This window comes from Silurus meridionalis, chromosome 9 (assembly GCF_014805685.1).
Source record: "Silurus meridionalis isolate SWU-2019-XX chromosome 9, ASM1480568v1, whole genome shotgun sequence".
In the NCBI taxonomy this organism is placed as follows: domain Eukaryota; kingdom Metazoa; phylum Chordata; class Actinopteri; order Siluriformes; family Siluridae; genus Silurus; species Silurus meridionalis.
Genome location: NC_060892.1, coordinates 22,861,971 through 22,934,059, shown reverse-complemented (window position 1 = coordinate 22,934,059; position 72,089 = coordinate 22,861,971). Strand labels below are relative to the sequence as shown.

At 37.1% G+C, this 72,089-nt stretch overlaps 2 protein-coding genes across 4 annotated transcripts; one reads left to right on the top strand and one right to left on the bottom strand.

Moving 5' to 3' along the window:
• Window positions 1-12,783: 12,783 nt before the first annotated feature.
• Window positions 12,784-24,043, top strand: nfil3-4 (nuclear factor, interleukin 3 regulated, member 4). 2 transcript variants are annotated; one of them, XM_046857929.1, is made up of 2 exons: window positions 12,784-13,046; window positions 21,761-24,043. In XM_046857929.1, exon 2 carries the CDS (start codon window positions 21,865-21,867, stop codon window positions 22,651-22,653), a length of 789 nt encoding a protein of 262 aa, XP_046713885.1. In that variant the 5' UTR covers window positions 12,784-13,046; window positions 21,761-21,864; the 3' UTR covers window positions 22,654-24,043. The 2 variants fall into 2 exon arrangements, with proteins under 2 accessions (XP_046713885.1, XP_046713884.1); XM_046857928.1 differs by lacking the exon at window positions 12,784-13,046 and adding an exon at window positions 15,568-15,765.
• An 11,092-nt stretch (window positions 24,044-35,135) lies between these two features.
• Window positions 35,136-71,882, bottom strand: lingo3a (leucine rich repeat and Ig domain containing 3a). 2 transcript variants are annotated; one of them, XM_046856997.1, is made up of 3 exons: window positions 71,767-71,882; window positions 38,815-38,889; window positions 35,136-37,275 (listed from the first exon to the last, which is right to left on the bottom strand). In XM_046856997.1, exon 3 carries the CDS (start codon window positions 37,229-37,231, stop codon window positions 35,417-35,419), a length of 1,815 nt encoding a protein of 604 aa, XP_046712953.1. In that variant the 5' UTR covers window positions 37,232-37,275; window positions 38,815-38,889; window positions 71,767-71,882; the 3' UTR covers window positions 35,136-35,416. The 2 variants fall into 2 exon arrangements, with proteins under 2 accessions (XP_046712953.1, XP_046712952.1); XM_046856996.1 differs by lacking the exon at window positions 71,767-71,882 and adding an exon at window positions 60,583-61,006.
• Between the last annotated feature and the right edge of the window lie 207 nt (window positions 71,883-72,089).

Below are 72,089 nucleotides of genomic sequence, written 5' to 3'. Positions count from 1 at the left end.
TAAATCAAGAGTGTGTCACCACTGTGAGTGGGTCCTGTAACATTCTGATTAATTCTTACTGAATCCAGAATGGACACAACTGCTGTTCTTAGGGAGACTTCCTGATTATCATAATAAATATTAAAGTCACCAACAAGTAATGCTTTGTCTAAAGAAGTAGATAGATTTGTGATGAAATCTGCAAATTGCACAATAAAACCAGAGTAGGGCCCTGGGGGTCTATAAATAATAATTAATGGAATTTACTGACTAGACATGCTTGCAGACACTACATATTTTATGTATGATGTTCGAATGTGTTAGATTTGTGTTTCGTTTTTTGAGTGATACTTAGATTATTATTATAAATAGCTGCAACGCCACCTCCTCAGCCATTAAGACAGGGCTGGTGTATGTATCTATACCCAGGAGGACTCGCTTCATTTAATGCTACATATTTCTTCGGTTTAATCTACATTTCTGTCAAACACATTACATTAAACTCCTGGTCGGTAATAATTTTGTTTATTGTCAGCGCTTTTGACGTGAGAGATCTAATATTCAACAATTCTATCTTTAGATCAGAGGTGCTGGCTGTGCATTCATTCTTATTTAATGTAATATTAATTTTATAAGTTGCTCAGTAGCTCCTGTTTCCATAACCTCAAATGACTGTATAAGACTGTAGAAAGGACGTTACTCACAATCTTAAATTCTGGTACTTATGTTAGTTCTCACTCTCTGGTGTTTTGTATTGTTTTAAAGATTTATAATCATACTCTTGATATCACCCAAATGAGGATGAGTTCCTCTTTTGAGTCTGGTTTCTCTCAAGGTTTCTTCCTCATAACATCTAAGGAAGTTTTTCCACAGTCACCCAGGCTTGCTCATCAGGGATAAATACACATCATTCACCTTAACTCTTAAATTCTGTAAAGCTGCTTTGAGACAATGTCCATTGTGAATATTGCGATAGAAATAAACTTGTCTTGACTTAATAAGGTTACTTAAACAGACCTTCTGAGAATTTCTACATTTTGGTTTTGCTCAGGAGACAGACACAGTCTCAATATGGTGGATCCTGAGTGATGACTCAGTACAGCTAGCAGATGGTCAGTTTAGCCGGTCTGCTCCCTGGCCTTGGCTCTGGACAGTCACTGGTTAACTAGTGCTGTTCTGAGACTATGACCTATACTACAAGAAATGAGAGCAGCACCTTCCTGAGTGAGATGGATACCATCCCGCCCTAACAGCCCAGAATTGCTCCAATCTATTAAGCCACAAAAACAATGATGATTGGTGACTTGCTGTGAGTTTTTGAGTTTTCCAATCATGAATAAAAAGGAACGACTGATTTTGCAAAAAAATTTAGTTGAGTAAAAAGTAAGATATTTGACTTTAAAATGTTGTGAAGATAAAATAAAAGTCTTCCTAAATGGAAATACTTCCATAAAATACAGATATGAAGAAAGCTACTTAAGTACAGTAACAAATTATATTTACTTCATTACTGAATGCATCATAAAATAGTCTATTCAAATAATGTTCTATCAGATGCAAGTTTATTTTTGATCACGATGATAAGATTAGAAAAGGTTTAGCTACAAAGGTTCATTATTGGGGTGAATACAGCAGAATCTTGAACACGACTAGTGTTTCCTGATTGGTGAAGTCAACGTATAATAAAAGCAACACAATTTTATTTACATCAACAAATCCTTCATTAACTGCTGCAACCAGAAGTGGTATTAAAACCTTCAAAAGCATAATTTAAAGCTCCACCCTGCTTGTTTAATTAATGTGCCCATACTAAAATGGTGAAGGGGCTTTTTACTTGTAACATGTACACTGGCATATTCTAGTGATGTCAGGAAGCTGGAGTCAGCCATGATGTAGCACCCTTGCATCACAGAGAGCTAAGGGCCTTGTTTAAGGGCCCAGCTTGGCAATGCTGGGGCTTGAACTCAAATTTTTGGAGCCTTAACTACTTTTGCTATTAATATATATTAGTATGATATATGATTGGATTATCGCTGTATCAGCATTTCTTCTTCTTCTTCTTTCGGCTGCTCCCATTAGGGGTCGCCACAGCGGATCATCCATCTCCATACCACCCTGTCCTCTACATCTGCCTCTTTCAACCCAACTACCTGCATGTCTTCCCTCACCACATCCATGAACCTCCTCCTTGGCCTTCCTCCTTTCCTCCTGCCTGGTGGCTCCATCCTCAGCATTCTTCAACCAATATCATGTCCCTCCTCTGCACATGTCCAAACCATCTCAATCTCGCCTCCCTCACCTTGTCACCAAAACATCCTACATTGGCTGTCCCTCTGTCCCGCTGTATCAGCATTTACCCGTTATCAAAGGCAAATTTTGCTAATTTCTCCCCTACTATATGGACCCTCTTTTTTTTCTATTTATTCTCTTTATTCTAATACACGTGTCAAACTCAAGGCTCACAGGCCAAATCTGGCCCGATGTACAATTACATCTGGCCTGGGAGATGATTTTATATAGATCTATTATTATTGTTATTAATGTCCAGAACTACAAATCCCATAATGCAGCGCTTCAACTGCCTTACCAAACGCTAGACTAACTGGAAACATTCCAGCGTCAATCAAGTTAAGCTTCTGTTGATGTATTTAACCCTATTGTACAGTTATTGTGAAGCCCCTCACAATGGCGAAGAAAAAGTGGATTCTGAAAACAGAGCCTTTTGAAACCGATGGGATTCTGAGTATATGTTTACTGACACTGGCGGTAAACACTTGTGTCTTATTTGTGGAGTGAATGTGGCGGTAATTAGGGAATTGAATCTAAGATGCCACTACGAGACAAAACACCAGGATAAGCTGAAGAACCTGAATGCAGAGCAGAAGATACAAAAAGTAGAAGAGTTAAAGAAGAATCTGACATTTCAGCAGACATTTTTCACCAGAGCAAAATCACAAAGTGAAGCTGGTGTGAAAGCAGAGGAGAAATCAGAGTCACATCAGCCGCTTATTTACTGAGGGAAAGTTTCTGAAGAGCTGCCCGATGAAGCTGTGAGACGTCTGGTGTTTGACAGATGTTTTTATTTATTAAAAGTTTATGATATTTCTTTATAAATAGGCATAAGAGCAAAGAAGTCTGATTGTTTTGATTTGTTGTAATTTTAACGTTTACTTAAAAGCACAATTTTTATAGATTTTTTCATGGGTTTTTTGCAGCATGTTCGTATTTCTAACTTGTATAGTTTTGACAGGAGATATTTTTATGGAGAGCAAAATATTTTAAGTTATTTAAAGTTTAAGTTGATTTATTCTGGAATAATATTCCTGTCTGTTTTTATTCATATTTATGTAAAAAAAAAACATTTACTTTTATTGTGTTAAATAAATGTTTGTCCTGTTTGGCCCGTGACCTAAAGTGTGCTTTGAGTTTTGGCCCCCGGTTCGATTGAGTTTGACATCCCTGTTCTAATAGATCGTCATGGTTTAGTATAATAATAAATTTATGAAACACCAGAGCAAAAAAATTATAACACCTTAGTCGAATGAGTTCATTGTGAAAAATACAACCACTAAAAAAGGCTGTAAAAACAATTCAGAGCTTGTTATCACACAGATTCTGGCTTGACTTCTGCCATGCATTTCCATCTTACTTCCTGTTTGTTTGTTGTTTTCACTGTTTAAGCATGTGGTTTTGTTCTTGAATCAAAAAGTTTCTGAGTCTGTTCACTGTGGGTTAGATTTTTTTTTTTTGTCAGGTTTATTTTGAGCTCTTTTTTGTAACAGTGTGGCAGATCAGGTTAACGATCTATGCCTGATTTACTGGTTATGACTCATGGCTTAAATTTTTACTTTTTGTGCTACAATCTTATGTCTTATGATTTACTAACTTTTACAGAATACCCACAGCTTTAGTTTACCCCCCCTTACTTCACTAATCAAAAGAAAACCAAATGTAGAATGAAGCAAAATCCAAATTCTTTTACATTTCACAATTTAAAAATTTCTTAGACACATTATTTTTACTGCTCTATCACTCAGAATCATCAGAACTATTTGTAGTTTCAAAGGATGCTAAGAAAGTGACATCGGGTACCACGGAAATCCCCAAGAAAGTTATACTGTCTACTTTCAATTTTGCGTGAAATCAACTATTGCTCTGAAACTTTTGAGGTACTCTTAATCAAAGTGCTATTATAGGGATGGATAAGGGTTAGGTATAAATTTTGCAAGGATCTGGAAGGTAGGCATCTTCCAGATCCTTGCCAAACTTATGTAAAATCAGTCAACTGTGTTCTTTTCTGTTATTTTATGAGTTGCTTAGTAGCTCCTAGTTCCATAACCTCAAATTAATGTATAAGACTGTAGAAAGGACATTACTCATAATCATACATTCCAGTGTTTATGTTAGTTCTTATTCTCCATTGTTCTGGATTGTTTTAAAGACTATAATCACACTCTTGATATCACCCAAATAAGGATGGGTTCCCTTTTTGAGTCTGGTTCCTCTCAAGGTTTCTTCCTTATTAAATCTAAGGAAGTTTTTCCTTGCCACAGTCTACTACATTTCAAAGTTTAATATCAAACTTTTTACTCAACAACATGTCTGATGGTTACTATTTTGTAGACTTAAATCGAGAGCTATCCAGGTTAATGCAAGTAAATTATAGGGTGTCACAAGGTTCAGCTCTGGGACCCCTGCTTTTCACAATATACATGCTTCCCTTGGGAAATATTATTAGAAGGCATGGGATTAGCTTGCACTATTATGCTAAAGATACCCAGTTATATATCTCATCGAAACCAGACAATACAGCTCAATTGACTCAGATAACTGAGTGTGTCAAAGAATGAAAATTGGATGACTCATAAGTTTCAATTATTAATTTCTGATAAGACGGAGATTTTGCTCATCGGCCCAAAAACCAGTACACAGAAGCACCAGCATTTCAACTTGCAAATAGAAGGATGTACTGTAACTACTAGTTCAACAGTAAAAGACCTGGGAGCTATTTCAGACAGCAACTTGTCTATTAAAAATCATATCAACAAACATAAACAAAAACAGCCTTCTTTCACCTTAGAAATATTGCTAAGCTAAGTGTAAGACTTTTGCTTGATCCTGACCAAAAGTTCGGCCCTCCCGGAGAACACAGCATGGATGCCCGAGAGTGCAGGGTGTGTGCCCTGTAGGTGCCCGAGGCAACAAGGGCATCAAAAGAACTCTTTACGACACAACACGTTTCCTCCAGGACTCACGGCAGGGGACCAAGACCCCACAACACCCCTCTCGAGAACCAGAACTTTATCTGGAATACAGTAGGCTCCCCGGAGAGCTACCCTTGGTCTTCAAACACCACATCTCCATACAAATGGTAGATCTGCAGACAAATGTCTGACCCCTCTACCCCTCCTTTTCCTGTTACATCCTCAACACAGGACATTCTACAGCACACCAGATGATTATGTGTAAGAAAGGTCATATCACATGTAAATAACGACGGAAAATGTTCATGTTTCATTTCTTTACAAAGGTTTATCGCGACTGGTACACAGGTCCCATTCCCACAGCAATAAAACAAATAATAAAAAAGGTTTAATAGAGTTAAGAAAACATAACTCTATACAAGGGGCGTGCCCCACTACAGATGTATACAGGCGAGGTGCCTCCCACAGGTCTGTAAGAACCAATCAATGCAAACTTCCATTGCTAAATAATGTTTACATAATGCTTACTCTATCTGGGTATTTAAGGAGAACTGACCAACAATTCAGGGAATCTGTAAACAGATCTCCCGCACAATTACTGTGTTGTCTTTTACCAGGTATGAAAGGTTTTATATTTCCTGTTTAAATGTAAATACTATTGGTTTGTATTTATGTTATATTTTAATTGAACTATGAATTGGCTTTGAATTGTGATTTTCTTACCTGGTTAATAAATTGTTATGTTTGATTTTATTCTGTGTTGCTCGGTAAATGTTGACACTGCAAGTAATAACGTTGCATCCGTAATTACCGTAAAGCTGAAATCAGGCTAGGTTCGGCCTAAATCCCAGTTAGATAGTGAATAATACATCAGCTGAGGATTTGAGAGATACGACTAGCACTTGGCGTTAGTTTAAGTGTACTTAGAAGCGTGGAGGCTAACAATATGTATTCCGTAACATTTCTGATCACTCTTAATAGGGTCAGCCTCAACCTCTGATTATTTCAATATTATTCTATTCATTACCTGTGGTTAGAAATAATTATTCTAATAATTAAGTGTCACCTCTAAGGGGACTAAATAAAGTATGTTTAAAGTTGAGCACGCAGAGAGCGGCCGCTTAAGCAAATAGTCCAACCTCTGGCGGCGACCAATACTGATTCACTTATGACCGTTGACCAGTATATTAATTATAGGGCCCATACTAGGATCATGTGCGACTAAGAGAACCGAATGAACGAGTATAATGCCAGAGCTTAATCAGAATAACTAAACAAACATCCATCAAAATTATGCTATTAGTAAAATAACAACCTATGCAAATATTTATTATGTTTTATCTAATTGGAGTCAAATAAGAGGTCAATAACCACAATGAAGAAATACATTAATCCAAATCTTATTATCTAATGTGAAAGGAAAGACTAGAACGCGTGAGAATCCTTCGCCACGCCTCTGGAAACCGCCGTTGGACCAGTGGGTGGTTCCCCACCTTACATAAGAAACATGTTGTCTATATCTGCAGAGAAGCTCGTCCATGCATTCATGACCTCCAAACTGGACTATTGTAATGCATTACTGGGTGGCTGCATCATTAATAAACAAGCTACAGTTTGTCCAAAATGCAGCAGCCAGAGTTCTCACAAGGTCGAGAAAATATGATCATATAACCCCAATCTTCAATCAATCATCACCCTCATCCCTGAGGGAACGAAATCTGCATCAAAACGCTTTGGGAACACCTCCGTGTTGTTCATGCTCTGAATTATGTGTAAAATCTGGCCAATAGACAGTCATGACATTATTGGCGGGCAACATCGCGTAAACCAGGAAGCTACAAAATGGGAGTGCAATGGGAGCGACATCAGCTTCTGGAAAGGAGAAGGTAAGCGTTTCAGGGATGCAGGGAGTTTGGTGCGTTGACACAGCTCTTGTTCCCTTAGGGAACTAGGGTTACATACGTAACCTAGTGACGTTCCCTTCCAGGGACTTGAGCTGCGTCGAAACGCTTTGGGAACGAGTGTCCAATTCATACGCCATACTGACTAGTCCCGGCCTAGTGTGCTTCGACTTCCTCCATGGACTGGTCCTCTGCTCCACCACCTCGAAAGGGTGTCTGCTATCCAGTTCAACCGGTCTGGGATGTAAACCGCTCTCAACGAGAGGAGTCTTCCCAGGGACCATAGGAGGATTTTAGGAAGTGGTAGCTTAGTAGTTAAGACATTGGTTCTGCTCAGAAAGTCATGAGTTCAAATCCTGGTATGACCAAGCTGCCAGTGCTGGGCTCCTGACCAAAGCCTATAATCCTGATATGCTCGGTCATATAAAAGAGATAACGGTAAGTCTGTCTGCCAAATGCCATAACTATATATTTTATGAGAAACAATAAAATTCAAAGAACAAAGATCCCACTCTTCCTAAATACACAGCTGAGCACTATTTTCTAGCCTATAACATGTACTTTGTTTAGACCTTTATTAAGAATCAAAGCTTGGCTTAATATCTTAAATTATCTCCAATAATCATCAGATGAAGATAAATATTAACAAATCATGTCTATGATAGTCACACGTGCCCCACTAAGAGTATCTCCACAAACAGAGATTAGATTTATAAACTATGGAACAAATGACATAAGTGTTTAGTCACATATTTTAAGTACAGTAAGACTCAGACAGTGAGTCATAACAACCATAACACCAAGGCAGCAAAACAATTTTCTCTTTCAGTCAAGCTCCTGACGGGTGCATCCAACTCCAGTTAATGCTGACTCACCTTGATGGTTCTACGAGGATGTTGACCATTTGGGGAGTGGGATTTATTGTCCTTTAAGGCACATTAAATGAAAATAGAATCAAGTGTGAAAGAAAATTTTATGAGCTGCTTCCTAAACCAACTTTACATGATCTTGTGTTCTTTGGAACACAGAGAGAATAAGGGAGGAGCTTCTTCCAGCAGCCAATTTGGATCCTTAACCTTGGTGGAGAACTTGAGCCAGGCCACATATGCACAACATCCACAATCGCAACCTGCTTTTTGCACAAACACACATAAATTATAATTATAGCACTTTCTATCCATATAGTCATAGTGTTTCTGCCTCTGAAAAACAACTGCTGCCGCATATATATTCTCTATATTATATGCTTTTAATTCAATTTCTATTTTTATCGTAACTTCTAATTTATTTCAATGGAATTTTGTCATATTTTATTTTATTGTATATTCTATTCTATTCTTTATTTTGTTTTTATTTTTTACATTAAAAAAAAGGTTTTTTTCCAGATTATGTCATGGACTAGTGATTAAAATATTTCACTGCATGTCATAGTGTGTATGATTATTATGATTATTACGTTACACATTAAATTTTCATTTGAGAATCGAATTGTTGCCTGTCATTGAACTGGGAAGGATTATAAGACCATCTACAAATGTTTTAAAAATCAGCATTCTATAGTAAGAAAGATGGACATTTCCCAGAAGCCTTAGTGTCCCAACAAGGTCTGTCATGGTTCTATCCATTTAATGCTCAGAGCCATAAAGAAAATCCAAAAGCTATATATTTGGCCTACAGGAATCTGTAGTTACAATTCATTTTAATGTTTACAAAATTTTTTGGCTATTTGGGATAGGTGGCAAGCAAAATATTGGATATTCTATAAATATAAATAATTAAGGCTTAGATTTCCAAAATTGCTGAACAAAAGTACAAAAGTACAAAAAGTACTAAAGTACTGGAACAATATCATTTGAACTGAGAAGACCAAGATGGAGATGTTTGATCATCATGCACAGCACCATGTTCTGTGAATACAACAAGTTTATTAACTTTGCATGATATCATCAAAACAAATTTCTATAACAAATTTTTTGAAAAACACTCCAGAAATGATACAGATATGTGATACAAATAATAATCAAGAACTTGGAGAATGAATCTGTAATTAATATTAACAGTCCACAGACTATCCAGATGAGTATAAGTTCTCTTTTAGGTCTGGTTCCGCTAATGTTTTCTTCTTCATGCCATCTCAGGGTATTTTTTCTTTATTCTTTATTATTTTTTTCTTGCCACAGTTGCCAATGGCTCGCTCATTAGGGACAAACTTTATAAGGAATTGTAAGAAATTTAAATTATATTAATATATTACCAATTATATGGAATTAAATTATACATTCTTTTATACCTGCTTTATCTCTGTAAAACAATAGTGGTGAATAAAGAAGACAAACCATGTACTTGATTTAAAGTAGAGATAAAAATATGACTCCAGTAAAAATGAAAGTGCTGTCTTTTAACTTTCGCTTGAGTAAAAGTACAAAAGTATTTGCCTTCAAATGTCAAAAAAGTCAATACTTAATTTTCCAAAGTACTATGATTCATTATGGCTATAACGTTCCTCTTATCATTTTTGTCACAAGACTCTTTGTTTAATCAATTCAGTTTATGTTACTCCCAGCACACCAATCTATTAATAGAATGATATTAATGAGTCAAACACTGATTGATATCTATTCAAATGATCATGAGCCCCAAACCTTCTTTTCAACTACTTCAAAAAATTACACGAATAAGGCCATGGGTGTTGTTAGAGTGAGGAGATTCTTCCATCATTTATTCCTCTCAAAATGTTCTGCTTGCTGTTGAACTGACGGTGAACTGCATGTAAGCGGCACCCAAATCAAGTTCAAAACAGGGCACATGATTGGTGGGTTGCTGCATGTTTGACCAGTTACTTTTTATCCACTCATGAATAAAAATAAAAAAACGACTGATTTCCCAAGACTGTAGTTAAGTAAAAAGTACTATATTTAACTTTGAAATGTAGTGAAATTAAAATAAAAATGTTCCCAATGGAAATACTTGAGTAAACTACTGATACTCAAGAAACCTACTTAAGTACAGTCACAGACTACATTTACTTTGTTACTAAAGCCAATGTGCTCATTGAGATCTTCAATGCTGCAAAAAATATTCTGTCCCCTTCCCCATATTTTTTCCTCAATACAATTCTGTCTTTGAGGTCCACAGACAATTTCTTGTACTTCATGGCTTGGTTTCTGCTCTGAAATGTATTGTTAACTGTATGACAACATATAGACAGTTGTGTGCACTTCCAAATCATGTCCAATCAACTAAATTTACCACAGGTGGATTGAAAGTTGCAAAAATATCTCAAGGATGATCAGTAGAAACAGGAGCTGAGCTCAATTTGGAGTGTCATAACAAAGGCTGTGAATACTTATGTACAATTTTTTCTGTATAGCACTTTTAATAATAGACATTGTCCCAAAGCAGCTTTACAGAAATAAATAGTTTATGAATATATAGTTTTTACATCATAAATCAGCCTATATTTGTTTTTTCCTCTAATAGGTTTATACCTAAGAGTAATCCAGTGGTAACTTTGGCAAAAGGAAAAAGTCCCTGAGATTGTATAAAGAAGCAGACTCATAAAGGGAACCCATCATATTCTGGGTGACACCGAATTTCCATTCATTACAGTTCCATCATTGCTGCGGTTTTCAACTGTTCAACTCTCAAAATATCAACTGATGAACACTTGAATGCAGACACTGTTAATGGTGATTGTATCTCTAAGCCATTATAGAAGACGGTTTATATTAAATACAGTCCAGATCCATTTTCATGGTTTGTAAGTTTAGTTCAGTGTAGGGACTTCGTGATTATTAAGAGGGTTTATGGGGAACCATCTTCAGCAGCAGCGAGCATAGTCTCCAGTTAAAAAGAACTCCATCCAGAGGTAGGTCATTAAAGAAATCAGGCAGGTCCAGAAAGAAAAAAAAAGGGACCTGGTAAAACATGCATTATGTATCGCTTATATCAGATATACAATTACAAATACAGGTTGTAGTTTAAAGACTAAAATAACCCTATAAACAGTTTTAATTTGTATAACTCTTTATTTTAAGATTGAAGAAAAATCATCTGGTCCTTATAAGGTCTTAGAATGAGGCGAACACAACCTCAGATTATCAAGACATGTCCTATAAAATGGTGCCAATATTTATTTCTACAAAAAACAAACCAAAATGGAGAAATCATTTGCAAAAAAAAAACTCAGTACATCCCTACTGTTTTTATAAAAAATTAAGAGGCTAAGAAACAACTTAGTGCTGTTATTAAATGCCTTTAATTAATTGATTATCACCAGAATAAACCATTTTTTTTTAGCACTTTGCTGATCTGGAACATTCAGGTGTGTGTTATCACAATGATAAATAGAAAATAAATCAGCAATGATCTTATAAAAGCAACTGTTTGCTGCCCATCAGTCTGGGAAGGGTTATAAGGCCATTTCCATACAATTTAAAGCTCATCATTCTACTGTGAGGAACATTATTTATAAGTAAAACACTGAAAACAGATGCCAATCTTTCCAGGAGTTGATGTCCCGGCAAATTGTAAAAAAACTCAAAAGTTACATCTCAGACTATTTAGCTTCAGTTAGAACATTAAATGTTAAGGTTAGGAGAAAGTTTCAAGAGTCAAGAATACACCATAGGTTGTTCATCTGAACTTCTGACTCTGAGACCTGCTAAGAACATGAAGATTTTTATTATGTCCTTTATACATAAAAACCATAGAATTGAAAGAGGGTATATTTTCTCTTCCACATAATTCTCCATCGTTAAGATTTATATATTAAATTATATTTATATTATATTCTAGCCTGAGCATAGCTGATTTTTTTGGGTCAGCTTCCTATTTGATGCTGATCACCCCCTCCTCTTACATAAAGCCACATGTATTAAGTCGTTATTTCTGTTGTCAGGGGGTAAAAATAATGCTGCTACGTTAAACTGAGCCAATTCGCCTCATGTCCCAGTATATCTGAATTCAATCTATATGCTATATAACACATATGCATGTACAGTTTTATATGAATAATGTAGTAATGGAACGGCATCTCAGCCACAAGTCCTTCTGGCTTTATATACACGCTAGCACTTCCTACAAGTGTGTGCATACATAAGACGTAATTAGATTATATAAGCCGTTGAATAGAATAATAGAGTGCCATTTTTGTCTCTAGAGGGCATACTATCCACACAAAAGGTGCAACATTTGACCACATTGTGCAAATTTTAAAGTTTGGTCATACAAACAAAGCAATAGTACATAGTGTGGGGAATTTGGTCAAAATGTGCCTTTTCGAACAAGTTGCATATTCGAGTACGTTACAAAAATCTGTTGACAAAAAGACAGAAATGAAATACAGCGCAAGAACTTTTGCCTTTAATATTAAGCTAATTGTGTAACAAGAAAAATGTTTTAAAAAGTTTAAAAAGAAAAAGCATGGGTGAAGTTTATTTCCAAAAAAAACCTAATTGTATATATATATATATATGTGTGTGTGTGTGTGTATCAACATTTAATGAAGAATGTAAATGTTCATTAGTAGACATGATGCGCCTTATACCCTTTACCCTCCTTTTTGTGGCCTTTTCTCACACGCGCACACACACACACACACACACACACACACACACACACACACACACACACACACACACACGCACACACACACATACACACACACACACACACACACACACAGAGACGAAGTTTAAGCCATTTGAGCTGATTGTTCTGGAGACATTGAGTGTTAGAAGGGCCTGTGGGTTGCATTAATATCATTTTAGAGGCGGATAGGCAGTAATAACGCCGACAAGCCACATGCTAGCAAGCTGATTAACACTCTATTAGAAGCAGCACGAAGTTCACATTCTGAAGAGCGGGTGCAGGAGCAGTGACGACTGGCATTAGTTGGCTGAAAAACATCCACAACCTTAGTTTTAATGTTTGCAACTAGATTAAGTTTTGCACATAAAAGGTAAGAGGGCACTTTTATATATATATATATATATATATATATATATATATATATATATATATATATATATATATATGTGTGTGTGTGTGTGTGTGTGTGTGTGTGTGTGTGTCCGTTTGTCTACATGTATACGCTTACATATTCATATTTGCATTCAGATGATAAAAAATTACAGTTTTTCCAAATATTATCCATTAGAAAATATTTACTTAGATTCATGTACATGATGTGATTATGCTCTACTCTGTAACAATGATAAAACTATAACAGTACATCTGGTTTATAGATTTGAAAACTGCCATTCATTGAACTTCTAAGTATTTTACATCTTTTGTATAGAAGAATGACTTGAAAATAGTGTTAAAGATTTTAATACAAAAAAAAGACAAAAGTCATTCTAAGAACCGTTATTGTCCTTGCTGATTTGTTTTCTTCTTCTTCTGTTTTTTTTTTAAGTTTATATAAAAAAAAATGATTCCGAGCCTATGAAACAATGTCTGGATGTATTTTCAATTGTTTTACATTAAACACGCCTTTCATTGTGCATCCTTTTATACTTTAATCATTTGCAACCTCAAACCCTCTTTTTGTTACTCGCACCCGTGTTTCCACTCAGAGGCATTTATCAAGGCACCATCTGAACACCGAATGTGCAAAAAATGCAAATGAACAAACAGCCAAATCAAAAAACCTGAAACGTTTTCTTTTTTTTTTACCGCATCGCAAATGATTTTTTCAAACACACTTTCGTAAAATAACAACTGTCGTCTCACCTAACTGTCCACAAACCAATAATCAATACGCAACCACTCCTGACACACTTTCAAGGAAAAATGGCATCAACATCACCTTTCTAGGTACAGATGTAAAATGTTTTTGTTGTTTTTGTATGTTTTTGCTTAAACCTATTAGAATATTGTGTGTTGTCTCAACATACCAAACGCTATGTTTTGTGCTTAAAACAAAAAAGATAGATGCGGAGAAAAAAGCTGCTGGTAGATGTCTCTCGAAGTCATCGTCCTGACGGTTCCGATCAAAAGCTACCAAAGGCATTAAAACTAATTTTAATCAATAAAATGCAATATTGCAGTTGTGTTATTGATGAGTGTTTATTTGTAGGTTGTAAATGTGATTTGTCAAATTGAAACAGATATTATGTGTAATTATAGTAAAACTGCATTAGAAATATAATATAGATATGTAATAGTACTAACATTACTGGTAGAACTTCTAATAATTTAATGAAATGTTGAATGAATAAAGTTGGGAGAGCAGAAAAAGATAGTTTTGTGATATTGAATAGAATGTAGAGCTCATTATGGCTGAACAGGAAGGACAAAAAAGTGAAAGAGAGGAGAGAAAGGGCTCTTTTGAAGCTGGCACCGTGTGGTGGAGATGATGGCAGCACAGGTGTATTTTTAGCAGTTCAGTATGTGAGGTTTTCAGTTATAGTTTTGCATCTCCTTGTCAGCGTAAGAGCTTTTTTTTTTACTCAATCAAGTTGACTACAGGTGAGTAGAATGGTACAATAAAATCACGTAGCCACCAGATTTTGCTTGACAACAGTACAATGATTTTCTCTACTTCTCTCTTATTACATCAATTTTATAAAAAAAAATTCCTCCATGCATTTCAGGTCCTGATACCAGTTATCTACATTGTGGATCACCGGGCCAGGCTAAGTGCCTCGACCCGGTCAGACCATAGAAGTGTGTGTTGTGCGATCGTACAAATGCCTGATATGTTCAGTTACGGATATGATATAAACCATGATACAACGATAATGATAGTTATAAGATTGGAAAGACTGAGACCAGTCGAACAGAATTCACATTTCTGCATAGATGCAATAGCATGCAAAACTATGACATCATGGAAATGTGTGAAAAGTGTGAATGGTTATCAAGTAGATAGCATTCGTAGCAACAACCGAGCTGATGCTGCTGCTGCAGCTGCGAAAAAAAAAAAAAACCTCAGGCCCCCATCGACCGACAAATCTTTGCACTAAAGAAAAAATATAATTAATATCTTAAAACATGGAATATGAAATGCTTTCTATGATACGCTACAGATTGCTGGATGTAGAGCGATCGTACGTGTTATTGTGCCACTCTGCCATTGTAAGATGCCTGAGATGGAAAGCAGTAGCAGAACAAAAGCGAGACCCGGAAAACTATTATTTGAAAGAATGCTGATCAAATCTATGAAAAAGCGAACAGTCACGAAAAAACTGTGATTTGCCTCATCAGCTCACTCTTAGACTTAATCAGAAGATTCGTTAAATAAATACGAGAACAGATTTTTTTTTTTGTAAATCATGTAGTAAAACAGTAAATCAAGTAGATAAAAAAGTCATTCAAATAGTGGGTACAAACCATTTTATGGCTTTCATAACCACTTCAATCCCCTCCCCTCCCCCCCTCCCCATTTGTGCTACTAAATAAAGTGACTCATTTCGTGTGTAAGTGACACATAGGGGGGTTATTGCATTTTACTGTGGTTAGCAAGGCCCAGTTAAAAAGGAAACAAAGCTATCGCATTTCTTTACCAAGTTTTAATGTTAATTACTGTAAACTTTATTGACAGCAGGGTATGAGAACACGATGCATTTTTGCGCTTGCAATGTTATTTGGCATTTCTGAACGAGAAGTATTTATATTCTATATTCATAAAACAGAGACTGAGACAGAGCTTCGTATTTCGGGGCCCCAACTGATTGGTGAGTGGATTTATCGTTAGTTCGTTAAATTGGATGAATAGTATATGTGAAATTTATAACCCTCAGCATTACAGCATCATTTTTACGCTTTTGCATTACACTGATTTTTAAAGATTAATTTCATTGTTAGATCATGTACTATTTTGAGGCACTTTGTATGTGGATCTTAAAAACGTGCAGACGTGTAAAGAGTACTTGAAAATCATACTTGATTAAAAGTATAGATACCTTTATTATGCATTAAAATTAAATAAAATGAACAAATTTTGGTAGTAAATGGACAAAAAATCTAATCTCTAGACAAATTATATATATATATATCATATAAATAACTATCAGTTTTAAATTTAACATTTGTAATCTCTATATAATTCTATTTATAATTATCAATGATTTTCTCTACACACAGAGGTGTACAAAGTGAAATCCTACTTGAGTATAAGTATAGATACCTTACTGCAAAATTACTCCATTACTACAAGTTAAAAGACATTGATTCCAGTAAGACGAGAAAAAGTCTTCAAGTACCTGATTTTCAACAGTACTTTTAAATTAGTATTTGTCTTATATTGAACATAGGTTCGAAGATGCACTAGTACTTGACACCAAGACACATGTTAGTGAAAAGTAAAAAATTATTTGTGAGGTTCTATTTCCTGAAATACAAATCAGATTGTTCACCTCAACACTGCATTAACCAACAAAACAACAGCCTCTTCAACATGCCAGAATAAAACAAGTGGGTAAAAAAAAATTAGTAAAGCAATCTTTCGAAAAGATATCTTAATTAACAAATACAATTACAGTATGTCACATAGTAGAAGATACTATTCAACAGACAAATAAAATGAAAATAAATAATTTTTGATAAAGTGAAACCAAATATTCAGAGCTGATTGTAAGATGTAATTGGCAATTTAATTGTTATTGTCAATTTAAATATAGTGGAGTAAAAAGTACAAATATTGAATCAGAAATGTAGTTGAGTAGAAAATAAAAGTTGTCGACATACTCAGTAAAAAATTACTTAAGTACAGTAATGGTGTACATTTACTCAAATACTTTATACCAATATTTAAATATGAATACATTTTCTCTATTGAAAAGATATTCTGAATTCTACATGCACCTTTTTATATGTTTAAATAACTTAACATTCATTTTTCCACATTTGACAGATGCTTTTATTCATAAAGGGTTAAGGGCCTTGGTTCATGGGCCCAGATCTGACAGCTTGGTGGTGCTTAGATTTAAACGCACAACCTTTCGAGTCAAACTGCAACATTGTTGAGTTGTGTATTTGCATAATAAACCTTCAAATTAGTCCCAAACTAAAAGGAGGTTGAAGCTTTGAGGTTAAGGCATTGGACTATGGATCTGAAGGGCGTGGTTTCAGATCCCAGCCACACCAAGCTCCTGTGCCCCTAAACAAGGCTCTAAACCCACAGCTGTTTAGTTTTATAAATGAGTTAAATGTAAGTTGCTCTGCATATAGACATCTGCCAAATGCCATAAATGTAAACTGTAATGCAAATGTAACAAAAAATCGTTTGATTTAATGAGGAGATTGAAGAAAATCTTGTAGAAGCTCAGATTAAATGTGTGTGTGTGTGAGGGAGGTTGTTTGATGCACTGTTTGGTTTTAACTTGGGTTAAATACGGTCTGAGCTTCAACAGCGCTGATCCATATCACACACATACACACACCGCAGACTGTATGCCGAGCTACATATCTCTGTAGGCTCTCCACAAGACTGATTTAATCAGCTCTAAACAATCTATTATCAAGCATTTGTCATGATTTCCATCGTTAGTAAAAGGAAACCTTTTTCAGGAGGTGATATGAGCATTACATTAAAGTCCTGCTTAAAATGCCCCATATAACACTTTGTCTTGTCACAGGTTTATTTTAGGGGATTTATAATCATTTATGTAGAGCTGTAAAGATGCAAAGTGAAAGGCTTGGAAGAAAGTGGAAGAAAGGTTGCCAGATTTTTTTTTTTTTTTTTAAATAAATTGGGGTATTTCAATTAAGTCAAATATCTATAAGAAAAATATTATTAATAACTAGCCCATTTTTTACCAAACATGATTTTATATATAGCTTTTCAAAAAGTAACCATTTAATAAAAAATAAAAAATGTATACATTAGTGCTGTTGTTTTTTAAAGGTCATTTCTGTTTTTCAGAAATCATTAGGTTTCCAGAAATAGATCCTTAGTTTACAAAATAGCATGCTTACCCAATCTCAGTATCAGCGCTTTCAAACGTTTCCAAGCCATTTTTTATAGATATTAAACAATTACAGATACAAACAGTTGCATTGCATTACACGCTTTACAACTATACATATTTCGAAAACTGTGGGGTGGAAGATTTTCTGTATTATTCTAGATTTATGTCAAGGTTTATATTTAAATATTATATATATAATGGTTTATTGTATCTTTATTAATAGTATATACACAGGGATTTGTACAGCAGATGTGCAACGAAGGTGAAACCCAATTATGTATAATGAGTTAAAAATCTGTTGTTTTATAATTACAATGTATGTAACCATTCTGTAGGGAGTATCAGTTGTTAGCACTTTATACCAGTCACAGTGCTGTAAAGTTTTGGGAAAATCATGAGGTACAAAGACTTAAAAATCCTGATTGAAATAGCACATAGCATTTTATGTGTCTCATTTTTAAAGAAAATACAGTGTCTGTCAAAAATTTGGAAACACTTGCATGTTCTTTTTGTGCATATGCAACAAACTAGGTCATTTAACCGTAAGAAGATTTCCTTTGACCAAAACAAATCTATAAATGTACACGTTCAACTTTGTTTTTCATTGAAAATCCTTCCTTAGCATGAATAACAGACTTATACACTCTTGGCATCTGGACAGTTTTTTTTTTAAAACATTTGAGGCCAGGCCTCTTGGAAAACGTGCCAATGGTGTTTTTTAGTAGTTAGAGATTTCTTTCTGACCTTGCGATCCAGTTCACCCCATAGCAGTTTGATAGGATTTAGATAAAGTGATTGGGCAGGCCGTTCCATTATAGATACACTCGGATTGCTTTCTAAATAACATAGAGCTTGGATGCATGCTTCTGTTTATTGTATTGTTGTATGGTAAAGTTGGTTCAATGAGCCCAGTCCCGGTGGAATTGCATGGTGTTGAAGTATGGAATGGTAGCCATGTTGTTTAGTATTCCTTTCACCCAGAATAAGTGTTTGACCTTTCCTCCTCCAAAACACCCAAAACCATTACGCTTACACTTCCATGTTTGACTGTGGGTGTGAATTTGCATCAACATTAACACATACCCTTACTTTACAACCGGATGTTTCATGACATCATGACATCCAAATGCAGGCATTTAACCGATTATCATTCACACATAAAAAAATAAAAAAAAGTGAACCAACAGTAGCTTCTGTGAAAACATAAAAATACATTTCAGCATAGTTTGTTACTTCCTCTTAGCAGTTTGTAATGTATCTAGCTATGTTATTTAAATATTGTGAAGCTGTGGGTTAGCTTTTCAAAACCATGAGTAGCATGGCAACAACCTACCCAATAGCGTCCCATGCATGCCAATCATATTATATTATCTTGAGTTTATACATTTCAGAAAATACATTTTAATAAGAAATTAAATTTATTATAATTTATAAATTAATAAATTGAACAAGTATAGGTGGTAAATGGACAACAAAAAAAATCTCTAAATAAGAAAATAATATAAATAGCATAAATCCAAGACATTACAATCCACTTTAACATTTATTATCACTATATAATTCTATATATAATTATCTATGATTTTCTTTACATGGAGGTGTAAAGATCTGAAAAAATCATATTTGTGTAAAAGAATAGATACCTTACTGCATCACAAGAAACATACTCCATTACAAGTTACAAGTCACCAATTTTGACTAGAGTAAAGTAAACTTGAGTAATGTTACCAAGATGACTTGACTTGACGTTACTTGAATTGAGTTAAAGTCTCAGAGTATCTGATTTTAACAGTACTTGAACATATGACTCATAGTGAACAGAGGCTCAAAGATCCTCACCACCAAGAACATGTTAGTAAAAAAGCTAAAAACTGTTGATTTGTGAGTTTTAATTTCCTCAAATTGTACACTTGAATACTGCATTAATCAACCACACAACTCTTCAATATGCCAGAATGAAATAAGGATCAAACAAGTCGTTAAATACAAAAAAAAATACAGTCTTTCAAAAAGGGATCTTCAATTAACAAATACAATTGCAGTTTCATATCACAAAGTAGAAGAACAATTTTTAATCAATAAGCAAATAAAATGAAAAAATACATAATTTTTAGATTTAAAACCGAGCATTCAGTGCTGACTGAATGTAAAATGTAATTGCTAATGGTTATATTAATTCAAATATAGTGGAGAACAAAATACAAATATTGAATCATAAATGTAGTTAAGTAGAAAGTAAATGTTGAAATCTTTAATACTCAGTACAACTAGAAATTGACATTTGCTCAAATACTTTACACCACTGTTTACACAATTGTTTGCCAGACATGATTGGTGAACATTAGCTTGTTTTAATCTGATTCAGCTGGTTGTAACCCTGCCCAACAACAGGCAGATTGCTCTGACTGGATATTTCAACAGAAACACCTGCACACCTGTTTCATACGATGATTCAAACAGTGACTTATGAGGCAACCCAATGAAAATCACAATAAAGATCAAAAGCTTCAGTGTTTATATGGAAAGTCTCTGGAGGTGGTAGCTCAGTGGTTAAGGCTCTGGGTTACTGATTGGCAGGTCAAGGTTTTATGTCCCAGTATTGCCAAACTGCCACTCTTAGGGCCCTTGAGCAGGGCCCTCAACCCTGACTAACAGCTTCCCAACTATGGAGAAAGAATTTTACTGTTCTGTAAAGTACATAAAGCACATTAATTTCTTTCCTTTTTCTAAAGCTTGCACAGAATGGTGGAGACAAAAAAACAAACAAATCCAGCAACGCTCTATTCTGCGTGTTCTCGGTTAGAGAAAAGGTAGAATAAAATGACCAGCTTGGTCTCACCTGTCTTGAAAATAAGAACTCGAATAACTCAGATAAGATTAACACAGAAAATCTTTCAGGTGTTCAGATGTTCATGTGTTTTTTTGCAGTTTTTTCTCTGTATTTTGGAATTTTAGATTTTTTATGGAAATTTTTGAATTGATGACGTTGGTGTAATACACCGTACATCTCTATACATTTTGCACATTCGCAAGTCACGAGCCTGTTTCCGAGGTTTGAAGGTGAACCCAAGGGTGAACTATTTGGTTTGAAGATTCGGTTTGTGGTGCTTCTCGCTAGTTTGATAAACCCTATGAAAGCGAATTTGTGTTACATGCTTTCTTTTTAGCGAGACACAAGGCACAGTCTTCTCTCAGTTCCAAAATTAGCACAATGTGCTAATGCTTTGAGAAAGGAAGGAAGTACGAGGCACCAACTTCCATTTCTCAGATGCTCGACGTATTTCTAAAATCGAAGCATTTTCTTCCCCTTGTCTTTGGTGAAAGGCAAAGCATTAATGGGCTGCATTAATAATTAGGTCATTGGAAGTTCTTCGCAAGGTGTGTGTGTGTGTGTGTGTGTGTGTGTGTGTGTGTGTGTGTGTGCAAACTTTTAAAAAGCCATGCCAACCTGTATTCACAGAAAAGCTGTAATTGTTGTGAGAATGATGTTCAGATGACTTATTATGCACTTTCTCAAACCACAAGGGGAGTTTCTTTCTTTCTGTCATTTTTTTCATTGCATTTCTTGTTGATCATGACAGACCGTTACGGGAAAATACAGGTTAGAGCTACCCTTATGAACCATAAGGGCCCTTATAAAGGCTTTGGCAAATGCGATGGTCTTCATAGCGTTTTCTGCATCTGTAAATTTCATTGATAACTCCTTATTTAGGACACATATATTTTGTAATAAACACAGTATGTTTTTGTGTTTTTTTAGGGTTACACACTGAGAAGTTGACTAAGCAGATGAACTGATGAACTGACAGATAGGAAGCACTTCAGAAAACAGAAGAGTTCTTCAATCTGACATCGTTGGAAAGGATGCAGTCTGCGTTCTCATGTCCCAGGAGGGACGCTGAAAAGGAATCCGAGGAGCGATTAGAAAGGGGTATTGGCTTGCGGCGCAAACGAGAGTTTACCCCCGAAGAGAAAAAGGACGCGTGCTATTGGGAAAAACGCCGCAAGAACAACGAGGCAGCCAAGCGCTCGCGTGAGAAGCGACGAGCGAATGACTTCATGCTGGAGACTCGGTTAGTGGCTCTAAGTGAGGAAAATGCCGCTCTACGAGCTGAGCTACTGGCTTTGAACCTCCGATATGGTTTGCTAAGCTCAAACTGTCCTTATACCTCGCATCCGAGGAGCATCCTTCAGATGCGCTCATACTTTGCTCAAACGTCAAACAACTATCCAGACAGAGAGCTTTGGGAAAGGGAAAAAATGGCCCCAGAGTCTTCACAATGGCCGGGATACCAGCAAGCATCCGAAGCTATAGCTGCTCATTATGGCTCAAACTTTGTCGCCACACACTCTTTTCCCATTAACAGGGCCTATTCATACCTTCCCGATGTCCCTAGTTTTGTTCCCTCTACAAGCACACCCATGGTCTTAGCTCCTGTGTTCCCACCACTGCCTGCCTCTTTCCCTGAAATTCCAGTGTTAAACCCAGTGGGTCAGAGAACAGCGGTTCACAAGGAGGTCGAGCAGCAGCCGGCAGCCAATAGCAATTCCATGCTGCCTCACAAGCTAAGGCTAAAAGATCCAAGATCAGCAAAGAAAAAAGAAGACAAAATGGCACCTTCATCCCCTCTTTCAATATACGTATCCAGCTAAAGGAAAATGCTTGATGGTAATAATCAGTAATCATTGTAAACCGTATTTTACCATAAGAAGAAGTAGATACTCTCTATCACTGTCTGTCCAACAACAGCATGTAAATGAATAGTGAATTGTGTGTATAAGTGTAAAAACATTTTTGTATTGTCCTGTCGTTTCCTGGGTGTAATCCTTATGACTTGAACCTAGGCTCTCGATTAATTAAAACTTTGATCTGTGACTGTTTTATAATAACCAACTGATGGTGTTGCTATAAAAGAAGATATCAATATCTGGGAATCGTTTCTAAAAAGAACTGTGGCCATTTCTGTCTTCTACACACTGCCAGTTTCAGGTTTTTCTTTCATATTATTATTTAGTTCAAACCCAAAATCGAAACGTGGAGTAGTTTCATTATTACCACTTTATTACATAAAGAAAACTTATTGGAACATTCTAGCTATAATATATTCAGGACAGCTTTAAATATTGTCACTCTTAGTATTGTGCAAAAATCTTAGGCCAATCTTATGCTAGAAATGGTTTTATTACCATTCAGAATGTCTCTTTAGGGAAATACAACCAGGAAATACAGGAAATTTGTAGGCGTGTTTAAAAAGGAATGGAAAAAACAGCATCTACTGTTTTCCAAAAACACGAGCAAAATCAGGAACAAGGCTCTCTAAATGAACTAGAATTCCGTTCAAAATGCCAAGGATTGATTCAATTCGATTGATGTTTATTTGTAGAGCATTCTTAACAATGGACATTGTCTCAAAGCACACATAAACCTGTAATAAAGTTGTATAAAATAATGTATAATTTTAGTGCCTATTAGTTTGTTCCACCTCTAATGAAAAAAAAAACCAGAATTTGACAGACATAAAGTTATACTTTTGCATCAGCAAGGCCACTCGTCACCACAAAGACTTCTGTACAGTAACATCCAAACTGTTTAGTTTAGTTTTTAGTTTAGTTTTATAGTTAAAACTACCACAAATGAATCTTTTGGCTATATGATTAATTTCTATAAAGAGAGCTCATGTAGCGTAGCATTAAGATTTGACTAGGACCAATTTGTAATATTTATATTTCATTAATCTGTAAAACTATTTGGTATCATTTTGGGTTTTCTCTGGCACTAAAAATAATTGAATTGCTTAAGAAAGTCCAGGGTCCAATTTTTTCCTAACTGATATTTTAGGCAGCTTTAGAACTCAAAGTTTTAGACAGCAAGTTGCAAGTCAAGAGTAAGACAAAGTGAACCATTTATCATCTACTGGAGTTCAGCTGTGGATTTTCATTCTTCATTCCAAAAAGTTGCTTCACATTTGAATGAACAGAAATGTCTCTGTTTTTCCCAGTCATATTTTAGATTTTCTTGTTCTTGATTCACACCAAATGAGTGCCTTTTGTTGGTCTGAAATCTTTAATAAATGTGCAAAAAAATACAATCTATGTGACTCCTTGTATTAACTGCAGGAAACACGAGTAAAGAGATGCAAGCATTTATCCGAGCCAACAAAAGTGGGGCAGATGGTTTTATGTTCTAGTGTGCATTTGAGGTATTCCTCTTATCTTTACTTGAATTTTGGGTCTTTTTTTACAGACTTGCCTATGAGGAAGTTAAGCTGAAGCAGTAGTTCTTGCTAGCAGTAATAAAGCAACAGGAATCAACAGGCTGTGTTGTGGTTTAATAGTGTTAACAGAGTGGCTACAAGTGAAGTTTCAGTGGCATGAAGAGGTGTGTGCATATACACATGTGTGTGCGCTTTTGTGCATTTGTGTGTGGTGATAATAAGGGGGTCGTGGGGATGAGCAGGCATTTGTGAGGGGGTGGTGGGAGGTGGGGTTTCTCAGCAGTTATTAGTCACCAGCCACCACAACTTCATACTGCACACTAGCAAAAAAGCAGGCGGTCTCCAAAAACTAAGGGTTCCCTAAAAAGGTATTTGATTTGCTGTGAAGGTGACTAATTCTTTCTTTATGACAATAAACAGGAGGTGTTGATTGAAAATGCAAACACGGATTAGAACTAGACCGCAGCCAATAGTAGTTAGATTCTGCAATTATTGACAAAATATTACTTGAAATATGAAAAATATGGCCTCAGGTTTACTGGTTTTCAAAGGTAACACTGTTCTGTAGTATATAGATAGCAATGCAAAAGTAAGCAGATATAAATTATATATTAGCAAGGTCTAATGTGGATATAATTAAAAACTACTGTTTCATACTAAATACAAAGGCCAGTAACCCCCAACTGTTAATCTTAGCTTTCAACTGCGACATGACATAATATATACAAATATATTCAACAGCCTCAGTACAAAGAAAAAATGCCCAAACAATTCATATGTGTGTGTAATTACAGCCTCAATAGCCAATCTTGGGCATCTGTAAGCTCATGTAGGCAGGACAGGGCAGATAGCGATGTTCAGCTTATGCAGCAGTTCAATCAGCAGTGTCAATTTCTGTTCCAGATCATCAATAACTATTTCTATTATTAAATGTATCCCTAAAAGTCCTTAATTCAGCAAGCCAGATGTGTCTATGGCAATAACTAAATCCCTGAGATGATATCAGAAAGAAACCTTGAGAGGATTTAGACTTAAAAGTGAAACCATCTTTTTTTGAGTGATACTAAACATTCATTCATTATAGTTTTTTTTATTTATGAATCCAAAAACAGCTTTATTATTATTAAGTTGTACTCTACACAGTAATTGTTTGGTGTCCATGTGGTGAACATCCTCAGCAGCAGCAGCAGTTGGATTCCATTTGAAAGACCTTCATCCACAAATTGGGCATCAGAATGGGTTAGTCAGGTTAGAAAAGCATAGGGGTTCCAGATCCCCAGGACATGTGTAGCTCTACAGAGAGAGATGGGTAGGGGAAAATGTCAGGTAATGGTTAAGGAAAATGTGCAAGCAGATACTCTGGCAAGACAACATTACTAAAAAGAAAAAACAAAAGGTAGTACACACTGTTATGGTATTAATGCCATGGGACAACGACTTGCTGCAGCTTCTGATGATTTATTATGTGCGCACACACATAACCCTGCAAGGTCTATTAACCAGAACTGTCCAGAACTATAGTTGTTATCAGGCATAACATCACATTTCTCCCCCTTTAAAAGTTAATAACTTTTCTTTTAAAATGTATTGTTCTATTGATTTGTTCTTATGCCAACAATAACATTTTCATAACAACATCACAACCAAAGCATCACTGCATTTTCACTAAAAACTTTTTTAAACAGTCAACAGATTTAAATTAAAATTTGTTAACCTTCAATAAACCCTAACAGTGTGTTTCCTTTATCAGATCAGAGTCAGTGTGATCCACAGAACCGTTGTCAGCTTGTTCACTTGTAGAAATTCCAGACTCATCTCATTCATTGTTTGCAACTCAGGTTCTTGAACAGTCACTTGTGGTTTTAAATCCCATCTGTTCCTTCTATGAATTGCACCAAGCTGAATTTCTTATGACCGTTGTACTAATTCTCTTTCAACACAACCTCCACGTTCCTGTTGCATTGTTTAGGATACGAACCCGATCTCCAGGCTTGGGTTTTTGCAGGGTCTTTGCTTTCCTGACGTAGTTCTCTTTTTGTTTGTTTTTGAGTTGCTGTTTTGCTTCGCTGCAGGTATCAACAAGTCCTGGCTAGTGGAGATTTTACAATCTTTACAAAACTCCCCACCAGCCAGTTGGACCTAGGGTAGTTTGGGCTTGATGTGGTGTGTTGAAATCCCCACTCTTTAGCGAAGACATCAAACTCCCTACTGCAAAAATGTGGCCATTATCAGAAAACACTTCAGGAACTTCACGTCTTGCAAAGACTGTCTTCAGAAAAGAAATTACATGAAATTACCTGAAGTGTTGCAACTTATTTGATAGTTGGAGAAATAATCAGTAAATACAATATGGCTCTTACCGTTGCAGTCAAACAGGTCGACCCCAAGATTTTGGTGTAGATAATCAGGCACTGGATGAGGCATGATTCTTGAAAGCTGTCCAGTGTATTCTCACCTATCACATGCAGAAAGACTGATTGATTGATTGATTGATTGATTGATTGATTGATTGATTGATTGATTGATTGAAAGATTGAACTTCTCATCATCTCCACCCGCAGCACTGGCAGCAAAATAGCTGAGCTTGAAACATTTCCAGTTATCAGCAAGGTTACCGACAAACTGCATAGGCTTCGGTGGATTTAACTTCTCCATAACAGGAAAACACTTGTTCTCTTACTTTGTTTCAATGATGTCATCAACTCTCTGGTGTTTGCCAATCCTTATTTCTGACACCATGTTATGTTATTAATGCCACAGGAGGACGACTTGCTGGAAACACTTTGGAATATAAAGTGGCCAGTCAACAAGCCTGTGTGTGAAGACAACATCCAAACATCCTAGTTCACAGAAACAGTCTTTAAACATTAACTCTCTAGATCTTCTATTTTTCCTATGGAAAAACCTATTAGCAAAACTAACTGACAAAAAAAATATGCTTTCAAGCTAAACTTCAAGCTTGAAACTAAGTCTAAGTCAAAACAGTAGTTGAAAGTTTGTTTCATAACTGTGATGCTTTTAAGAGAAAGCTCTGCCCTCTGCTGTAGCCTTTACTATTCGAGGTACCAACAAAACGCCTGCACCTTTAAACAAAATAGGAAAGACAGGACATTATAGATGAAAATTTCTCTTCAAAACACTATTCTGCCCCATCTAAATTGCTTTACACTATATCGGTTGTAGTAAACAAGCATATGTTAATAAATCGAAAATTAATCCTGCATTTATACGAAAAGATCATGAACAACTGAGTGACATTTCAGCAAAATGTGGAAATGAGGAATTGAAAGTAGGTTGCTATTTAAGTGATATGTGCAGTCTATGTGTAATCTATAGATTGAAATCTTGACTTTAATTACAAATTAATATATTCTGTTACACTATGCTCCACCACTCTATATTCACTCCACTATTAACCAAGTGTAGTCATGCTCAACCAATAATCCCTGCAGGAGTTAGTGCTCCACTAGTGGTCATTGTAGGAGTTACTCATTCTGGTGGGTCAAATTAGTCCCGAAATAATTATAGTAAAAATTGTTTTTATTTCTACTAGAATTTTTACTAGACTATTTACCAGCCTACTATTTTTTACTTGACCTTACTGTACTGTTTTTATATTATTGACTTACTTCCTAAGTCCATTGTCCTATTTGATTGTACAATTCGCGCTTAATTTTTTTTTTTACACTTTTACACTTTATTACACATTTTGTTATTTGTATGCACTTGTATGCATGAGGTGTAAGGAGGGCTCTGCCCCAACTTGTTGCTTTACGCTGTGTCTGTTGCAGTAAATAAGCATGCATACATTAAGTGGTAAAGAGTTCTGCATTATGCAAAAAGATCATAAACATTGTGTGACATTTCAACAAACAGTAACAATTTAAAATAGGCTGTCACTTCAGGTATATATAGTCTATGTATAATCTTCAGATAAATATCTTGACTTTGATTGCAAATAAACATATTATTATTATATTATTATGTATTGTGCTCCACCACTGTGCAGTGTAGGATTTACTGGTCCACCATTAGGCAGGTTAGGAGTTATCGCTTCTCCATTGACCAGTGAAGGAGTAACTGCCTCACTAATAATCAGCGTAACATTGAATGCTACAACCGAGAACATGGTAGGAGTTACTGCTCAAACAATCATCAATGTAAGAGTTACTACCCAAACCATGTACTAGTATTAAAGTAGAGATACACAAGATAAAATATGACTCCAGTAAAAGTAAAAGTGCTGTAAATTTCATTAGTGTAAAAGTACCAAAGTATTTGCCTTCAAATGTACTCCAAAACACTATGATTTATTATAGCTATAATGTTCCTATTATCATTTTTTATTGCTCCACTTCAGAGCCGGCCCAGAAGTTACCGCTCCACCAATGATTAGCGTAGTTTTCTCGACTCGTGTCAGTGCAGGTCGCTCCACCGGTGATCAGTTATAAGGTAATTGGTCCACCAATGTCAGGGCAGATATTACTGCTTCACCTAAGACCTGTTTAGAAGTGAGCGGACCACTGGTGTAAGTGCACTAGTTACTGTTCTACCAATGTTAGAATGCTGCTGATGGTAGTGGCAGTGACACCCTCAACTGATCTTTACATTGATATGGCCTTGGTAAAATCATGCCCAGTAATCCCTTTTCCAACCACCAGAGGCCAGTCTGACCGCAGAAAGGAGTAAAATAGACGGAATTAAAATAAATGAAAGAAATGCAAAACATAAAATTGCTTGTCTTTTTTTTTTATTATTAATGCAGTTATTAACATTTGTGATCATCAACAATTGAATAGTTTACATTTTATAACAATTTTAAATGCTATAAAATAATATGTTTTAATATTTAATAAAAATAAAATAGTTTCGATCAAATTTATGTAAAACACTTTTTTATTTTATTAAATTAAGTAATCAATTGAATTGGCACAAATCAAACTAATTAAATAAAATGTATTAAATGGAAATATTGTATTTAAAAGTTTTTATTGGTTTATACTCATTTGGGTAATACAGATATGTAAATATTGTAAGTGTGTGTGTGTGTGTGTGTGTGTGTGTGTGTGTGTGTGTGTGTGTGTGTGTGTGTGTGTGTGTGTGTTCTAGTCATTTCAGCAGACTTCAACAAATGTCTTCTTTTCTTCCTTCCTTCATTCATTTACTTTGTCGATATGTGGAATTGTCAGGATTTTCTCATTTTAAGAGAAATTCCTGAATCTGGACATAAAACACCAAAGAATCCAAGCGCTAGCAGGAAGTGACTAGCGGCTAACACTAGCGCTATGGATTCTTTTTTATGCATGCGCAAAACAAATCGTATTTCCGGTACACGGTGACACTGCACTAACTATAGTTTCTATTTTATACCCCTGGCATTGTTGTGTACGTTTTCAAGTTTAATAATAATATTTTTTTTTTAAATGCTCTCGAAGTGCAAGGTAGAGACTAAACAAACTTGTGGTCTGCCACTTAATATGTTCCTTAGGGATTTTTCAGATGTTCTGCACATAAAAAAGATTGCAATCGGTATGCGTTACACAATTGTATTAAGGAACGATTAAAGTTATTGTTAAATAAATTAATATTAAATTCATTTATTATTTAAATAAATAAATCTATTAGGGGCAAAACATGAATGTGGTGAGACCTGCGATGTTGTATGGTTTAGAGACAGTGGCATTCAATAAAAGACAAGAGGTGGAGCTGGAGGTCTGTCTTCTCTGTCCAAGATTTTCGTCCTCTAAAGTGTAGCCCAAGACAGCTTGCCCACTGAAGCTAAGCAGGGCTGAGCCTGGCCAGTACTTGGATGGGAGACCACTTGGGAAAAACCAGGTTGCTGCTGGTAGAGGTGTTAGTGAGACCAGCAGGGGGTGCTCACCCTGTGGTCTGTGTGGGTCCTAACACCCCAGTATAGTGACGGGGACACTATACTGTCAAAAAAAAAAAAAAAAAGCACCGTCCTTCGGATGAGACGTTAAACCGAGGTCATGACTCTTTGTGGTCATAAAAAAAATCCCAGGATGTCTTTCGAAAACGAGTAGGGGTGTGCCCCGGCATCCTGGCCAAAACTTGCCTGCTGGCCTAATAATCATCCCCTCATATTAATTGGCTATATCACTCTATCTCCTCTCCACTAATATGCTGGTGTGTGGTGGGCGTTCTGGCGCAATATGGCTGCCGTTGCATCATCCAGGTGGATGCTGCACATTGGTGGTGGTTGAGGAGAATCCCCCCTTTCATATGTAAAGCGCTTTGAGTGCTGCAGAAAAGCGCTATATAAATGTAATGAATTAAGTGTGTCTTTTGGTCCTTCAGATGCAGATAAATGGCTTATTCTGGACTTAATGTCCAAATAACTCCTACCACCTTGATGCCTGAGAATCTTCACAGTTTTATTCACTGTTTTTAATTTATAATAGAGCCAATGATCATGTATAAAGCTATTTATTAAAAACAATGGGAGGAATTACCAGGAAAATCCCCCAGATCCTGAGACATAAAGGTGGGGTAAACCAAAGAGGGGTAAACAGTACAAAATAGAGATTATAAGAATATAGACAGAGCATTAGGGAAGATCCAGTACATGATCAAGAAATGCAAGACAAAAACAAAAAAGGGGTACATTTAAGTATTAAGTGTTAAAGAATTGTCTGAATTAAATGAAAGAAAGTCAGAGAAATAAATGACAATAAAGAAAAGGCAGTGACAAAGCAAGGTTTTGGCAAGCAACCACTTCATCAATTGAGAGACAACACACGTCAGAGCTCAATCATAGAGGGCCATAGAAAGAAAAATTAAGACTATCAGGAAAATAAGAAAACTCTAAAAGCAGTTCGAGAACATGAGTAAGAGGATTTCCAGATTGTAAAATTAATGAAACCAAAAATATCAATGATCAGTGAGTCAATGATCTCCTCCAGAAGTCATTCTGTAATGTGGTTTCAAAAATCAAACATGAAAATGGCAAAAAGTCCATAGAAATTCTCCGTTTAGGGCAAACAGATTAAAACAACTCTGTATTATTAACACCAGAAAGGTGGTTTTGCGTAGTTACAATGTGTGTTGCAACCCAAGAAGCAACACTTACACGGTACAAGCAGTGACTCGTAAAAAAAAAAAAAAAGAAATCTTCCTTTAAACCAACTGGGAACAACAAAGACGATCACAGTGTTAAAAATGGTCAAGAGCTGAAATTGAAGCGATTTTGGAAATGTGGGAAAAAAGATATGAATATAAAAGTTTATATCTTTACAATCAATCTGTATATGAGTTTTCAGTATCGATTATACTGAAAACTAGCAATGCAAGCATACATTTCAGATACATTTTAGAGCATCATACAGACCACACACACACACACACACACACACACACACACACACACACATACACACACACACACACACACACACACACACACTGCACAACAGCATTATACAGTGCCTTATTCAGCGCAAACAGTGGTAAGCAAATGTATTTCGTTCCTGTCACTTTCCAGTTTTACTGATTATCAAAGATATAAGTAATTTTTCCTCTTTACTCAATTACATTTATTATTCAATAGATGATGTACTTTTTACTTCACTCTCTTTGAATTCACAATAACAGTTAACAATTACATTTTGTACCTCTGTAAAAAATGACTTTAAGGCTCAACACTCCCCTACCCACATCTACTGCCTGTGAAAAACTTTGTCACACTTTTGGCCACATTTTCAGTCCAAAAAGAGCTTGAATAAATTAAAAAACTTTGCGAACCAGCTTTTGGTGTTAAATACGTTCAATACAAAAAAGAAAAAGAAAGGAAAGATTCCTTTACTACTTTGCCGGGGTTTTTTTTACCGATGTGTTCGATCTTTGTTTCAGTCTGGCATGTTGAAGAGGCTGTTGTGTTGATCTTTTTTAATGCAGTGTTGAGGTGTACAATTTGATTTGTATTTTAGGAAATTAAATTTCACAAATAAATTGTTTTTGCCAATTACATGTGTTTCGGTGTTGAGGATTAGTGAATCTTTGAGCCTACGTCTAATATGAGTCAAATTCTCAAGTACTGTTTAAAATCAGATAGTCTAAGGCATTTGCTCAAGTCATATTTGAATTGGTGGCTTTTAACTTAATAATATATATATATAATAATTTATAATAGAGTACATTTTGCAGTAAGGTATCTATACTTTTACTCAAATATGATTTTCAGGTACTCTTTATATCTCTGACCACAAAGGTTACTAAAATAGTCTGATGAATGAAACAAGACCCTGCTGCTATTTGGTCAGACATGAAGCATGTTTTCAGAGAGAAGAAACCAGGCGTTTGAAATTTTCTTCATGGACCAATGAGGGAAACTGCTAACATTTAGAATTTCAGAAGAGCTTAAGTGCATTATCTGGACGTCCATTCAGCTAACAAGAGCTTTGCAGATATTCAGTTGACCAGGAGAGCTGGCATTCCAACTACTATTGAGCCATTGGAGCCAGAAGCTGTAGGGTAAACAAGTGGGGTAAAAATGGGTCATGACCCATTTTCTTCCTTGGCTAGAGGGAACCCAAAGATATGTTCAGACCAGACCAGTATTGTTTGTAATAAGACATACGGATAAATAGACTAAATCAATTGACCCAAGTAATACAGTAACAGCTCGAAGATGATGTCTCTGATTTAATCCAACTGTAATAAAAATATTTTTTTGCTGAGACTTTCCAAGTGGAGATTTCTTCACTTTTTTGGTTTGGATGCAAAATTCTGCTGCTGTCATACGTTTGATATGGGGTCCGTCACATTATATGTTTTACTGGCATGCAGAAATTGTTCTGCGACATTTAACTGTATGTTGGAAAAGGATTGTGTGACTCAGTAATGCAGACATTCTAAACAAAATCTATACTATCCTATAAATAAGTCGCCTATCTAAAACAAAAAAAACGCACTGCACCAGATACCTAGATACATAATGCAGGGTGACTAAGATATTTGCACAGAACTTTATACTCTATAGTGTGTATTACTTGTGAACAGAAATCAGTAAAATGCAAACAATCTCAATTCTGGCCTGAAACAACTTATTTTCAAAACATATAGTTATTGCCACACATTTAATTGCATTTTGCATTTCATTTTGTTGTGTTTTTTTTGTATTGCATTTGGATTTGAGGATTTCTGGCACCTGTAAGAACACAATACTCACAATCATGCATATGTGCATCCCCACCAGGTCATTCAAATCATTCAGTAATGACAAACCGTGGTTTACTGGGAAACTCAAACAGCTTTATGGATACAGCAAAGAGGATGCTTACAAAAGTGGGGATTAAATCCTGTATAACCAGGCCAGGAACAAACTAACAGATGAGTTCAGATTGGCAAAAAAAAACTACTCTAAAAGCTAAAAAAAAATGTTTTTAGCCAACGACTCAGCATCAGTATGGACTGGTTTGAGGAACATCACCAAGTACAAGACACCACCCCTTCAGTCTGTGGAGAATCAACAACTAGCTGAAAATCTGAATGTGTTCTACTGTCAATTTGAAAAGCCCAGTCACCACGTTTCCAGCCCCCAAAAAACCAAAATCACTGGCCTTAATTATTACACACTTGTTGCTCTCACGTCTGTGATCATGAAGTCATTTGAAAGACTGGTCCTGGCCTACCTGAAGGACATCACTAGACCTCTGCTGGATCCTCTTCCATTTGCCTACAGACACAGAAACAGGTCTGCAGATGCAGTCAACGTTATATTCTGCAACATCTTGATAGATCTGGGACCTACACAAGGATCTTGTTTGTAGACTTCAGTTTGATCCTTAATACCATCATTCCTGATCTTCTCTCAGCCAAACTGACCCAGATCTCTGTGCCCACCCCAATCTGTCTGTGGATCACCAGCTTCCTTACAGACAGGCAGCAGACAGTGAGGCTGGGCATACTCACATCCAGGTGTCTCACTATCAGCACTGGTGTTTGCCAGGGTTGTGTTCTCTCCCCTCATTGCTCTTCTCCCTGTACACAAATGACTGCACCACTAAAAACCCCTCTGTCAAGCTCCTGAAGTTTGCAGACGACTCTACAGTCATCGGCCTCATCCAGGATGCTTACAGGTTAAAGAGCTGGCTGTCTGGTGCAACCACCACAACCTGGAACTCAAAACTCTCAAACAGTGGAAATGATGGTGGACAGGGAGAAATCCCCCTGCACTCCCCCCACTCACCATCATGAACAGCACTGTAACAACAGTGGAGTCATTCAAGTTTCTGGGTACCACCCTCTCTCAGGATCTGAAGTGGTACAATAATATTGACTCCATTGTTAAAAAGGCCCAGCAGAGGTTGTACTTCCTTCGCCAAATGAGGAAATTCAACCTGCCACAGGAGCTGCTAAAACAGTTCTACTTGCCCATCATTGAGTCTGTCCTGTGTACATCTATAACTGCCTGGTTTGGTTCAGCTACCAAATCAGACATCAAGAGGCTACAGCGGATGGTCAGGACTCATCCAGAGTGGAGAAAATGTTTTTCCTGCAGGTTATTTTCAGCCTAAACAATTAAAATATTCATAACTACACATTGTCCATCATAACTGAGACATTTATACATAGAATCCAATGGTCCATTTGTAAACTGCACATTTGTAAATAACATCTGTACGTTAATTTAAACAACATTTCTACTTCTGTATATAGTGCATTATTTAATTGTTTGTTTTACTATTTTGTTATATTATCTCTGTACTTTCTCCTGCACTGGAAGCTCCTAACTCCAAGTCAAATTCCTTGTGTGTGTAAACATACTTGTAATAAAGCTATTTCTGATTCTGATTTCTGATTCTGATTTTGATAAATTATTATATAAATGTAATTTAGCTAGCATACAATGATTGTATATTGTATATTGCAATTATTATTATTTTTGCATGTGATATTACTTTAAATATTTCTACCTAATCACCTGCAACAACCCCTAACAAGAAGGACAAACAATTCAGCGAAATGCACACATATTAACTCTTTATTTGAGGTCTTAGGAAGTTAGGTCATAAATGTATTGCTGGTATTAAGTAGATTTCATAATGTTGTGCTAATGGTAGACAAACTGTATATAAAACATACATTTTTAAAAAATACCAAAAAATCACATACATCGAATACACCTTGTTACCTAGTGGTGTATATGAGTATGGGAGATGAACACCTTTTAATTTATACCTTTATATCATTTTCATATTGAATTTTCGAGCACCGCCTTGGCCCCCGCTGGCTGCTGGGCCGTCCACCTTTCTAAAGGAATACTCCACTGAAAAATTGTTTTTGTGCTGCCCACGTCCACGACTCCAGACAAAGAGAAGCAAGAAGCAGAAGATGACTACTCCCAGAAAAGTTATACAGCCCATTGCTGTAGAGATCAAAATTGTCTTGAGGTCTAAGGTGAACTTCAGGAAGACATGCGTGTCATTCAGATTAGTGTCATTGAGGTCACCAGAATAGGTGCGATTCACCAAAAGACCTGCATCCAAGGCAACCCCACTCACAGTCAATGTGGCAAAGTAAGTGTCATTGCCACCTGCATTGCTTGCAATACATATATACGTTCCACTATCTGTTACTTGAACGAAGTGAATTTTTAACGTGCCCTCTGGTAACACTATGAGACGACCAGTGCTTCTTGTAGTGATGCGACGTCGCTGAGGTGAAATCCAGAAAATGGTTGGAGTCGGTTCTCCGTCTGCTTGGCAAAAAAATGATGCAGCTTGCCCCTCACGTGCGGAGAGCTGCTGTAGCTTTCGGTTGCGTATTTTTGGTCGTTGGCATGTAAAGTGTTCAAGAAGCGCCGAGTCTGAAAAGGCACCCAAGGCTTTACCTTGCACCTCAACAGGTCCAGCACAAACTGGGTACTTGCCGTCAAAGTTAAGCGTCTTGCGACGCTGCAAGACCCATAGCAGTCGACAGTCGCAGAACAGAGGGTTGCCATCAACCCGAAGCATTTCCAGAGTGTTCACAGATTGAAAAGATCCTTCTTCTAGTGTTACTAGCCTGTTGTTGGACAGGTTGAGTAAACGTATTTGCTGCAGACCTCCAAGGCCATAAGGTTGCACGCACATCAACTGGGTTCCCACAAGGTGCAAGTCCTTTAAATTGACCAAATCACGCAATGCCCAAGACTCAAGAACAGAAATGGGGTTGTGCGAGAGATTCAGACTGCCTAAATGGACAAGGTTGCGCAATGCACCAGTTGGAACTGTGGTAATGTTAGTGTTTGTAATGAAAAGCCATGATAAATTGAGGCCTTGGAAACTGTAAGGAGAAATGTACTCTAAAAATGGCCAGTGGTCAATCTCTAGACCCCGCAGGCCACCCAGCTTATGAAAGGTCTGTTCTTCGAATGAGGCAATATTGAGGTAGCGTAGTCGTAGGGACACCAAACCACGGAGATATGAAAGAGCCTGTCCTGAGATAGAGGTCAGGTTGCACCTTTCAATCGTAAGTTCCCTTAGACCAGTCAAGCCCAGGAATGCCTTGTTCGATATATATACCAAATCGTTGTCACCCACCTCCAATTTTTGGAGCCTCTGCAGATCTTGGAAAGTAAAATCCACTAATATAACTAATTTATTTCCACTCAAATCCAAAACTGTGAGATTGGCAAGATGTGAGAAGGCACCCATTGGTACCAGTTTCAAATGGTTGGCACGCAGGCGTAACACACGAAGCTTAAGTAAGCTGGAAAAAGCATTGGGCTCAAGCACACTGATGAGATTCTCACTGAGATCTAAGTCCTCCAAATGTTTGTAGGCTTCCAAGTCACTGTGCTCCACCCAACGCAACTTATTTCTACTCAGGTCTAGGAACCTTGTGTCAGTTGGAATTCCATTGGGAAAAGAATTCAGGTACTTGTTCTGACAATTCACAGACTTTCTCTGGTGTACACAGTTACAGACTTGTGGACAACCTTGGCTATGGCATACAGGAGCTGTGATCTGTAGCAGTAGAAGAACCAACAAGCCCAAGTCAGGATACACAGCCATGCCCTTTTTCTTCTTCACCCAGTTTGGATCAGTGGACAAGATGCCTAGACACAAAGATACTGAGTATATTAACACCATCTAATTTCCCATATTCCATACATATGTTCATATTATAATGGTTGAGAGATTTTTGTGTGAACCTATTTTGAAAGACTGACATCTGCAACACATCTCAAAAAAGTTGGGACAAAGCAACAAAATTCTGGAAAAAGTAAGTGTTATTAAAAATTTTAAAGTTGTAGAAACATTTTGCAACTAATTAGGTTAAATGACAACAGGTCAGTAATATGATTAGGTATAAATAGTGTTAGCAAAAAAAAAGGTACACGTAAACATGATCCAGAAAAATTATCCTGTTTTTAAAAATTTTTTATGTAATATTTAAATGTTTTCTCAGATTTTTGGACCCCAATGAATGTTAATAGCTTTAGTTCTATGTATCATTAATGATCAATTACTGCAAGTTTTATTTAGTAATCTGGTTGGTCCAGATTTGATTCAGCTTCACATTTTGATAAAAAAAATAATTACATCATAGAAGCCAAGTAAAATGTATTGCGAAGTTGAAGACATTTTTAACTTCAATAACTTGAGTACTGTGATAAGTGTATAAAGTTATAAATATAAAGTTTAAAGTTTAGTTTTCTTCAGTGCAAGTCACAATTAAAAACAGAGTGACAAAGCAAGACATTCTCGGTGGCTCTGGGATGATTTGCCAGTCCACATAGAGTCATCAATGAATCGATGTGAATCTAGATTTTGTGTTGTTTTGAAACATTTACTTATTTACTAGTTTTAGGTTTTGATTCAGTTTAAAGTCCCTATTTACTTAAAAGTCCCCATTAACTTATTACCATTGTATATATACCCGTTTTCTGTTTATAATAATAGCAATATATTATGTTCACCGTTCACGTTCTTCTGCAAATCTCTGTGTATAGTAATAGGCATCTGTATATCATGTTTACAGTACATATATATTCATCTGTATATTATTGTTCATAGTACATACATATATTCATCTGTATACTGCATTTATTGTACATATACATCTTTAAATTACTGTTTATAGTACTATATTCCATTCTATTTAACTTATGTAAATCATGTAAAAACTGTATATCCTGCACTTGCTGTTATTGCACTCAAATTGCATTTCGTTGCCTTGTACTTGTACATGTGTAATGACAATAAAGTTGAATCTAATCTAATCTATTTAATGTTTCTTTGTCTGTTTGCTTGTCTGTGTGATTCTTTAATACTTTGTACAGCACTTGTACAGAACTGTATTCAAGATCAATGTTTCATAAATAAATGTGACTGACTGATCTTTTTATTCTGTTCAAGGAAGTGCAAAGGAAGAAACAGGAAGTTAAGGCAGGGCAGAAAAATGCGGCAAAGAATTGCAGCTAATGAATATACAGACCACAAAAATATTATAATTACGTTCATATATATTTATGCTTTATATCGCATGCTGTCATTTAATTTGTTTTAAAATGTAGCGTGACCAGAAAAAAACAAATTTAAGGGGTTCTCTAGTGCTACAATTTGTCTAGTAGTCCAGGGATCATGGTATCCACCTCTGCCTTCTCCCAGAACCAGGGCCAGGTCCAGATGCAGTAACTCAGCTAGTTCAGCTCCCAAATCAGCTCCCACTGTGGCAAAAAAGAATTGGGTTAATGTATTTGTCATAAAATGTTCTGATTTTTTTATTTCTTTTCATGATGTTATGCAAAGATGTAATGCAACAAAACCTTAATGATAAAAGGAAATGTATCCATATAAATTTTACTCATGATTGTTTACTGTGTTCAATAATATGTCATTTTAAATAAATTTCAAGCGAAAAAAAAAATATTTCCATACTACACTATATAGACAAAAGTTTGGGAACACCTGGCCAAGATTTGTATGTGCTTTTTTAAACATATGATCCAACATTTACTGCAGATTTACTTTTACAATAACCTCCACTCTTCTGGGAAGATGTTCTACTAGATTTTGAGAGTTCCTGAGGAGAATTGTGATCAGTCAACCACATGGGTGTTTGTAAAGACAGGTACTAATGTAAGTTAGGTGAGGAGGCCTGGTGCTCAATAGCAACAAACATTTTACAAAGGATTGTTGGTCTGTTTTGCTACCTATTATGTTATACTACACTGGTTAACTATATACATAGTGGTAGACAGTACCAAAATAAATATAATTTGTTACTATACTTAAGTAACTTTTTTTGTTATCTGTACTTTACTGAAGTATTTCCTTTTTTTGTTGAAAATTTTACTTACAACTTTTGTGAAATTAGTTGTTCCTTTTTATTTATATGTGCATAAAAACTTCCAGCAAACATCCAGTTCAGCATCGGTTCAACAGCAAGCAGAACATTTGTAAAGTAATAAATCATAAAAGGACCTCCTGACTCTAACTGGTTACAAAATGCGGCGGACACAACGAGACTTAAGGTGGATAGGCAATGAGTAGAACACCTTCAAGTTTGGGAAAGGCCAGGTGAAGCGTGGAGCAAGCCTCCAAGTGGCTGCCCAAAGCGACCTCTGTGGAGATCTGAGACGGATCAGCAGAGCGGTGATATCAGTAGGTCGGGAGAGCAGGGTGGCGCACACAGACAGGCAGGATGACTAATGTTGGGCAGCCACCCCAGCAGGGCACAGGTGCTAGAGGAACAGCAGTCTTAAAATGTGATCAATGACTAGTTGACGTTTTAAAGTTTGGGCATGATGTGCACTAAGATACTCTGTTGTCTGCTTGAGCCGTGAGCCCGGAAGTGTGCGCCGCGAAACCAGAAATGCCATGAGCCTGGAAGATCCTGACAGTTGCACTTCAAATGAAATCAAAGAAAGCAGGGGACTGGTTCAGAGTAAAGTAGAGATTGCACAGGCATAGATAATAGAAGAAATAAGTAGAGTTCACAAATTAGTGTTGGATGTTATGTTGTCAGTTTACACATTAAACATCCAGTGAACAACAATTTTAAGTAGCATGTCCAGAACTGTCAATTATCTCATCAACCATTCCCTTTAAATTATCATATCAAAAAATACCTATAGAACACATTTATCATAAAGAAAAATGTTGGAATAGAAACTAATGTCAGATCTTCTTCTTCATTCGGCTGCTCCCATTAGGGGGCGCCACAGCAGATCATCCATCTCTATACTACTCTGTCCTCTACATCTGCTTCTTTCAAACCTGCATGTCTTTCCTCACCACATCCATAAACCTCCTCTTTGGTCCTCCTCTTTTCCTCCTTCCTGGTGGCCCCATCCTCAGCATTCTTTTACCAATATACCCCATATCCTTCCTCTGCACATGTCCAAACCATCTCAATCGGGCCTCTCTCAATTTGTCCCCAAAACATCCTACATGCACTGTCCCTTGAATAAACTCATTTCTAATCCTGTCCTGTCCGTAAAAAGTTAGATATTTGACTTTGAAATGTAGTGAAGCTAAAGGAAAAATCACCTCAAATGGTAACACTTTAGTAAGATACAGATACGTGAAAAAGCAACTTAAATACAGTAGCAAATTAAATTAACCTCGTTTCTGTCCATCAATGATGGTAAGTAATGAAGAATATAGAGCTTAGGCACAAGTAGCCAAATCCCCCTTGAAATCCATTATCAAAATGGGAAAGTGGTAGCTTAGTTGTTAAAGTTATTTGTTACTGATCTGAATATCGGAGGTTCAACACCCAGTATTGCCAAGCTGCTACACTTAAGCCCCTTGAGCAGGGCCTTTAACCCTCCTTGCCCAAGGGATACTGTATCATGACTAGCCGTGCACTCTGACTCATTTTAACATCATTGGGATGTGCAAAGAAAGAATTTTACTGTGCTGTAATGTACATGTGATAAGTAAAATAGCTGCCAAAAACGCTTTTGAAAAAGATTGCATTCAAGATTTAACATAGGCGGCGGAAATGGCCAACGTTGAGTGTTCACCAACCCAGACCTTTCATCATGTTCCTCAGGCCATAGTAAACCTTTTCTGAAAGACTGTACTGTAAAAGTAGAACTATATGGGAACACTGGCTTTCTGAGCACAATTTGACTAAGTGTACTGCAAGAAAACAGTGGGAAAAACAGAACTCTTTGTAAAGAGCAACTCATGATATGACTATGTAAAACCACTCAACCACACGCCTGCTAATCAGTTTTTGGAAGGCAGAATACCTTCCTGTTTCTCTAACTGCAGTCCCATGCTTCTATTTAGATAGCTGTGTTTTAATGTGTTTATGAGATGAACAAAAGAGGGGGTGATTCCTTTTATAGTTTTGTTTCTAGTTTCTATTTTACATTTTTCATTCAATCTTTTTTCAATGAATGCAGTTAATCATACAATAAGCACACAATAGCATGTGTCTAGGGGGTACCTCAAAATGTGTAAATGCTTTCACATGCCACAAAGAGATCAGTCCCTATTTGAAACTCTGAAACTCATCTCATCTAAAATGTATTCAGTTCCCTGCTGTAATTCAAGGCATGAGACTATTGGGTTGAGAGATCAGGCTTGAAAGAGACCCCCCTCGATCAATTCTCTCCGTGGTTGGTAATCCAAACACATGACCAGCCTCTCGTTAAACCTTGTATCGGGTAACACTGAGGGCAATCCACTCAACCCATGTCTTTATAACAATCTGGTGGAGTGCAGGAATTGTTATTCAGACAGTAGTTTTCATTAGCAAAAAAAGACAAGCATCCAAGGTTTCTATGCTATAAAAAATAAATGTCAACAGAGCATGTTAAAGATTTTTTATGGTGATGATTTTTAAGATTATTTAATTAATTATGAATGAATGGTAATGGAAAAAGACTTGGCTTTGGTTTTACCACAAAAACGCACTCCAAATGTGGCAACTAAAGACTTGCTTTGCAACAACTGACATCTAGTGTAAATATGGGGAAAATAATTGTCAGTAATATAAGGAAACCCTGGGAGACCTGGAAGCTTCATTTATTAAAAAAGGAGGAACTTAATTATTAATGACATCATTGTATTCAACATATGGGACACTTGGCTGAGTGCCAGTGTGTGCTATTCTCTACTAGTACCTTAGCCAAGAGCAGAACATAAAGGCATTGAAGCAGGAGAAAAATGTAATGTTGTTCATTGTAGATTTATCAGTCTGACAGCTGACAAAGATCAAACTTTCCAGCAATTTTTTTAAAATAAACATCTAAGGTCTTGCCCCTTTCAGAAGATTGCATTCATCATTTTACCTCTTATGAATTGAATAGATTCTTTCAAGTAAATTAGATCACTTTTAACAGTGAACATTGTCACAACAGAGGCTTTACATAGAGAAAATACAAGTGTAATCAAGAAGTGTATCCCTATTAGTATCCCCCTATAATGGGAAGTGGTAGCTCTGTGGTATCTGCTTGGAAGGTCAGTGGTTTAAGCTTCAGTATCGCCAAGCTTCCAGTTAAGAACCCAGGTAAGGACTAAGTCTGGTTCCTCTCAAGGTTTCTTTCAGTTCTAGTTACTACAGGTCTGCACATGTTCCTTATTCTTAAAAACCAGTACCAGCACACTCCTTCTCCATTCCTCAGGCAGCTTCTCACCTTCCAAAATCCTGTTGAAAAATCTGGTTTAAAAACTCCACTGCCATCTCTCCTAAACATCTCCATGCTTCTACTGGTATGTCATCTGGTCCAACCGACTTTACACTCTTCATCCTCTTAACCTCTGCTCTCACTTCCTCCTTACTAACCTATCCACTTACTGCTTTACCAACTCCACATCATCCAACCTTCTTTGTCTCTGATTTTTCTCATTCATCAGCTGCTCAAAATACTCCCTCCACCTTCTCAACACACTCTCCTCACTAGTCATCAAATTTCCATCTCCATCCTTTATTGCTCTTTATTGCAGCACATCCTTCTCAGCTCGGTCTCTCTGCCTGGCCAATCGGTATAAATCCTTTTCTCCCTCCTTAGTGTCCAACTTCTCATACAGCTCCTCATATGCCTTTTCCTTGGCTTTCGCCACATCCCTCTTTACCTGCTGCCGCATCTCCTTGTACTACTGCCTACTTTTCTCATCACTCTGTCGATCCCAATTCTTTTTTGCCAACCTCTTTCTCCTTATGCTTTCCTGCACATCTTTATTCCACCACCACATCTCTTTGTCTTGCTTTCTATTTCCAGAAGTCACACCAAGTACCTTTCTAGCTGTCTCCCTTATCACTTCTGCAGTAGTTGCCCAATCATCCAACACTAAATGTTGAGCTCAGTAGCTCCTACTTTTATACCAAAGACTGTTGAAAGAACATTTACTTATAATCTTATACTCCAGTGCTCATGTTAGTTCCCACTTTCCAGTGTTCTGTATTGTTGAAAGATTTATGATCAAACTCTTGATGTCACCCAAATGAGGATGGGTTCCCCTTTTGAGTCTGGTTCCTCTCAAGGTTTCTTCCTCATAACATCTAAGGGAGTTTTTCCTTGCCACAGTCGCCATGGCTTGCTCATCAGGGATAAATGCATACCATTCACCTTGACTGTCGATTTCTGTAAAGCTGCTTTGAGACAATGTCTGTTGTGAAAAGCTATATACAAATAAACTTGACTTGACTTGACCTCTTTACCACCACCGAGCCCCTGTCAGACCTCTTCCCTGAATCTCACACTACAGTCTTCCTTCTTTAGTTTCCACCATCTTATTCTTCTTTCAGTATTCACTCTCCTCCTCTTCTGCTTCACCTCCAAAACCATCCTACAGACCAACATCCGATGCTGTTTAGTTACACTGTCCCCTGCCAACACCTTACAGTCTCCAATCTCCTTCAGGTTGCATCTCCTACATAGAACATAGTCTACCAGTGTGCAACTATCTCCACTCTTATACGTCACCCTATGATCCTCCTTCTTCTTAAAATAAGTGTTTACCACTGCCATTTCTATCCTTTTAGCAAAATCTTCCACCATCTGCCCTTCCACATTCCTCTCCTTAAAGCCATACCTACCCATAACTTCCTCATCACCTCTGTTCCCTTCACCTACATGTCTATTATAGTCTGCCCCAATCCCCAATCTTTCATTCCCAGGTACAACTTCATCTAACTCACTCCAGAATTTCTCCTTCTCCTCCATTACACTTGTGGAGCATAAGCACTGATGACATTTATCATCATCCCTTCAACTTCCAGCTTCCAGCTAAACACCTCTAATATTTCTGGCCTTACTCCCTTTCCACTTGGTCTCCTGAACACACAACATATGTACCTTTCTCCTCTCCATTATATCAGCCATCTCTCTCCCTTTATCAATCATAGTACCAACATTTAAAGTGCCCACCCAAACCTTCACTCTCCTACACTTCTCCTTGTCCTGCTGCTGTTGTGTTAGGAAGGGCATCCAGCGTAAAAACATGTGCCAAATCAAACATGCGGATGATCTGCTGTGGCGACCCCTAATGGGAGAAGCCGAAAGAAAGAAAGGAAAGCCATGATTCAGTGCAGAGGGTTAAGAGACAAAGGGTAGCAGCTTGGCAATACTGGGACATGAACATCCAACCTTCCGAACAGTAACCCAGAGGCTTAACCACTGAGCTACCCCTTCTTTTATTAGGGGGGATTTCAGTTTGGATATATTTATACCTATACACTGACCAGGCATAACTTTATGGCCACTGATCATGCATAACATTATGACCACCTGCCTAATATTGTGTTGGTCCCCATTTTGCTGCCAAAACACTCCTGACCAGTTGAGCATTAACAGCATTTACTGGGAATTGGCCAAAACTAAATTATTGGTATAGTAAGAGTAATGTCTCTATTCTGTAAAATGACAAACAAACTACTTATTTTGATTTTGGTGAGCTAAAAAGTAAAAATTAGTTTTCATGCAACTGTGGAAATTGGGGAAAAACCCACCATGACCACTCAAGCCACAGTTGGGTTTTTTTTTGCACGTTACCTGGCAACAATTTTGAGTTACAAGCAGCCCTTAATGCACTTTGGTAACCCACATAACTTTCTATTACAAGGTGCAAGCCAGCGAGGAAGAATGGAGATTCTACAGTTTGATGAATATCCTTGGCAAATGGCCACTATCAAGAGATTTATTTTGAATGTGTTTTTGGTGTAATCAAAAGCCATCTCCGGTCAAACACTGAATTATAGCTTGTTACGGAAATACAGCAAGCCACTGGTGATCTATATCTGACCTCAGACTAAGCAGAGGACTGAATTATAGCAATGATACAAAGCCAGCTGGTTCTTTAAAAAGCCTACATTATTCGTCTCATTAACACTGCAGTCGTTATGTAAATAATGTTATGATTTGGTATGGATTTACAAAAAACCCACAGCAATTGCTAAAAATTTAACGGTCACCTCAAACAAATGGGTATTTTTCTTTACTTCAAGATAAACTGATCCCAAACATCCCAAAAAGTGAAAAGGTCCTATTGTCCAATCCATAGGATCTTTTCATTGGTGGCATTTTGGCACATGCACTTATTCAGAGCAACTTACAGCTGAGCAGATGAGGTATAAGGGCCTTCCTCACGCGCCAAACAGTGGCACTGTGGTAATGCTGGAATTTGAACTCATGACCTTCATTGAGTTTTAGTGGGCACACATTTTGTCTAATCAGAATTTTTGTAACAAATATTTGCTAGCCAACTCTCGCATTCAGAGCATAGGTATAAAGGTTGTGATGCATCGATTAAAAATATTGTCCATCGGATACAAGTTTGCAATATATTTATATATAATTATAAGTAGATGTGCTATACTTTTATTATTTAGAAAGTGACCAATAATTTGTGACCACTATTTTCTATGTAGAATAATTTGTCCTCGCTAAACTTTTTCTCGATTGTGTAATGGGCCATGCGTTAGAAGTCAGAAGGCACTTAAGTAAATGTATAATTTGCTGTCAATCTGAACCAATGAAATAAAAGCAAACTCTCATAATAATCTCAATCTTTTTTACCCTAAGTATGCGCTACATATAGTTTTTTCTAAATAGCGTTGAGTATACAGTGCACAGCTGTCTTTTGATATTATCTGTTAATTTTTTTTGTTTTATTTTTACCTATTTTCTAAATTGATTTTTGAACTGAAATAACACCTTGAGTGTTCACTGAGGCGTTTTTGGTCAATTGAACTTGCTGGATTGTAATCCATCTAGTCTTTATCTTCATTCTCTCAGTGTATTTATATATTTCTATTTTAGACTGTCGTTCTCTGCAGAACAAACCACCCCACGGCGAGCTGGCACCGCATTGTGTAATATTTCAAGTGCCTCTGCTGCTCCACAGGACAGTGTTGGTGCATGGGGTTTTAAGGACGTGATGAGCAGAACTGTTGCGATATAAAAGTTTGCATAGGAAAAGAAAAAAGCAACAATTATTTTCATAATTTTTGGCTGTCAGACTAAATTTTCTGAAATCCCAATTTTTCAAAATTTATCTAACCGTTTGATCAACAAATACACATTTACATTTGGTATGTAAGCTTGCCAAGAGTTGGCTAACAAATATATTTTAATATATATATATATATTACAAATAATGGGCAAATTTTATAGCTATTAAAGCTCAGTAAATTCAACCACTGCATTAATGTCCTAGAATAGCTGTACCTTCTGACTGCAATGTCATATTTCTACAAACATTAGAATACAATCCCAACAATCATAAAATAGATACTCAGAGGTCAAGTGTCAAAGAACCACCAGTCACGCCTCCCACCAACGCTCAACACTCTTGCTCAGCCTCTTCCTCCTACTAATCACCTAAACCTGTCCTCCATTTACCCGTCCCCTTCATAAGGTTCCTCTTCCTTCATTGGCGGTCAGATCGTACCATAGATCATCCGGACTACCTACCACACTTACGACACAAGTTTCCCATGCTCCTAGCTACACTTCGGGTGCAGCACGATTTAGTTAAATTATTAGTTTCCTGCATTGTCGTTTCCTACTCTCTGGTATTTGCATATTCAAGATAAAAAAACGACACCCTGTTTTACTCCTGGTTCCTGGCGCCTGGTCTAGCCTGCATTGGGGAGTGGTAGCTCAGTGGTTAAGGTGCTGGGTTGCCGCTCGGAAGGTCGGGGGTTCAAGCCCCGGTATTGGCAAGCTGCCACTCTTGGGCGCTTGAGCAAGGCCCTTAACCCTCTGTGCTCCAGGGATGCTCTGACCCCAGTTTTTGAGCAAGCTGGGATATGCCAAGAACAAATTTCACTGTGCTATAATGTATATTTGACAAATAAATGCTATTCTATCAAGACCCTAATATCATAGCAATTTACCCATAAGAAAATCTACATGTATCCCAATATCAGAAATTTTAAGACAATAATATGTAATATCTTTTGTTGCCTTGTAATTACTTATACCATAATAATAAGTCAATATGCATATGTTATTTCTATTTTATAAAAAATAAATAAATAAAATAATAATAATAAAAAAAAAAATAAATAAATATAGATAGATAGATAGATAGATAGATAGATAGATAGATAGATAGATAGATAGATAGATAGATAGATAGATAGATGATAGATAGATAGAAAGAAAGAAAAGAAAAGAATGCCTGGCACATCAAAAACCACAGAAAGTGAAGTGCAAATGCCCCACTGTGCTTAGTTTCAGTTCATATTCAGATATTCTGGTATTTTTGGTCAGCACCACACATACGGTTTAAATGGCAAACTAATGTTTTGTTAGTGATGCTAAATATAGGACCAAGTACATGCATTTTAGCAAGTCAGGATTCTGCTGATTCTGAGTTGGTACTGTAATATCCTCTGAACACACACTTACACACACTTAGTGCTGTGCTGGTGAAATTGTACGGACTGATACAAAAGTGCAGCAAAACAAGAAGAGTGTGAAAAGTTTCACATCACCATCTTCCTGGTTACAGTAGTGTCTTGCCGCATACGAGCTCTAAAATGCAAGCTGTTCTGATCGGCTACTGCTCACACAGACGAAGTGAACCAGTGAATTTTTCCACTGCAGAAATGAGTAGAAAACTAGTTCCACAATGACAAACACCTTCTCCAACACCTTCCTATTTAAAATAACATTAAATATGAATATGTAATTGATTAATAATGGATTTTACTCGTGGTTTTTTTTCATGGTTTTGCTATTCACAGTCTAATCACTAAATTTGGAGACAAAGAGTCCAGAGATTAGAAAAATCCTTAAAAGCAATTCAGGAGTCAGTACCTTATTTGGACAGAATGTGTCAGAATACTCTTAAACACTCAGACGCTGGACTCACACCATTTCTGTGAGAACCATTTAAGGTACTGGCAGTTGGCAAGTGGATAAGCAACAATTAAACAAACCTGGGAGACGGTACACACATTTATCTCCGAAGAGCAATTAGACAACAAAAAGACTCTACAGACGAATGACCTCATTCTCAGCTCCAAACTGGACAGATGGTCTGGTTCTCATCCCGAAACCTCAAAGTGCAAATTGCCATCTAAAAATCCCATACCTCATGTCACGTCTTGTCTGAGTCTGATACCATGATCTTTATTATTATATGTATGATGTATGATCCTTGCTGTGCTTTTATAGTTTTGCCTTTAGGATTTCTCTATGGGCCAAATTGTCATTTCTGTTGTTTTGACCATTGGTTGTTTATTGGATTTGAGCTTCCAGATTGTAAAAAAGCCACTAATTTGCAGTTAAATATTATTGATTTTATTGTGTAATGACTGATTTGTTTTGAGATGTGCGCCCTCTGCAGGACTTAAGAAAGGTTTAAAGGTCCAGGTGTGGCTGGATAGAGTGTGGCCTACTGGGAGCACATGGTATTTAGACCTTACCTTATGTCAAGTCATGTAAAGTAAGATTTTATTGCCATCTCAGCCATGTACCGTTGGTACAGTACACAGTAAAATAGAGCTACCACTAAGACCACTGAGACCAGAGATGGCAAAAGTACACACATCCTTCACTCAAGTAGAAGTACAGACACCTATATTTTAAGCACTGCCTACATTTTTTCACTCAAGTTAAAGTAAATAAGTTTGGGCTCTGTCATGTACTTTCGTAAAAAGTACCCATTACTACTGCCTGTTTTAGTGTCATGCTGGTAACTGGACCTCACATCATATTAATATATTAATACAAAAGAATTAAAAATTTTGTTATCTAATGAATGTATCCAGGCTGAACATCCACCATATAGAACACAAGCAGAAAAAAGATGATGATGATGATCAAGTGATGTTCCAAGATGGCGCCACAGATGGCTGCCTTGGCGCGGAGCTGTCCTGTCTTGTGTCTTTCATGTACAGTCATTTTTACCAGCGCTGAACTGCTGAACATTCGGCAGAACACACCACACAATCTTTTACTGTTTTTTTACTATTTTGACGTTTTGCTAGACAGTGTAGTTGGCGGAGTGGCGGCGCTTTAAAATGCTTTAAGACATGTTTTTTAAGCGTGGAAATCAAGCTGGCGCGTTGGTCAGGCTCCGACAGCGCAGCTTTAGAACTGCGTTGCCTAGCATCTCCACTCTCTAGCTAACAAATAAGATTCTTTTGCTCTCCCGGTCAAACAAGGACTTTTTTTAACTCTGCTGCTCTGTGTTTCATTGAAACCTGGTTGAATGAAGCCATTCCGGACAGCGTGTTACATCTGCTTGACTTCCAGCTGTTTAGAGCGTACCGCGACACAGAATGGGTGGGGAGGCGGTGGGACAAGCTTCTACATTAATGAATGGTGGTGTACAGAACATCAAATGTCAGCCTTTCTACTCGCCACGGGGGTTTACCTCGTTCATTCTGGTAAGTGTTTACATTCCTCCGCAAGCGTGAGTGAAAGCAGTGATGCAACAGCAATCGCAGACTCTGAGCAAAACAGACTCTGCGTTAATCCTTCTCAGGGACTTCCATAAAGCAAACCTCACATAGAAACTTTTAAAATTCAAATAGCATATTACATGCCCTACGAAACACAAAAACATTTTGGACCACTGCTACACCACAATAAAGGATGCATATCGCTCTATCTGCAGAGCTGCTTATGGACTCTATTGGTTCATTTTCTCCCTACATACAGGCAAAAACATAAATCTGCTAAACCTGTAGTAAGGACCGCAAAAAGATGGACCAATGAAACAGAGCAGAGATTACAAGCCTGTTTTGAGTGCACTGATTGGAGTGTTTTTAAAGCTTCTGCCTTTAATCTGGATGATCTCAGAGACTCTGTACCATCTGATATCATTTTCTGTGAGGATGAAGGCATTCCTAGGACTCATTTAACATACAATAACGATAAGCCATGGCTCACAGCAAGACTCAGAAAGCTTCGTCAGGACAAAGAGGATGCCTACAGGAATGGAGACAGTATCTTGTATAATCAGACCAGGAACACACTAACAAAGAAGATTAGAGTGGCAAAGAGGAGCTACTCTAAAAAGCTGGAAAATCAGTTTTCAGCCAACAACCCTGCTTCAATGTGGAAAGGCCTGAAAGGCATCACAAGCTACAAGACACCATCCCCCAGCTCTGTAGGGAATCAACAACTGGTTGTTGACCTGAATGAGTTTTACTGTAGATTTGAAACTCCCGGTTTCACACCTCACCCATCCTGACCATCTCACCACTCAATCATCACCACTTAAAGCAGCCCCCCCTCACTGTTCTTCAGATCAGTAAAGATGATGTGCATCAGGACTTCAAGAAAAAATAAGGAAAGCACCAGGACCAGATGGAGTTTCACCGGCCTGTTTAAGAACCTATGTAGACCAGCTGGCGTCCATCTTTTCACAGATCTTGAAAGATCACTTGAACTGTGTGAATTGCCTGACTGCCTCCATTGTTTTATAAAGTCCAACAGAGGATGTACTTTCTATGCCAGCTGAGGAACTTTAACCTGCCACAGGAGTTGCTCAAACAGTTCTACTCAGCCATCATCGAGTCTGTCCTGTGCACTTCAATAACCTTCTGGTTTGGTCCCAGCTACAATATCAGACATCATAAGACTAAGAGGACAACTGAAACAATTGAAAGGATTATTGGTGCTCCCCTGCCCACTCTACAGGAACTGTAAACATCCAGAGTGTGAAATAGGGCTTCAAAAATCACCCTGGATCCCTCACATCCAAGCCAAATGGCAGACGCCATTTACCAAGTACCAAGAAAAGTTTCTTCCCCAGCCAATCTACCTCATTAACACTTAAAAGCTCTCCCCAATATGCAATAAAACAAAACATATGTGCAATACCACTTTTTCTAATCTAAATCTGTACTTTGTGCAATAATACTCTTTATTTATTTTTTAGAAAAAAAATGTGCAATAACTTAAAAAAAAAAAATTATTTTGCTTTTTTATTTTTATTTCACTTTTAAAAATGTGCAACTGGAAGCCTCTGTCACCAAAACAAATTCCTTGTAAGTGCAAACACACTTGACAATGAAGCTCCTTCTGATTCTGATTCTGATCAGGAATGTCTCTGTTCACATGTCACAGTCATCACTGACTCCCTCTGTCTCATCCACGTTAACCCCATACCTCTAGGTTGATGGGTTGAAAACGGTGCACCATGAAAAGAAAAAATATTCATGTCCCCAAATAGATTCAATATTACATATACATATTACATACATAGTACATATATCTGTGTAAAACATTTAATGAGTGAAAGTAAAAAGTTGTCCAAAAAATAAATTAAAATACTGATACCAGAAAAAGTTCAGTACAGTAACTAAGTATTTGTCCTCTGTCGAAGACCAAGGTGCTACAAGGTTCTACTTGTTTGTGCTTTTTTAAATATTTCTGACACTAACAATTAGGAAATTCACCTAAAGCATTGTGGACAATTGGGTTTTTGAACAAATGAAGCATCTAATAGCTCCACAGACCCAAGATGTGGCTAATGATTTGTCATTACAGATTGTGTTCTTGTTGTGAATGAACAGACTGGTGTTAAATCCCTCTGCTCATTGATCCTTATCCTTCTTCCAAATCTATACTGTTAAATATTAAAATGTAGGTCCACCATTTTCCTTAAAAAAACACAAAACAATTCATTAAACAAACTTACCAAGTTAGCTTTTCTCTGCAGTGTGTTTGTATTCATTGGGATGTTTAGATTTTACACAATTATTTCTATAGTTTGCATGAATATTGTGTGCCGAAAAGACTGAGGGAAAATAAATGACCCATGCCATTTCTAATAGGTACACTATATGGACAAACGTATTGGGACACCTGACGTTCCCAGCAATATGTGGGTCTTTCCCAAACTGATATCGCAAAGCTGAAGGAACACAGTTGCATAGGGTGTATTTAGATGTGGTAGTATGAAATTTTCCCTTCACTTGAACTTGGAGACATAAACCTGTTCAAGCATGACAATGCCACTGTGCACAAATAAAAATCCATGAAGATATGCTTTGCATGGGTTGGAGTGAAAGATCTCCTGCATTAGAGTTTTGACCTCAACCGTATTTAACACCTTTGGGGTGAATTGGAACACTGACTGCACCTCAGGCCTCCTTACCTCACCTACCTCAGTGTTTGACTTGACTAACACCCTTGTGGCTGATTAATGCAAATCTCCACAAGCAAACTCCAAAATCTAGTGAAACATGTTTCCAGAGGAGTGGAGGGAAATATAAGAGCAAATTAGGGCTAAATGTGGAATGTAATGCTCGAAAATCCATCTGTCTGTAAACCTTTGGCAATACAGTGTAAGTCGGGCAAGTTCAAGTCACATACACATACATACAGAGTACGTCAAGCAGTGAAATGCTTGACGCGCCATCTTGGTATTCACGCAAGCATTCAGAAGTCATTTTAGACAGAAGTACCCAAACCTTTTCCTATGAAGGGCCAAAAATCTAACTTGATTGGGGGCCAGGGGGCTGAAATGCTACATTCTTCCAAAATGTATTATATTATAATAATATTTGCCATGGTTCACCTCATTTATGATTTCAAAATGTTTAGAAATCAATAAATTCAATGAGACTTACAGTATAATGAGAACAACCCATGTATAGTTCAATGCCCAATACATAAGCTGTAGGAAAAACAGCCATATGCTTGCAATATCAATGACCTCTAATGAGAGGCATAAATAAGAGCTGCTCCTTATTTTTTTTTAAAAGTTTGCCGAATTGGGTTGTAACTGACTTACTGACAAAGGTTTTATGTAAGTGAGGGTCAGTCAGTTTGCTTCTTAGTTTACACTTGTTTAAATTCAACAGACTGAAAGGCGACTCCCAGAGGGAGGTACTGACAATGATTCTGCACCTTAAAAAAATTAAAGATCTGTGTCTGTCAGGAAACACGGGTGACTAGGTGAGTGGAGACTGGATAGATGGAAGGGAGGACCCAAATGCAGACAGTGCAGAAGCAGAGCAAAACAGGGGTCAGGAACACCGTGTGCCCAGAGCATCCTGACAGTGGCAATGCCATTCTTTCAATAATTTGCCCCTCTTCTCATATAAGGCATAATGGGCCAAATCAAAGGTCTCATGACATTAAACTGGAGCCTATCATAAATGTTTACCCACGATTCGACTTTGCTACTACTCCAGCTAGGCATGGTCAGCAGTGTGTGGTTATAAACTCACTTCCTCATGTACGGGAATGAAGTGGTAGGTCACGTTCTATGTGTAGAGCACTGGTGTGGGTCATGAGTGTACGTCTTTCTTAACGTCATTATCTCTTCTATGGCATGCAGAGTTTGTTAGGGCTTGAAATGGCTGTATGATCTGAAAACCGTGACAATGACGGGCACGAATTATACAAGTTCGCCTTAATATTCGCAAATATTATGAAGAACTCAATTAAGGCAACATGGAATTAGCAACACCACAAGCATATCATTTCTGAGCAAGACATGGCAGAGTAACAATAAGAGTTCAGGTTGTGTAAAGAGATTTGTGATTGCAGACTGTTTCCAGTCGCGATCAAGTGATTTCGAGCAGGAACATGGGTAACTGGAACCTCAGGTTATGCCAGCTTGACAAAACCTAAAACTTTCTTTCGGCCTCTCCCATTAGGGGTCGCCACAGCAGATCATCCATATTCATGATCCGCATGTTTGAACACTGGATGCCCTTCCTAACACAACCCTCCCCATTTATCCGGGCTTGGGACCGGCACTAAGAGTGCACTGGCTTGTGCAACCCTAATGGCTGGGGTAGGTTCCCTGACCGGTGATAGAACCCGGGCCGCAGCTGGGAGAGCGCCGCATCCTAACCACTAGACCACCAGGGACAAAACCTACAGCTGGAAATAATTGCAATGATAATAAACTGTATTACTGAGTTGACTATTGAAACAAAAAAGGGTTTTACTTTTACTTTACTTCTTTTATTGGTTTGATCATTTAAAATCTTTTAGCTAGTAGCTGATTCCTGTTTTAGACCCACATCCTACCTGAATATGATTCAAACTTTTGCAACAGTACTGGCCAACTTTTTTTGGTTTTTATTGCGCACCATCAGCTAATATTTTCTTTTCTGATTTTTCACTTATTAACCCGGGTGTATTGTTTTAAAGCAGGTTAGATGTAAGCTAGTAGACGGCTAGCGATACTTGCTAGTCATTTGGTTACATGTGAGGTGGGGGAGAAAAACAACAACTCCATATTCTCTTTCAAACCTAGCATGGTGTATTGCGTTCTCATGAGACAAAATGAATTATTTATATGCCCAGCTAAATTACCTTGTCTGCTTTTTGTCAGTGTTTTGGCAGAGAGTCAGTGACAAGGTCATGGTCTTGCAATGTAATATTAATGGAAGACAGAACCTTTGAATTTGGCATTCGGGCCAGTAATGTGGCGATAGTATGAATCATATTCAATTAGTCAGGAATCAGCTCCTTGGTAAATATTTCAAATGACCAAACCAATTTAGGATAAAAGTAAATTAAAAACAGATAACAGTATATTATAGTTTTTCTCAGTTGCTTTGGAGCGTTTCTCAGATCAGAAATGAAATTCTCAAAACTACTTGTTCAACCTCTACATCATTTAGTCATTTGTGCTCATCAAAAGAAAAACAGTTCTTGTTGCTTTGATCAAATTGCGAATGTTTGTGTACATGCATTTATTTGATTATGTACAAGTGTCTGTTGTTTCCTACATTATCAGTTGTTTATGTCATGATGATCAAAATATATTATACTGGTTTCACCTGAATAGTTTTAACCCCCAAAACATCTCAGCATCGGTTCATTGCATAAGTCATTGAATGCAAAATGGTTAGTTGTCATCATCTGTCATCTAAAAGTTCTTTTAAACTTTATTTCGTAAATGTGATTTGAATTGATAAATTGTGCAGATGAATCTTGAATGTGACAATGAAGGCGAGTGTATGGCATCAGATCAACCAATAATCAACTGGTTCTCTAAAACAGGTCAAAGGTGAATCTCATGAACCTTCAATTGGAGAGTGTATACAGACAGAGCAAAACAAAGAATTATAAATTCTGAAAATTGATGAACAACTAAGAAACATACGAACACTTGTATAATACAATTCAATGTAATTCATTTGTATTTGTATTTGTATTTTAACAATGAACATTGTCTCAAAGCAGCTTTACACAGATAATGTGGTGATTAAAAGTGAATATGTTCTTTATAAGAACAGTAAAAGTGTAAATCCTGTCTGGTCTTTTGCAATCAATATAAAATAAATATGCAATTAAATCATTTTAATTCATAGATACCAAACAGAAGGAAGCCAAATTTTGTGCATTTTCAGCCACTGTGATCCAAACCATAGTTTATAGTCAAACCATAGTCAAGAAATTCTGAAACTGTGCACCATTATACTGACAACATGCCTAAACATTTTGATGATTTTGTTTGTGAACAATGAGGAAGTGACTTTTCATTCTGATGGGAATGACATGTACTACTTAGTTTTAAGAGATGAACTAAGGATTTTAAAAAAGTGCAAGCTTTTGCAAGAAATCCAATGATTTGTGCTGTTTGTATTAATTGTTTTGAGAATGCACGTACTGGTTTGCAAATATTAAGAATGATTTGAGAAATGCTCCAAAGCAACTGAGAAAAACTGTATCACTCTCGGCTTTGATAATCCACTCAATAATACAGTTTTTTATTATTGCAACCATTTTCAGCTGTAAGTTTTGTCATGCCTGGCATAACCTGGGGACCCTGTTACCCCCATGCTCAAAATCACTTGATCGCTAATGAAAACAATATGTCTGCAATCACAACTCACTTCACACAATGCAAATTCTTACTGTTATTCTGTCAAGTCTTGCTCAAGAATGGCATGCTTGTGGTGAGGCTAATCTCTTGTTGCCTGTACTGAGTTCTGCTTATTATTTGCCTATTAAGGCGAACTTGTCTAGCTGGTGCCTGTCATAGTTTTCAGAGCAGACAGACATTTCAACCACTACCAATCCCATGCTTTAGAAAAGGTACTGATGCCGAGAAAGCTGTACATTAGGGATGTGCATGTCTATAACCGAGGCTGATACAATTGGCATCTAAATGCATAGCCAGCAATATGATACATTAAAGATACCTATGAAGCAGCTACCAATGCGATGAGATACGATTCATCACTATTATTATTTGATACTACACAATGCGATTTAATGCAATATGATGCAATGGAAAAGTATGATGCTCTGCAATTCAATATGGTACAGTTCTATTATTTCTTTGATTCAGTCAGACAGCAAATCATCAATTTACTTGAATGTCTTATAAATTCTAACGCATGGTCCTTTTATAAACAGGCCTTTATAGTGCAAAAAAAATAAAACTTTCTTTCGGCTTCTCCTGTTTGGGGTCGCCACAGCGGATCCTCCGCACGTTTGATTTGGCACATGTTTTTACGCTGGATGCCCTTCCTAACGCAACCCTCCCCAATTTATCCGGGCTTGGGACCGGCACTGAGAGTGGCTGGGGATGGTTCCCTGACCAGGGATCGAACACGGGTCGCAGCGGTGAGAACACTGCATCTTAACCACTAGACCACCAGGGGACCGTTATAGTGCAAAAAAATATAAGATAAAAAAAAAACAGACTTCTTTTCCTTGTCTGTCTCCAGGAACATGCAGCTCTACCTCTGCCATGTTAATCTCTATTCTTTGTGACTCTCAGGGCATGACTCGGTCTCCGTAGTGATGTAATACGCCATATTCATGTAGTAGCAGTGGTGCTGAGAGAATGCACTTGAGGAACAGTTTAGCAAATAGAAAGAGATTGTCACAAATAATTGGTCACTTTGCAATAATAATAATAGTAATATATAATTATATATAAATATATAATTTTGTATTGATGCAAATATGTTAAAAAAACATCTCAACAAGTGCCAACTCATACTGAATCGATGCAAATCGGTGAATCTTACCTGATGACCCACATCATGTTCTATCACTGTGATTTTTCAGTTCATTCTCGTACATAAGGATGTTTATATATTTCCAAACACTCCCGGCCATGCATATACAGGAAGCTGATAAATAGAAAAATCATGGATAACCTTGAATGGGTCCTATTCCGTGTAACGTCAAGCATCTCATCATATTTAACTGACAATTAACAATTCTTATGCTTTATATATGGTGCTATGATATAATGGCAGACAAAATCAAAAGGTTAAAAAAAATTTATATAAAACACATTTCTAAGCTATAAAGGCAACACTTTTATTGATATTGTTGTGCATACTGACCGCATTTGCATTGTGCAATTTTAGTTACATTTTGATTACTTCTATAGGGCTTTTAGGATAGAGTTGTCAGATTTGAACTGGAGACAGGACTGGCATGTATTAATTATAAGCCATGTATTGAGGTCTTTTATGCGTTTCAATTACTCATGCTACAAAACAACAACAACAAAATAAAGAAGGAATTTCACATAATTTACTATTTGTTAATAGGTCAATCACTAATCATGGTATTGGCTTACAAGACACGAATAGTTGACTTTTTATGTTTTGAATCAGGCAAAATCAAGGAAATGTTCAGTTTAAAACCATCTGGTTTATTCGTTCGCATGATGGCAGAGGCTTTCGGCTTAGAGCAGGTCTCTGAGTTATGTAAATAAGTTATGTAAATATGGCTGCAGGCAGACAAGCATGGGGTCAAGCACCATCGATGAGTCATGGGGTTGCCATGGTGTTTTAGTGATGCATGCAGCAAATGTCTTTTTAACAGGTATTGGAAACAATTACACACGAAATTAGTTCTATTACACCCATATAAAAAAAAATATACAGGTACAGTTTACAAATATGGTATGAATGAAACGAATAGGGTTTCAATCCTATTTATTGAGACAGGACTAAATACTTGTAGTGAGATTTTCCAAAAAAATCAATTAGGAAGCGTTTTTTTTAATTTTCAGGATTTAGAATCCTTATGCAAAGCAACTTACAATTATCTCATTAAGACAACTGAGCAGTTAAGGTCCTTGCTCAAGGGCCCAGCAGTGACGGCCCATTCACCACTGTCCATTATTGCAAAACATTGCATATTGCATAATTCACATATATAAACTATTAGTCATAACATCACGACCACCTGCCAAATATTGTGTTGGTCCCCTTTTTGATGCTAAAACAGTCCAAGACCATTACCAGCATTAACTTCTTCAGCAAGTTGAGCTACAGGAGCTCGTTTGTTGAATCGGACCACATGGGACAGCCTTTGCTCCCCGCGTGCATCAGTGAGCCCTGTCCACCAATGACCCTGTCACTGGTGACTGTTCCTTTTCTTGGACCACTTCTGATAGATATTGACCACTGCAGACCGGGAACATCCAACAAGAGCTGCAGTTTTGACGTTGCTCTTACACAGTCGTCCAGTTATAACAATTTGGCCCTTGTCAAACTTGCTCAAATTGCCCATTTTTCCCCCTTCTTACACATCAACTTTGAGGACAAAATGTTCACTTGCTGCCTAACATATCCCACCCACTAACAGGTGCCATAAAGACGAGATAATCAGTGTTATTCACTTCACCGGTCATAATGCGTGGTTGGTGTATTTCTCAAACCATTTTATTTTGTAGCAAAGCATTTCTATTGGAAGTGTATGACTTGGGCAATACGAGGCTTTCAATTAAATAGTCGTTTGCATCAAACCATACACTTAACTGGCCATATAAAAGAGTACGCAACTTTATCATTAAATATCTTTTCATAGATATCTTAATCAGAAAATACTGTGTTTCTCTGAGGCGTAATGAATATTTAAACTTGATCAAGCCCACCCTTGAACAAGCCTACACTACAAAAAGCTTGAGAGTCTGAGACTACAGAACTGACAGAACGATCACTTCAAAACCATGCTCACTCTTTCGTTTATTTTCTTTCTGAAGGTTTAAAACATTAATTTCCAGTGTATTAAATCCAGTGTGAAGACATAACTGGGGCTGGGGGGTTCATAACTGCAGCTATAATCAGTCTAGAGGATTTGACAGACAGGGAATTGTCACACTTTCACAGCACACATTGTAGAATGTGAGATTCAGTCATTCCCTCTTTTGAAAAACACAGAAAGAACTGAAACAATGAACCAGATCTCTGTGTGCAATGCCGTGCAATTTGCTTCCAACGCAAAGTTTTTCCAAACTTTCAGAACCTTGTCTCAGGTTTATTTATTCAGATTACGAGATGTATGGGGATTTCAGTGAGGTCCTAGTTTCCCTTGGGAAACCCTAGTATCTTGCCTGGCAAGAGAGTTAATGTGTAATGAGCCATGTCTTAATGTCTTAATACACAGCTTTTGTTTTGTTATACGACACTAAGAGTCTGAGCAGAAACCCATCAATTAGTGAATTTTATAATGACTATTTTAATTCACTGATGCATACTCTGGAAAATGCTTTTTTTTTATTAAATATGCTATAAATGAATTAGAATTTGATATATTGCTACGTGGCATGTGCTTTATAGGTTGGTTTTAATATATAACTATTACTTAATACTGTATAATTAATATTTGTTGCAGAATTGTACAACATTAATAATTAATGCATGAGTATAGTGGAGGGTAGAAATGGTTTGCAGATCCAATAATTTAGGTCAGTTTCCATTTAAATCATTACGAGTCAATTTTACGTAGAAAAATTGTCCAAAATTCAAGAAATCAGGACACAAACTAGCATGCCTTTATTGCGTTTAAGTCAAGTGACTGTAGAGCAAAGTGTTAAACATTATTTAGTTCATCGTTTTCGGATCTCAGTAGGTGATAAATGATCTTGCAGCATTGTTCCGAGAGCTTCGTATCAAGCAACTGCAATCGTTCATGAAATTCATGAGGTCAACAGAGCATGCAGGATCCCTCATCAGTATTCACGCTCTAGTCTTAGAATGGACGGATGCTTACCCAGAAGTGACCCTTAACAAAATCCACATCAGCAAATCCTGAAAGGTGTGCAAGTGTCTCCGCTCAGATTGTTCCTCTGCTGGATTTCTTCACATCAGGCTCCCAGATGCAGCTAGAAAGAGCTTGTTCTTCTGATATGTTCTTTTTTACAGCTCGCTGATCATTTCAGTGTCAGAGTGCAGGGATATTCTATGCATGACCAATCTTCCTCCTGCTCCTTTGTTCCTCACTGCTGGATCCCACTGGATAACAGACTCAGTACACACACTTCCCCAATGAAGAGCTGTTGGGGGGTGGGAGCGTGTGCACTTGCTGGAAAAGTGTATGCACGGTGTGTGTGCTTGTGGAAGATGAGCACTGCTGATTTCCAGAAAGAGACATATTGCTGCCTCTCTGTGCATAATAGAAGCGCTCTCTCTCTCTCTCTCTCTCTCTCTCTCTCTCTCTCTCTCTCTCTCCTTCTCTCTGTCTCTCCTCTTCTTTCCACCATGGCTGCTGCATGCCTTCTAAACTCCATCTATTGCCTAATAGGTATTTTAGGGATTGTCTAAAAAGTCTAAGCTGCAGAGAAAAAAGTAGGACTCTGGCATTGGAACAAAGACACCTGACTGAGTGACCGATCGTTTTTTTGTGAATTCTGTGAAACATTTTACTGTTTAGAGTAATTTTCCTGCTTGAAAACACTAATCAGGTGTGTTAGAGCAGTGGTACCCAACCTTTTTTGCGCCACGGACCAGTTTAATGTCAGACAATATTTTCACGGACCGGCCTTTAAAGTGTGGCGGATAAATATAACAAAATAAAATGATACAACCACAAGTATTTTCTAAATATAATAATAAACGTGAATCTACTGTGTTGTTTTTTGTTCATTTTGCTCGCTTGGGGGATTTAATTTAGTATATGTATTATTTGCTGGGGTTAAAGAACACTATGTTAGAGCATCGCAAAATACACAAATAAGCAGTACTAAGGTTACTCCTGGACCAGAGTCTACACTGATGTAGCCTCAGAGATGATAAATACTTGTGAGGTGTTGAAATCAAACAAGGACTTTTGAAATAAAAGAACAAATTTCACCATGTGGAAACGGCATTTAATTTTCGGCATCCTCCCCTGCGACAGTTTTACACTTATCCCAACGTTTGACTAATGGCTGGAAAGATTAGAAAGTAACTGTAGAAAGATTTGTCAGTACACCTGCAACGTCATAGGACAGCCTTCTTCACTCCATCACCAGTGCTGAAATGCTGACCTCTAATGAACTATTTTTTTAAACTCAGAAAGCTAAAAGTGTGGGCTGAGAACCACGACGATCAGGATTGTATGGCCTTCTTTGAAATGTTTACACCATTCAAATGTCTTACTGCAGCTAAGCATCTCATCACTGTACTGTGCTTGAAGTCTTCTGTAGATATCTGCAGGTTTTACACCTTCATTCACAAGTAACTTGACCAGCACTCTGTTGTCTGCAATGTTAGGACACAGCATCCATTTTTATACCTGTCCCAGTTTGACTTGAACACACCAGTACGTACATAGACAAAGGTATTGGGACACTTGACTGTTCCAGCAAAATGTGGTTCTTCCCCAAACTTCCCACAAAATTGAAGGCACACAATGTCTTTGAATGCAGCAGCATGAAATATTTCCTTTACTTGGACAGCGATACCCAAATTTGTCCCAGCATGACAATGCCCCAGTGCACAAAGCCATCTCCATGAAAATATGGTTTGCATTGTTTGTAAATGATGATCTCCTGCTACAGAGCTCTGAACCCTATTTGAACGAATTGGAAGGCTGACTGCACACCAGGCCCTCTCACCTCACCCTACATCAGTATCTGACTTTACTAACATCTAAAATCTCCACAATTACCACACTAAAATAAAATCTAGTGGAATATGTTCCCGGAAGAGTGAACGTTTCCCAGTTCTTCATCCATTTTCAGAAATAGAGTCTAATTGAAGGTTCATGAGCTTCACCATTGACCTGTTTTAGTTGATTATTGGGTGATTTTGATGCCGTTCACTCGCCTTCATCACAGTTTCTCTCGGTTGCTTTGGAGCATTTTTCGAATCATCCGTAATATTTGCAAAGCAATAAGTGCCTTTCTCAAAACAATTTGTACAACCAGCACAACACATTGGATTTCTTGCAAAAGCCTGTACTTTTCTTAAAATCCTTCATTCATCTCTCAAGTATTTGTGTCAATGAACATTTCATTGGCATTAGAATAACAAGTCCTTTGTAAGTTTCCTGACATAAATTATGGTTCGGGTTACAATGATTAAAAATGCACAAGGCTGAATTTCTTCTGTTTGGCATCTAAGAATTTCAACAGCACAAATATATTTATTTGATTGCATATTTTATTTATATTCTTCATTTTCAGAAATTTTTATTCTGTGTTTGCTCTGTCTGTATACGCTCACCACTTGAAAGTTCATGAGATTCACCTTTGACCTGTTTTAGAGAACCAGTTGATTATTGGTTGATCTTGACGCCATACACTCGCCTTCATTGGTGACATTTAAAATTCATCTGCAAAATTCATCAATTCAAGTCACATTTACAAAAAAAGTTTTTTATAGAAATTTAAGCTTTACATATTCTAACATTCAACCATTTTGCATTCAATGACTTATGCAATGAACTGATGCTGAGATGTTTTTGGGGTTGAGTCTGTTCAGGTGAAACCAGTGAAATATATTTTGATTAACATGACATAAACAACTGATAATGTAGAAAACAGCTAACAATTGCACACTATCAATTAAATGAATGTACCAAAGCATTTGCAATTTTTTTATCAAAGCAACAAGAAATGTTTTTATGATGTGTTCAAGTGACTAAATTATGTGGCGGTTGCACAAGTAGTTTTAAGATTTTTATTTCTGATCTGAGAAATGCTTCAAAGCAACTGAGAAAAACTGTAAGACAGGATACAACTAAGCAGTTTGCAGTGATAATTTGGCAATGTTGGGATTTGAACTCTCAAATTTCTAATCAGTAGTCCAGCACTGGTCCCCTTACCAACAGGTAAAGTCATTTGTACATTTTTACAGTTTTTCTCAGTTGTTTTGGAGCGTTTCTAAGATCAGAAATGAAATTCTCAAAACCCCTTGTTCAACCACCACATCATTTAGTATTATATTATACCGGTTGCACCTGAATAGTTTTAACCCACAAAACATCTCAGCATCAGTTCATTGCATAAGTCATTAAATGCAAAATGGTTAAACCAGTTGTCATCATCTGTCATCTAAAAAAACAATTATCATATATAGTTATATTTATAACTTTTTTTGTTTTTAAATTGATGAATTGTGCAGATGAATCTTGAATTTCACTAATGAAGGCAACAGCATCAGTAAACGACATCAGATCAACAAATGATCAACTAGTTCTCTAAAATAGGTCAAAGGTGTATCTTGTGAACCTTCATTTTGCAACAGAGCAAAACACAGAATTACAAGTTCTGAAAGTGGATGAACAAGAAATAAACAGACACTAATACAGTACAGTAAAAGTGTGAAAGCTGTCTCTTGCAATCAGTATAAATCAAATATGCAATCAAATAAATACATTTGTGCTGTTCATATCCATATTTGCCAAACAGAAGAAATTAAATTTTGTGCATTTTCAATTATTGTAATCCAAACCGTAGTTTATAATATCATATCAAGAAATACTGAAATTGTATAAAGAGATGAACTGAGTCTTTTGCAAGAAATCCAATGTGTTGTGCTGTTTGTACACATTGTTTTGAGAAAGTTACTGGTTTGCAAATATTAAGGTTCATTCGAGAAACGCTCCAAAGCAACTGAGAAAAACTATAATGTATATATCTCTGTAATGCTGCCTGCTTCACCATTAATAGCAGTAATATAATAGACCACATGACTGACAAGAACCTAGAATGCTAGTTAACGAAAAGGTACTTGACTTATAAAAACACCTAACCTGAACCCTAATGAGTATACCAGGTGAAGGCCAGATAGCTCTATGTATCTATCTGTCTGTCTATCTGCCTGTCTGCCTCATAAATCCTAATGAGAATTCCACAAAGTTCAAATTCCAAAATTCCAAAACAGAGAAACACATCAATCATTAATGACTGTATTGCATTTATCTCAATTCTAAATGCTTTTGAACTAGACAAATAAAATGAATATCATAAGCATGCTATATAAATGTACCTCTATGAACGCAGTACAGTACCGTTAGTCCTGTCAGAAAGGTTTCTCTACTGAGAATCAATTATTTGGAAATTTACAAGAAAACAGAACAATAAAAATCATCAGAAATTTTTACATTTTACAGTGTTTAATAATTCTATTTTCTGTCTTCTTGCTTACTCTTTGTTATTTTACAGAGAGTGTTTTTAGCCAGAGGTTACAGCATGACAATATCAAGGTTTTATAAAAGATATTGTCTCGACCTTATGGATCTTTGCTGAGTTTTGCATTTTTTGCCTGTCAGTAGGTGAATTTGGAGCAATGCATTTTCCAGGGAGTGTGAGTGTGTGTATGTGTGTGTGTGTGTGTGTGTGTGTGTGTGTGTGCGTGTGTGTCCTGTTTTCAACTGGCATCTCACCCATTGAGTAACCCTGGGAACATTGTTTGCAAGGTTCCTGGCCATGGTGACACTGGGTGCACTGTGACTACTGAAAGTGATTACTGAAGAAAATGGATAGATAAATAGAGAGATGATAGATTGTTGGTTGTCTGGATAAATGGATGTATGGAGTAAGAAAATGAGCTTTGAGGATGGATTTGGACTGTAGTTAAGGTCAACAGTCTGCTACACTGACTGAGGGCTACAGGTTGTATTTGATCACCATCACTGCACACCTCAACCACGTTTAGCTGTAATAAATTTACATGAGCTGCCACCCAGATGAGGACGGCGTTCCCTCTTGAGTCTGGTTCCTCTCCATGGTTTTTCCTTACGCCATCTCAGGGAGTTTTTCTTTGCCACAGTGGCCACCGGTTCGCTCATTAGGGACAAACTAACATTTATAGAGAACAATCGTATTCATTCGTTATTACCTCATTATCTGTGTAAAGCTGCTTTAAGACAATGTCCATTGTAAAAGCAGTGGCATGCGGTCAGGGCCAGCAAAGACTTCTCTGCTGGCCTAAACACTATCAGAAGCACTGACCTAAATTTACAACCTAAATTCTAATATTTGTTCCATGAAATTTGTCCAATTAGATTTCAGACTTTATGTGTTGCCATGTCAATCTAATCTGCCCAGGGCCTTTAAAGTCTGTACTGCTGGCCTTTTTTTTACCACAGGTTCCTTTATAAATAGCTCTGTTTCTTTAACCAATAAGATTTCATATTCGCCTCACAGAATAGCGTCAGCATTTTTCCATCCTCTGATTGGTTGGTCAGAGGTAAACTGTTACAGCCAAGTTTAACTGGCAAAACATGTGTGTAGTGCGTTTGCAGGGTGTGCAGAGAAATTGATTTGGTTGCGGACATACAAAAAAAAAAAAAATCCATTTTAAAGAAAAGCCAACCCAGAAGCTAGCTAGCTTGTCTTAGCCCGGGAAATGGTTTGTTCACCACTTCCAGACCAGTGAATACGAGGTACCAAATGCACGGCCCGCCACTGGTTAAAAGCGCTTTACCAATAAACATGAGTTAAAAATTGTATTGAATTTAATAAACTTTGAAGGTTATATTATCTTTAAGATAACATTATATTACATTATGAGTGAGATTTCCACCTCCGATAGACACTAATCATATAATGTGGTATAAACAGATACAAATACATCTACATTAAACATATTTCTGTCCAAACAGACTGTGCATAAATAAAAAGTGCACATCTTTGTTGCCAATTTAAGGATTTAATATTCTTTTTTTTTTTTTATAGCCACTTATTGATTAATATTTTCTATAATTAATGAACAATATTTGTTCTACATGATACAGGCATTATAATAAAACGCCACTTAATAGACCCCTATTTTGACATGATTTTGAGGTAGATCCTGAATTAAACTAATCCATTGCCACTTCCATTTTATATCTAAATACAGAAATAGAAAACAATGGCATTAGACACAAAGTGACCCACAGGTGGCTACTGCAGAATATTAATGCCACAATATTATGACACAATTTATTTTCACAAAGATAATTGACACAATGATTAAGTTAATATAAAAATACATTTTTACTGATGCTAGTTTGAATATGCTGAGTTTGAATATTAATTAATTCCATTTGTATTTGGTACCTGGGCCTTTAGTGGGGACGTACCCATTTTAATACACCTCTTAAAACCACCACTATCACGTCGCAATTATAGAAACCATCAATACTATACAAAAACGCAATATGACAACTCGTGGCATTACAGAGAGAGAGGCATTTCACATATGGAGGGTAAATACCATTTTACTAAAGCAAGCTCCAAACCTCTACACTACAACCACAACTGTGCCACCTACATCATGTTTTGCAAGTCGACCTTGGCAGAGGTTTCCCTCTGCCCAACCAATCAGAGGACGGAAAAATGCTGATGCTATTCTGGACCAGCTGGCCCTGTAGGGTGAATTTGAAATCTGATTAGTAAAAGAAACTGATTTATTTCTAATAGACACTAAGGTAAAAAGGCCAGCTCTACAGACTGTGAATTCCCTGGGCAGATTAAATTGACATGGCAGCACATGGAGGCTGAAATCTGATTGGACAAAAAAATCTAACATCCACATACACATACTGGAAGCTGTGCAGCCAAGAGAAATGCTACGAAAAGAAGAGAATAAACTGTTGGGAATAAATTAATACAATTTCATGGAACAAATATTACAATTTAGGTTGTACATGTAGGTCGTTGCTTCTGCTAGTGTTTAGGCCAGCAGTGAAGGCTTTGCTGGCCCTGACGGCCCACCACTGCGTAATTCCGGATTCAGCAAATTGTCACTACTGAAGATGACACAAATGCACCATTGTTTCACTGCAACTATATACAGGAGGAAGAGGTGTTCTGGGTGTGAGATGAATCTGAGCAGGATGAATGTGTGTAATATATACTGTATAGTGTGTATTTTTCATGCATGTGCAAAGCAAATCTGTATGTGAGCAGAATTTATGTGCCTGAGAGCAAAATATATCTGAGCAAATGCATATAGAAACTTTATGGATAAAACTACTGTGTGTGTGTGTGTGTGTGTGTGTGTGTGTGTGTGTGTGTGTGTGTGTGTGTGTGTGAGACTGTGTGCGTGCCTGTAAAAGAGCAAAGCTGTGAATCACATGCCACAATATCACACAATAACCACCCACACATTATTCAAATTCAGACAGAAGAGGCTCATGTGGGTGGCTGAGTAGCATCTGCGAGGCTTACTAACATCAGCTGAATCACACGAGCGTATTAGGACGCCTGTGATTGTTTAGCTCGAACAGGAGAAATTACAGTTTTGCTGGGCATAACTCAAAATATCATAATGGAGCAACAGTCAAGCAATCAATGCATCCTAGAGCATATTGTGCTGCTCTTCAAAATCAAGTTTGCAGACAGCATTATAAAACAGATAAAAGAAATTTGTCCATAATGCAAAAAAATTGAAAAACACTAGTAAAAAATAGATATTGTATAAGGTTTGATTTAAACCTTTTATGAATTGTGGTATCATACAAATATTTGTGATATCATACTAATAATTTACATGTACTGTTCTTTCCTCTTTTGGCTCACGTATCTATTGCAACTCATGCAAGTGCTATAAATGTGTTGTTCTGCGAGCTGAGAACTGCAGTATGTGAACTCCCACTGTATTTCTGCTAGCCTGTAGCCAAAATGCTCTTACATAAGACACTGTTGTGGGTGGAAATGTGCGCAGAAGAGCGACTCAACGCAGTTTTTGACCTCAGCATGATGTCACTAAAAATGTAGCGAATGTAAATTACGCATCAAGTCAAACCAGAATGATACGGTTCTTAAACATTGGAACAGAATGTTATCAGATCCATGAGGCTTCACATAGCAATTGACTGATAACAAAAACCACCATAGACAATAAATGTGAGGTCTCTCTGCATTCCTTCCTGGTTCTTAATGTTTTTAATGTACAGTGGTGGACTAATTAGAGAAACCATGTACTTGAAAGTAGAGATACACTAAAATATGACCCCAGTAAAAGTAAAAGTGTCCCTTTAAAATTTCACTTGAGTAAAAGTACATAAGTATTTGCCTTCACATGTACTTAAGTATCCAAAGTACTATGATTTATTATGGCTATAATGTTTTTATTATCATTTTTGTCTCAGGAATCTTTGCTTAATTAAATCAGTTTATGTGAAAAGACTCTAATTTTACTCTCAGCACACCGATCTATTAATAGAATGATATTAATGAGTCACTGACTGATATCTATTAAAATGATCATGAGCCCAAAACCTTCTCAACTACTACAACTAAAAGCAGGCAAATAAGAGCACGTGTTTTGTGGTGAGTTCGAGTCAGGAGTTTCTTCCATTATTAAATGCTCTCGAAATGTTCTGCTTGCTGTTGAACTGATGCTGAACTGTATGTTGGTGATAAGTAGATTCCACCATGTGCCAATCAAAACAAGTTAAAACAGAGCGTGTGCTCTACTCTGATTGGTGGCTTGCTGCTTGCTTGACCAGTATTTATCCAATCATGAATAAAAAGGAACGTATTTCACATGTAGTGAAGTGAAAGTAAAATCTCCTTTAATGGAAATACTTCAGTACAAATACATGAAAAATCTACTTAAGTACAGTAACGAATTACTTTTACTTTGTCCGCCACTGGAATGTGAATCAGGTGCAAAAATCAGTGACTTATGGCATTTGTAGTCCTGAGTCTTGTCATAAACTTAACAAAGTCCTGCCCTCATTGTTCAACTCTCAACATGCAAAAAGTAACGTCCAGGGTGTCATGAGCAGCACGAATGAATGTCCCACACAAAGAGTTCTTTAGTCTTTGGTTTTGCCAGTGACAACTCTATTTGTTAAAAATGATAAAGCAATATGAAGACTTGAAAGCTGTCTATGATGCAAAAGCAAGCTAGAGCTTAGAAAAGGTCCAACATTAATTAGAGACTTTAGACAAACATTGCCCAGAAGCAATTATTTAATTTGGCATGAACGATAGAGTGACAAGAGTGTAAAAATTTGTGCAAACAGTACATAAAAACACAGCACCATAATGTGTGTGGTAATATATGTGGAGCAAGAGAGGACAAAAGAACAATGCTGAGTGGAAAAACATCATCCGCAACAATTGCCTGCGTAATCAACGCAATAAAAAGTCACAATGTCCAGTAACAGCATAATAAAGTGCAGGTGTGCAGTGATGGATGTACATTGTTAGATGTTTGGAGGTGTAATTATTGCAAGTGAATGCTGGGAGGCAGCAGTGTATTGCATATTCTCAATAGTCTCATGAAAGAAGCTGTTGAGTGTGCTGGTAGTAGGACAGACACTCTAGTACCTTCTGGCAGATCACAAGAGATAAAAGTCTATGTGAGGGACTCCAGTGAAGGGGGTCGTGCACAATTCTGGTCGTTTTGCATGGGTGCTGATGAAAAAAGGAGACCTCTAAGAATTATCTATAAAGTGTTGTGCAGTGAAGGTAAGAAAGCTGGTCAGGACACTTCTGATGTCTTTCTGTAGAGGGTGATGAGGAAGGGAAAGTCGCCAAAACAGAAATACTATATGTAGTAGTAATGACCGAATAAGATTTCACACTATATATATATATATATATATATATATATATATATATATATATATATATATATATATAGTATTGATGTGCATCTCCATAACTGAGTCCGATGCGATTCACATCTCGCTGCATAGTAGACGATAGGATACGATGCAGCTACAGATGCGATGCGATACGATTTACCTCTATTATGATGCAGTGCAATCCGATTTCGATTTGATTCAACAGAATAGGATTTAATGCAACACGATGCAATGGACAAAATGTGTTGCTATGTGTTGCTTAAGTGCCTTCTGACTAACACATCTCACAAACAGGCCTTTGTAGACCAAGAAAAAAAAACCTTAATTAAACCAGACGTTCCTGTTCTGGTTCCAGGAAAATGCAGCCATACCTCTGCCATGTTAATCTGTATTCTATAAAACTCTCAGGACACACCTAAGTGTGTCTCTCACCTAAGACTCTAAGGACACACCTAATTACACCGTAGTAATGCCATACTTCATATTCACATAGTAGTAGTGGTGTGCTTGAGAAACAGTTTAGCGAGTAGAAATCAGACTACATATAAAATATTGTATGGCACAAATAATGGGTCACTTTCTAAATAATAAAATGATACCGCATCTACTAATAATATATATAAATAACCCGTTTTTTCCCTATGCAAATATGTTTTAAAAAAATGTATCGTGATTCAAATGCCAACTCTTACCATCCCTAATGACTTTTATTTATATACTTTATCCTTTTGTGCCAACTTGATATCAAATATTAACTAAAGTTAATTTGACTTAATTACTTAATAGACTTAATTTGATATCAAATATTAACTTAAGTCAAATAATTTGGCAAATATCTATGTAGCGATCCATATACTCTAGGTCAGTGGTTCCCAACCCACTGGTCTGTGGGTCAATTGGTACCGGGACGCACAGAAAGAATACATAACTTACATTATTTCCGTTTTATTTATTATCTGATTTTGAATGATGTTTTATTTTGGAAAATGACCGGATTCTCTCCACCACATCTGTCTATGACTCATTCCTGATGCACGTCAAGATGCCTTGGTCACATGTCTTACCTCCATCTGCTACCTTCTTAAAAGGGGCTGCTTCAGCCGCTAACACATAATACATTACCGCTAAATTGAAAACCCCCAAGCGAGCAAAATGAACAAACAACAACACAGTGGATTCACGTTTATAATTATATTTAGAAAATACCAGTTTTTATGATGGTCGTATCATTTTATTTTGTTGTATTTATCCACCACACCTTAATGGCCGGTCCGTAAAAATATTATCTGACATTAAACCGGGCGCAAAAAAGTTGGGGACCACTGCACTACTCCAGTCACTCATTTGTTTTGAAGCTCATGTTGAAGATTTACCAGAAATGTATCACCTAATAAATATTACACTTCTGCATGATATTCCACATGTTTATGCTTTGCTTACCTCTAAGTTAAACAACTGTAATGCCATGCTGTCTGAAGTTTCCAGGATGTGTGTGAACATGTTCCATGATGGCACCTGGCACACTTCCATTGCTTTGCAGGGTGATCATGAAGGGCACCAAAAAAGATTACATTTTTAGCTAAAATAAGCCTGAAAGAGGGAAAAACACAGTCCTCAGCCAAACAGGAAGGCGGAGTGAAATCCTTAGTTGAGCCAGATTGCAGAGTGATATTCTCAGCCAATAAGGAAGGTAAAGAGATGTCCATGGTGGAGTAAGGAGATGGAATGATGCTCATGGACCTGCCTGGGTACCCTCTGAGTTT

What these genes read in the sequence shown, in the direction of transcription:
- nfil3-4 (XM_046857929.1), top strand. Translation starts at nt 21,865, where the DNA reads ATGCAGTCTGCGTTCTCATGTCCCAGGAGGGACGCTGAAAAGGAATCC.
- lingo3a (XM_046856997.1), bottom strand. Translation starts at nt 37,231, where the DNA reads ATGGCTGTGTATCCTGACTTGGGCTTGTTGGTTCTTCTACTGCTACAG.